Genomic DNA, 69,590 nt, shown 5'->3' on the forward strand with positions numbered 1-69,590 from the left:
TCTTCAAGCACAGAGACATGATGCTGAGACAGAATGAATCTCTCACTGACCCTGATTTTACACTTGCACAGCTTACAGTATTTCAATACAACAGACTTTTTTCCTGTAATGTTCTGGATGCTGTGTTCTCCATGTTTCTCTGTAGTGTCTAATGAATGCTCTGTAGTGTTTCATTGTGTGTGTGTGTGTGTGTGTGTGTGTGTGAGTGTGTGTGTGTGTGTGTGTGTGTGTGTGATCTGAGAGCAGCGTTTGATTTTGAGTCCAAGTTAAATGGTTTTGCAGTGATTGCTTTATTTTAATGGAAGAGTCTGAGGTTTCGTGAATTTAGTTTGAGTATATGGATTTGTGTTTAAAGTTTTGAGAAATGTGTTTTAGCAATTCAGAAAAACTGTAAGATATTTTGCAATAATATATTTTTTCTCGCCAATGTGAGCTGTTGACAACAGAGGATAGCGTTTACAAGCAGCAAAAATGTTTGTGGTTAAGGAAGTATCCTTTTTTTATTTATTGTTTTTGGGACAGCTAGTGGTTGAGCCCGCAAGGGCACTAGTGTGTCAAAAACTCAAAACGTGTGTCAATCTACCCATCCCTAAAAACAGTAACGTTACTGTAAACCAGACCGGGGCTAGTTGGACAGAAACTGAGGATCTGAGTTCTAATAAACAAACGTGTTTTCTCTGGAAGAGCCTTTTGAAGGAGAGGATGAAGTGGATGCCGCCGTGACCATATCCTTCCTCCTGATATTAATTATTTCATTAATATATTGTGAGATGGTTTGATGCAAGAGTGGAATGTGTAACAATAAGCCTTTACAGGGCTGAGTCTATTTCCTTCCCAGGTCACAGCGCCACGTCTCAGAGGCCAGGATGACCTCCCATCTATGTGAGACACGAGAGATTGAACAACAGACTGTGATATTAATGTATCTGCTTGATATTAAGAAATCCTGTTTAAGCCTGTATTTCTACTCCCCAAGATGAGACTTGCACAGTGTGTGTGTAACAAACCATACTGATAAAATTCTAGCTAGGGCTAGGCAGCCTTGAAGTGCTGATAAGTGCTCTGTGTATGTGTGTTAGTTTCTGTCTGTACAGGGAGGAGCTCAGACAGTCCCAGGACCAACGCTCCACTGCCGATGCAAATACAATGCAATACAAAACGAAAGCTTTAACAAAACAAATTAAAACAATTAAATACATTACAGCCTTAAGATTCTTGGAAGATGAAATAGTTTGGATATACTGTTTCAAAAACAATATATAAAGGATTTTGATGAGTGAATTTACTGTGGTGAATATGACATTTTGCAAGAAGTAATAATAGTTTAATAATAAAATATTCATTAATTTAGTCTTTTTGAATATTAAAGAAGCCAAACAGTACATGCTTAAAAAGCAGAGAGAAACCCTGGAGCACACTGCGATGGATAACATTAGAGAATTCAATCCAAAATAGCTGTGTGTGAGGACAATCCCAAAAGATATGCATATCAGTTACATTCGGGTCACCACAAAAACAACAGCATGTATCTATGTCTGATTAAACCTTTTCAAAAACACTTTAGCTGGGTAAAATCTGTCTAATAATTTGAATGAGATTTCTCTGACCTTGTTAGTTATTATGTATTCCGAAGACAGAGTCCACACTTTTTTCCAGTCAATATGATCAACCACATTCCTCCAATAAGACACCACACACCTTTAGAAAAAGCGATCTAATCTTATAGTTACGTGATGAAGGAGGTGACAAAAAGCATAGTTTTCCTCCTGGGACTTTAAATGGTTCTAAAGATAAAGATAAAGTGCTGGATGATCTAACAGAGTCCCTTAAAATCATAACAGCTCCTTTAGGAATAGCATCCAAGACGATTGAGAATTCTTTGGGAGTTACTGGAAAATTACATTTACATAAGAACTCTTCGTAATTTAAAAAAAGATCTTCTGAGTTTGAGTTTGAAATACACAAAAACTGTCTAATCCAATAAATTTTGAAAGTGTTGTTCAAAGAAGAGAAATCAAGGAAATTCAACCCACCATACTCATACGTGTTCATTAATACAGACTTCTTAACATAATGGATTCAGTTTTTCTGTTTTGGACTGTTATACTGACGCTCAGGATCATGAATCCTCTGACTGTAACGCTGGAGAACAGCAGATGCTGCAGACGTCAAACTGGTGATCGAGAGCAGAGGAGAAGAAACCACCCACTCATTTTAAGACATCCATTTGGATATCTGGAGTGAGGACTGCCATTCAGAGCATTCTACTATATAGATGCTTTAGTTGAATAAATGAAGTGACATTACAGTATATTTCTGATCTGTTCATCAGGCAGGTTAACGTTGTGTTTTTAAAGTTATTTGTACTCAGTTTTCTTCCAGGGATCTCAGAGAATCTTCCTTCAGTCACAAGATCTCTTAATGCCCCCCATACATTATATATAAACAACAAAATATTGTTTTGAATGTTATGTTTTCATGCACTCAGACAGAAATACTGAACTACTCGTTCAGTTGATCTCATTATTTACTAAGCATTTGAAGAGAGGAACCTGCTGAGATTTGAATGCGGTTCTTCTTAAGCTCTAGCTTCATTTATTTACCATTATATGTATCATTTAAAAATCATTCATTGTCATATTTACATAGTTAAGATGACCTACATATAGACTGTGCATTCTTAGAATTTTTAAACATGTAAACAATGAAAAAACAACATTAACGTGAAAGGGACAATTTTTAATGTTTAAATGGCTGCTGTAACTCTGAAATTTCAACAAAATCATGCAACAATACTGTGATCACAAATATTCCAAAAGTTATTTGTTCATACAAGTATCATTAGACTTTCTGCATTTGCAAGATGCAGTGCATGGATTAGGCTTGCAGCCGCATCGGGCTGTCTTGCACCCAGTGGTGCAGGCACAGATGATTAACTCCTCACAGGCATCTGGAACTGGGGGTAGTGACATGAGTTGAGGAATAAGGGAATTCCCCTCTGTCTTCCATCACATGGTTTCAGGGGGTGGTAGAACTGGCTGCTGCAAGTGGGCTTGCCGCCAGACCAAAGCCTGGAAGTGAGAGCGCTGAATGTGGAAGTAGAGAGCGTCTCTGGTTGGGGGCAGTCTTTCTATTGTCATGCCCTTGACAAACATGCTTGCAAACACTGCAAACAAACATGCCCAGTGAGAGCATGGAAACCAGGAAGTAGCTCGAGGACCTGTGGCTCCATCTGCAGTTGTTCCACTATAGCATGAACTGGGACGTACTTTCTCTCCTTTGCTGTACCTGTCTTCATCCAGATCTTTTGGCATGGCATCATGTGGAAGTGGGCAATCAGCAGTACCAAGATGTCGGTGTCTCTTGCAGAGACAACAATTTTTGATGCTTTGCTTCTGATGCAGTGAAGGATAATTCTTGTGTCTGCTTCTTCATGTTTAGCTTCCAAGCTGTCAGTGTTAAGGTTTGTATTAGATGCTTCACCCCTCTCTTCATCGCTGAAGCCACCTGCAGCAACTATAATCTTGGTGTCTGGTGCTCTCACAATCAGTTGTTGTGATAGAAAGCGAGCAAGGTCTGCCTTGTTGTCCTCGTGAGCGATAAAGTTCTCCCATTTTGTGGGAAGAGGTAAATCTCTGCCCTCAACTGGAAGCCCCATTCCCACCAAGCCTCTTCCTCGCCTTTTAAGTGTTCCACTCTTGATTGAGTGTGTGTGGTAGCGATCAAACAGAGCATCAATTTGTTGGAACTGTGCTCCACTTAGGAGAACAGTTTCCACAAAGATGTCTGCCAGGTCTCCAAAAGTCTTTGCTTCTTGTGGCTTCCAAATAGCAATGACCAAAGCTTGACCATCAACGATAAGCATTGATTCGTCTTGTAGGTCTGTGGCACCAAGGTGGTTGGGACATGGAATGTCAGCAGTCAAGACCTTCGCAAGTATCGCCTCTGAACCTGAAATAAGCTGCCCATTAACTTCTGCCAAGGACAGAGGTACAACGAATAGTTCATGCATCATAATACATTTGATGTTGACTGGGCGTCATGCCTCATATGCAGCAATGAGGCGCTGTAGAATGTTTCTGTCTGCCTTGACAGTTTTTGCCTTCCCAGTGATTGGGTCTGACTGTTGAACTTCAAACAGGGAGGCAAAAGTCAAATACTTGTTCTTTTTCAGTTTGTCCCTGAAAGTGACTCTTCTCCCCTCAGATGGCAACAGCCTCTCCTCTACAAATGTATCCAGTTGACTTTGCCCTTTCTGTGTAGCTGTCAACAGCTCATCTTCAATATCCTGGGTGGCAAAGTCTTTGATTGCAATGTTTTGCAGTGTCTGGGGCAGGTTAGCCGAAAAGAGACCAAATCTCTGCAATACTACAAGCAAAGCATCTTCATCTATTGAGTCCCGTTTCATTCTGCCTTTTGACTTCACTGACATATCCAAACGCTGTTGTCCCTGTTTTGGTGGCACTGCATCAAATGTGTTACAAAAAGGGCTAGATATTTGATCCCTGCATAATGCTCATGGCACTATTTAACTTGAAGTAAAACCAAAAACACTGTTGGGTTTTTTTAAATGCAGTGGTCAGTTGAGATTTTGTGTTATTTTGCTTCCTTAACTTGTATTCCTTCAGATCAGTGCAAAGAAAATACACAACAATTACTGTTAATTTCACTACACTTTGTCTATTCGAGTCTGTGGATTTCAATTCCGAGATAAAAGTTTAGATTATGCAAATTAGCACATATTTAAATAGATAATGCCTCATTTGCATATGTAAACATGATTCAGAAAACTTACAAGAGAATGGGACCCTTATTTCAATGTTATATGGTGGATCCTTATTCAGGAGATATTGAACTTTCTAAAAATGTGGTATAACAATTTTTCCTGAAAAATGCCTACAGGGTTACACAATCTTGAAGATTCAGACCTGACTATACTGCATGATGATTGAAATCGCGCAAATGGCCTTAAGCTATTACTAATAAACTGCGAAAAGAAACATCTTTTTTTTTTTTTTTTACTTCATTTTGATCAGATTCAGCTTTGATGAGAAGAAGATAGTTTTTTTTCAAAATCATTAATAACTGTAATGTTTCAAAACTTTTGGCAGGTATTTTAATAATAATAATAATTCTATATTGACCTACTTTAATATATTATGGTACTTTTATATTGTTGTCATGATTATTAAATGCTGCTTTATATTTTTACAGGACCGTATGTATTGTCACAATATAAGATATCTTTAAATTATCTAAAATAAAAATAATAAATAATGAGTGCTGGGGCGTGGTCAGATTTTCCTTCTGTTTTTTTTAACTTTTTACATGAAACAGAAGATAAAACAAATAAATGATCCACACTTCAAAAATCGACCTGAAATAGTAGACCATCCGGGGACTTCTGGCATACTCTTTTCAATACACTATGCTTTGGGACGCGTTTATTCTAATCTCACATACTGTTTAGGAGTATTAGTATAAACATTGAGACGCAGGGAGAGAGTTCAGACTATTCCGTTAGAAGCGAACAGACGCCGAACGTTAAAAACCCGAGTCATAAGGATCATATTCAACGGTAAGTTCAGTTATCATACTGCATTTAATATTGTGTCACGTTATATGATGATATTCTGTGTGTTTATAAAATCGTAACACTGCTGTTGTTTTCTGACTAGAACAAAATCTGACGCCCATGAATGGATTTCATCGAAAGTGAAGTAAATATAAGGGAAGCTGTGACGCTGTTCTGTGTCCAAACTTTTCTGTTAGAAGCGAACAGACGCTGAACGTTAAAAACCCGAGTCATAAGGATTCATATTTTTTTTTACGGTCAGTTCAGTTATCATACTATATTTAATATTGTGTCACGTTATATAAACTCATGAAATGGATTAAAATCAAAATTATAAGTAAATATTACCCACCCACAGTAAAATACCAATTAACATCACAGAACAAAACATTCACAGTGCAGTTATGGTCAGATAAGGGTACCCTGGGTCAGTAACATCACTATTCTGATCTGTGAAAACTTCCACAGTTCACTACGGGTCAGCCGACCCTTCCCTAATAATAAACAAATAAAAGACTAAACTGAGCATGAAAGTTCCCCTGCTGATATGTTAAATGTGTGTGGTTATCAAATGTATAGACGAGATCGAATAGATGGAAGGGGTGGAGGTGTGCTATGTAATGTTAAGGATAGAATAAGATGTGAGCAATTTCAGTGGTCTTGTATGAACGAGATAGAATGTATTGGTCTTAAATTAGTATTGTCTGACCATGATGTTGTAGATCTTTTATGACTGTAACTCAAAAGTTACAAAACAGTTACATAAGGAAAGTAAAACTAAAGCCAGGACAGAGAATATTTACCTTGGTTACATGAAACAATTCGATTACTTATGAAGCAAAGGGATCATGCTCTTAAGTTAGCCCTCAGGTCTAGAACAGAACACGATAGGCGTTTACCACATTAAGAAATAAGGTTGTAAAGGAACTTAGAAAGGCGAAAGATACTTTTTTAAATTAAGATTATTAGTGAAGCAAAAGGAAATACTAAAGAAATATGGCAGAAGAAATTTAAAGAAATTAACAGGAACATTTAAGATACATAAAACCATAGAATTAAATATAGATGGAAATATGTTTAATGACTCAAAAAGGTGGCAGAAGTGTTTAATGGTCATTTTATAGATTCTACAAAAACTTCAATTAAGAATGTATTTGATTAAAAAGATTTAGCTTTACAGTCATTACACCTGTGTTTAAATCGGGAGATAATATGTCAATTAGTAATTACTGACCCATTAGTATTCTCCCCGCAGTTTCAAAAATGGATCTCCAAACAGATAAAATTACATTTGAATAACACATAATTTTCATTGCATCCGATGCAGTTTGGTTTTCGAAAGTACCATGCAACAGAAACCGCAAATTGTCTTCTTTTGGAAAATATTAAAGCAAAATTGGATAAAGTTGGTGTTGTGGGAGCTGTTTTCTGGATTTAAGGAAAGCATTTGACACAGTAAATCATGAGATTTTAATTAAAGTTGTTAAATTATAATTTCTCAACAAGAGGAATTAAATGGATAAAAATCATATTTAACGGATAGACAACAGTGTGTTCGAGTAAAACAATAAAATCTCACAATCACTTATTAATTCAGTTGGTATACCTCAAGGATCAATATTAGGTCCTCTGTTATTCAGTTTGTATAATAATTATTTGCCTGATGTTTGTGCACCTGCTGTAAATTGCCAGATGTATGCTGATGATACAGTTATATACTTGCATACTAAAACTAAAAAACAAGCGGCAGATGAATTATCAGCAGAAATGGTTAAGATTACAAATTGGTTAAAAAAAACTTGTGTTTACATATTAATGTTAGCAAAACTGTATGTATGTTTTTTTTCAAAGTCTGCAAATAGAGATCCCAATCCAGATGTCACAGTTGCAGGTAAAAGGTTATCAGTAGTTCAAGAGTATAAATATCTAGGTATAAAACTTGATTCACAACTTACATTTAAAAAAAACAAGTTAAAAAAGTTGGGAATAAAATAAAATTTGGCAAATTTTAGACATATTAGTAATAATTTAACCACTGAGGCCTCAAAGTTATACATTAATGCTATGATTTTTTCACATATGAACTACTGTCTCAACAGTTGGACACAGACAGGTGGGACTATTTTGCAATCAATAGAAAGACTCTATAAGCAGGCTTTGAAAATATTGGATAAAAGGTCTAACTCATATCATCAATGTGAAATTTTAACTAAATATGGCTTTTTAAGTTGGGAAAATATGATTCAATTTGCAGATATTTTACTTGTGTTTAAAATTTTGCATGGTTTGGCTCCGCTTCCACTTAATAAATTTATCAGGAAAAATTCTAATTCTTTTACTAGAGCCACCACTAGAGGGGACTGTATAATACCACACAGAATAAGTGCTTTTGGGTGATCAGTATTTTCTTATAGAGCAGTACATACTTGGAATACTATGCCCATAGATTTAAGAAATATCACATCTCTTGCTGAATCGGTTAAAGGGTGGTTATTTACGGAAGAGGATTAGGGCCAAGCAATAATAAAAAAATAAAATCATCTCGAGATTAAAGTCATTATATTGCGAGATTAAACTCATTAAATTTCGAGAAAAAAGTCGAAATACAATCTTGAGAATAAACTCATTAAATATCGAAAATAAAGTCGTTGTGAACCTTGGGAGGTTCTGTAGTGGACCCTGCCTCCTCTGGAGGTTCTGCAGCGGAAGTTGCCACCTCTGGAGGCACTGGAGTGGATTCACGGTCAGGAGAAGCCTCAGGAACAGACTCGTGGACAGGAAAAGTCTCTGGAGTGCAGTGAGCGGCCCACATGCTCAAAATGGCGACTGCCATTACTAGGAGTACTGAGGCCACGGGAACAGTCTCAGTGACTGCCAAGACTTGACGAGACTCAGGCGTGGCGGCCATCCTGTGTGATGGCCCTGGCTCGACAGGCATGTCGTGACGGGACTCTGGAATGGCGGTCATGTCATGGCGGGACCCTGGAGTGGCGAGTGACAAGGCTCAGGAAGTTCAGCTGAGGCGTGACGAGGCTTGGCTTGAGAAGGCCTTGGCTTGGCAGGCATGACATGAGTAGGCCTTGGCTTGGCTGGTGCGACGTGAACAACTCCTGACATGACGGTTTGGATATGGAAAAGTTCTGATGTGGCCGGTACTGTGGGAAAGATGTGTTCTTCCTCAGCAACCCCCACAGTAAGTGGTGAACCCGCCAGCAAAAGAGCATGGTCAATATATTTTTCAAGAGTCCATTGAGGGGTATTACGTGGCTTTAAACAAGATATAGGTTTATCCAAACCATAACGGAAAATGTCTTTCAGGAAGCTATCCTTAAAATCTACCTTATATTAAAGTCCACAAATGTCCTCCACGTAATCCTCTATGGCTCGGTTTCCTTGGCGAAGACGAACAAGAAGATCTGCTGGGTTCATTTTTAAGGTTGTGTATTCTGTAATGATCAGTCCACTGAAGGCGAGTGTAGATGAACCCAAGTGCAGTTTATTTACATAGGTGTAATCCAAAATCCAAACAATAATCCAAACAAAAAACACACACTCACCTACAACAGACTTCAATATTAATAAAAAAAACAAAACGAACAGACTTGACGTGGCATGAACAGACTTGACGAAACAGACTTGACGTGGCATGAACAGACTTGACTCACCGACAGCAGGTTGCAATATTACGTTAATACACGACAAAGCACAATGACAACAACATGACTACTTATACAAACAATGAGGGTCACATGACAAGAACAAACCAATCGGAACATGACACAAGGAACAAGAGGAACCAATAGCAAGACAACAAGAGGGCAAGGGAAGCATGACACAAACAGCAAAATCAAACAATAACAAAATAAAAGACATGAAAACATGAATATAAAACAAAACCCAAAACAGACATATATATATATATATATATATATATATATATATATATATATATATATATATATAGTGGGTACTGAAAGTATTCAGACCCCCTTAAATGTTTCACTCTTTGTTATATTGCAGCGATTTGCTAAAATCATTTAAGTTCATTTTTTTTCCCTCATTAATGTACACACAGCACCCCATATTGACAGAAAAACACAGAATTGTTGACATTTTTGCAGATTTATTAAAAAAGAAAAACTGAAACTATTTAATTGACTATTTAACCCAGGTGCTGTCCATTTCTTCTGATCATCCTTGAGATGGTTCTACACCTTCATCTGAGTCCAGCTGTGTTTGATTATACTGATTGGACCTGATTAGGAAAGCCACACACCTGTCTATATAAGACCTTACAGCTCACAGTGCATGTCAGAGCAAATGAGAATCATGAGGTCAAACTGAGCTATCGGGTAGAAGAGCCTTGGTGAGAGAGGTAAAGAAGAACCCAAAGATCACTGTGGCTGAGCTCCAGAGATGCAGTCGGGAGATGGGAGAAAGTTGTAGAAAGTCAACCATCACTGCAGTCCTCCACCAGTCGGGGCTTTATGGCAGAGTGGCCCGACGGAAGCCTCTTCCAGTGCAAGACACATGAAAAAACACCTGAAGGACTCCAAGATGGTGAGAAATAAGATTCTCTGGTCTGATGAGACCAAGATAAAACTTTTTGGCCTTAATTCTAAGCGGTATATGTGGAGAAAACCAGGCACTGCTCATCACCTGTCCAATACAGTCCCACAGCAGTGAAGCATGGTGGTGGCAGCATCACGCTGTGGGGGTGTTTTTCTCCAGCTGCAGGGACAGGACGACTGGTTGCAATCGAGGGAAAAATTAATGCCGGCCAAGTACAGGGATATCCTGGACGAAAACCTTCTCCAGAGTGCTCAGGACCTCAGACTGGGCCGAAGGTTCACCTTCCAACAAGACAATGACCCTAAGCACACAGCTAAAATAACGAAGGAGCGGCTTCACAACAACTCTGTGACTGTTCTTGAATGGCCCAGCCAGAGCCCTGACTTAAACCCAATTGAGGATCTCTGGAGAGACCTGAAAATGGCTGTCCACTAGGGCTGCACGATTAATCGCATGCATTTGTCATGCGTGTCTCATCAGTAAAGCCGGTTCCGTGATTAGCGGTAAATGGCACCTGTTTTCAAACGGGAGCGGCAGTTAATACACAGAGCCATAGTTTACTGACAAGCTACGCAATATTCTGTTCATAATTGAGATTAATCGCATGCGATTATGAACACGATATTGCGTAGCTTGTCAGACTACGGCTGTGTATTAACTGCCGCTCCCGTTGAAACACACAGTTTACCGCTAATCACGGAACCGGCTTTACTGATGAACAAATGCATGCGATTAATCGTGCAGCCCTACTGTCCACCAACGTTTACCATCCAACCTGACAGGACTGGAGAGGATCTGCAAGGAGGAATGGCAGAGGATCCCCAAATCCAGGTGTGAAAAACTTGTTGCATCTTTCCCAAAAAGACTCTGGCTGTATTAGATCAAAAGGGTGCTTCTACTGAATACTGAGCAAAGGGTCTGAATACTTAGGACCATGTGATATTTCAGTTTTTCTTTTTTAATAAATGTGCAAATATGTCAACAATTCTGTGTTTTTCTGTCAATATGGGGTACTGTGTGTACATTAATGAGGAAAAAAAATGAATTTAAATGATTTTAGCAAATGGCTGCAATATAACAAAGAGTGAAAAATTTAAAGGGGTCTGAATACTTTCCGTACCCACTGTATATAGTTTTTTATTTATTGTATTCTGGTTTTTGTAATGTGTTTGTTTTGCTTTGTGTACTTGTGGATTATGGTTCTTACCATCAACCTGCCAGGGACTGCAGATGAAAATTAGCCTGAATGGCTCAATCTGGCATATTTACATAGTAAGACTTGTTTACTTATAATAATTATAATACAATTTATTTATATTGCGATATTTCTTATACCCAAAGCGCTACAACAAGCACAGAACAAAAGTAAATACATAAAAAAAAAAAAGTTAATTAATGTGTCCCTTTAAAAAAAAAAAATACAAATATTATTATAATAACATGTTTGCATAAATATCGCTCAGCTTGTCTTTCTCTCACCAGTCTCTCTCCAGTTATGATTCTGTGTGATATCTCAAGAATTATGATTGCTGGCCTCTTAATTGTTTCACTGATCTTGTTTGTTTGGTGAACACAGTGAAACACCGAGCAGCTATCACACGATTTGAGGGGTTTTCAGCAGCGCTTCAACAATGAAAGACCAGCTCTGAAAAGAATCCTCATCAGATGAAGTCATGATCAGTTAGTTGATGTGTGTCAGTGAGGTCACGTTCCAGCAGCAGAAACACAGATTCTGAAGTCAGATATGTTCAGTAAGACACAAGAGCATCAGTGAGCTCAGATACTGACGATGCTCATGAGGATCACTCTTCAGATCTTCTGCACTGCAGTCAGTAAAGCAGCACTTTATGATTCAGAAGAACAAACATTCTCTTCAGTCTCATTGTGTGTGTAGCGTTCAGATTTCACTGGAGTAATAATCACAATATTATGTGTCATGTGTTCTCTTATGTTTCCATATGCAGGTGTGAAGTCAGTTTGTCATTATGGAGAACAGAGAGAGATCTCCTGATCACAGCTGTGTGTCTCTGAAGAGTGACGCATCCATGGGTCCTCCTCCTAAATTCAGTGATGATCCAGTGACCTCTGACCCCAGGTGAGATATAATTAAGTTTTAAGGTCAGTTCATGCTGCACTGATAGACACTGACCAACATGAACAATCACTGGATCACACTTCATCATTTCTCAGACACTCACACCTTTTACATTTTTAATATGTATTAAAATAAATTGTAAATCATTTAGGTAAAAACGAGGCCCGTGTATCACTTTCAGGCACATTTCTGTGAAACTTTTTTGACATTAATAACATGTTTTAATGTCAGAAATAATTTCACCAACACATGTAATATTCTCTCTGACTTTCCATGTTCCCTTGCGTAAATTAGCCATGGTTTTAACATGAATAACACATAAAATCATGGTTCTGGTAGCCATGGTAACTGCAAATTAACCATGGTTTTGTTTCTTCAATTAATAATTTACAAAGAAGTATTAATATAATTTTTTTGGGGGGAGGGGGTTTAAAAACAGACCTAAGCCATCAATAGCCTTCAAAATGACTTAAAATGCGTTATACAAAAAAAAAAAAAAAAAACAGTGAGGCAATAATGATTGGTTAAGAACACTGTTAAAATACATAATGTAGGCTAATACAAAATAAACAATTTATGTACATAACGTGTTATTACAAATGCTGCAAAGGGAGCCAAAGGGTAATTGGTGCTGCTACTCTTACAGGAGGATCAAATCCTTGTTTAGGCTATTAGCCAAACGTTTAATTTAAATATTCATTTAATCTTTCATTTTTGGCCAGCTTTTTTGCTATAGATGACACAGCCTCTATAATTTCTTTGACAAAAATCATGTGGACATCCCAACCATTACAAAAATAAACCATGGTTTTATCATATTAAAACTGTTTAATTTTCTTTTGCATGATTTCTGAATGCTTGAGACTATAAAAATAAGTCATAATAAAGTCATAGCCATAGGGAACGTTTGAGAGTTACATTTTTAAATTTGTAAATAATAAAATTTATTCATTTTTTTTTATTTTTTTTTATTTTATTAAAGTTCTATTTTGACCCCTATAGTAGGTGTTTTTAATTTTTTTTCTTCATAATATTTGAGGAAGGGGGGCTCAGATTTTACAGTAAAAATAAGTGTGCAGACAGAACTAAAGGAGGAATGATTTCTGTGTGTTTATCAGGATCTCCAGCAAAACACATTGATGACCCCAGCACAGCTGTGTGTCTCTGAAGAGTGACGCATCCATGCTGTATAATCCTCCTTACCTCAGTGATGAAGCAGTGACCTCTGACCGCAGGTGAGACACAAAACTACTGCTTTCTCAGTGTTTCCCACAGGATTTTGTGAGACTGTGGTGGGTGGACCTCTAGTGGGATCTATCTGGTGCACTTTGAGAGTTCAACATTAAGAGCTCCAGCACAGGTTCAGTGTGCAAACTAAACAGAGAAAAAAACTGGTGAAGTGACTGTACTTGAGGGTTTAAAGGGGAATCAGTCCTCTTTTTAGTCTTGATATAGTGTCTCTGACTAAATTACACTCATACCGGTGAATCTGGAAGCCAAACTAATTACAATATAATGATAATAAGAAGAATAATTTTAGAATATTATAAAAATTGATCTTTGCATTTGAAGCAAAAACATAATGGTCTGACTTAGAGCTGCACGATTCTGAATAAACTGAGAATCATGTTTTTTTGATGTCTCAAAGGCCTCATTTACACTGCCAGTTAAATGTGACCCAATTCAGATTTTTTGCTCATATGTGACACAGATCGGATCTATTCTATGACAGTGTAAACAGGAAAAAAGCGCATGCATTTGGATATTTCGAGATCGGTTTCAGGCCTCATTCATGTGTGGAAATAAATCAGATATAAATCAGATATGCGACTGTCATGTAAACAGGCAGAATTGGATTTTCTGAGGCATTGCGTTCTGAACGTCATTAAAACTGCGACAATTTGGTACTTCTCCACGGTTTAATGACGTCATATGTGACCTGTGCAGGCAAAATGAGTGTAAATTCACACGTTCAACTACAAGCAAAAAAAAAAAAAAAAAAAAACCAACCAATAATTAAACAAATCTAAAATGATCTTTATTTGTACATTTTCTGAAATAACAATTAACGTTAGCTACCTTTTCTCTGTTCGCGCTGACTGTCATCCGAAGTGCGTGCATATAACGGCGCTTCTGACGGCGCCCGACCCCAATAAATACACACATATACAGAATTACAGAATTTCATAATTCAAGCAAACATCATCTGCTCTGTCTTAAGTGAACGCTTTGGGAACTGTTGGGGAAAACATCTGATGTGTAACATTATATTAGATCCGTGCATTACAGTATAGGACGACTGTATCATTATCATAATGTTAATCTAACAACAAAAGAAAAGGGAATCACTCGCTGCACTTCACTGAACTGCTTTTGTAGAATAATCAATTTATTTGTAAAGAACACACATTATTTTTACCATTGATTATTTGTTTTTCATACATGAATGCTTTAGTTTAGATATAAAATGTTAAAGGTAATGCATTATTTGTTTCTTTCTAGGCTATTTGTTCTATTGTTATTAGCCTATTTTTTTTTTTACGTATGTTTTTATTTATAATAGCAAAGATAAAATAAAAAATATTGTATTATTATAAAAAAAATAATTAATAATAAGAAAAGACGGAGGACTTCACATATCGACTTAATGGGTGTGACTCAGTCTTTTTTTTTTTTGTCCGATTCCAACAAATCATAAATAATTTTGGAGGTCTTTTAATGGAGAATTTCTTTTTTTTTTTTTTAATTTCTCATTGTGACTAGTTTTGTCAGCACAAGTCAAATTATTCTCATGAGGAGGCACATGACAACAACGCAAAATCACAACAACGCATGTGCAATGTTTCAGAAAACACATCAATCGTAAATCACACAAAACTAAAATAACTCACAATTAAAAGAACGTGTAAATGGACAGCCAAAAAAATCGGATATAGGCAACAAATCAGAATTGGGCATCAACACCTGCAGTGTAAACGAGGCCAAATAGAGATCATGATTCTGAACTAAACAAAATAATGTGTAATTTTAAAAATATTTAAAAATATTTAATGTGTGTGTAAATAAATAAATAAATAAATATGTATGTATCTGTTTATTTATTTAATCAACCAATTTTTTAAATTAAAATTATGAAAAAAAAATGGTTTTAATGAATGATTCAGTGATTTACATAATTCATTGTTTCATTACTGGATAAATCAGCATTTTTTAACAAATCTTTTGAATGATTCAATGACACACTTTTAAGTCACTTTTTGCCATCGACACAAACATTATTTGAAGCGCCAATTACTTTCAAACTATAAAACTTTTATCCCAGTATTTCTGTGATAATATAAATATTGCAAGAGAGAAATAACACTGTGTGTTTGAAAAGACTGATGGTGAAGCTGTTTCTTACCCAAGCATGGTAACTGCTCTCTCTGTGTCAGCGGCAGCAGGAGAATCATTGTAGTTTAGAAATGAGATCACACAGCTATAATGAGCAAAACAAGCTGTAAATAGAAATCATGACAGTCCTCATGTAACCCCTCTCTCCTGGGTCCTCACCGCCACATCTCGTCCTCGCTCCAAGTGGGCCTCGAACCCGGGTCTCCAGCGTGGGAGGCGGATGCACTAACAAGGAGGCTAAATGACTGCAGCCACTAGTGTCTGTCGCTAGTGCGTCTCTTGAGATCAGGGGAGTGAGGTCTACCTGCACAGCACCTACTCGCTGGCCTCTGTTACACTCACCCCCCTAAACCTCACTCCCATCCGGGTCACGGCACCAATGTGACCCCCCAACCCGGGTCTCTGCATGGGAGGCGGACGCACCTCGCTCCGAGTGGGCCTCGAACCCGGGTCTCCGGCATGGGAGGCGGACGCGCTAACAAGGAGGCTAAATGACTGCAGCCACTAGCGTCTGTCGCTAGTGCGTCTCTTGACATCAGGGGAGTGAGGTTTACCTGCACAGCACCTACTCGCTGGCCTCCATTACACTCAGACAGAGCATGAACATAGATAAGCATGGGACCATTTGAAGGCAGCTGCGTTTCAACGTGTATTGAGTTATTGTAATGTCTGTTTTGGGGTTTTGTATCATGTTCTTGTTTTCATGTCTTTTATTTTGTAGTTTGTTTTATGCTGTTTGTGTCAAGCTTCCCTTGCCCTCTTGTATTCTTGCTATTGGTTCTTCTTGTTCTTTGTGTCATGTTCTGATTGCTTTATTGACTTGTCATGTGATTATCAGTTCTGTTTACTCATTGGTTGTTTTAGTCATGTGCCTTGTTCCCCATTGGTTTGTTCATGTCATGTGTTCATCTTTGTCTGTTATAAGTAGTCAGGTTTTTAGCCTTGTGCCCTGTTGTGTATTAACGTTTGTAACCTGCTGTCGGTGAGTTCAGTCTGTTTCATGCCAAGTCTGTTCAAGCCCCGTCAAGTCTGTTCATGTCAAGTCTTTGTTTATTGTTTGGATGTTTGGATTATCACCTTGTAAATAAACTGCACTTGGGTTCTCACTACGCTCGCCCTCAGTGGACTCATTACAGTTATAAGTTATCTGCTAATTCTGCTAAACTTTAATTACTAAACTAAAACTGAAACTAAACTATATAAAAACTAAATAGAAATGTGTTCACAAAATAAAAACTAAACTGAAACTAACAAAATTATTAAAGGGATATGTTGGAAACTTAGAAGCGAAGACCAGGAGACTCTTGGGTATCTTCAGCAGGACTCTTTATTGAGGACTCGCTGTGCGTCGCTGCAGTCATCCAAGTCTAACTATAGCTCAGCACAGTAGAGTTTATACCTTTCAAGGGGGAGGGATACATAGAGGTGGAGACAATCTAAACAAAGCATGCAAATACAATACAGGAATCAGCCCATTACCGGAGTTTCCCCATCCCTGATCTCATCAGCATAACAGTGTCATTCAAATGCATAGGTGCTCATCCAATCAGCCTGACAGTATCGCCCGTACCTTCACATTATCATAGAGACAAAGAAACAGCTGTGTCTTGAACTTAGCATTCACCTTTAACTTGGGACCCTGCCCTATAGTCAGGAAGTGCATGAAGACAAAAGGTTAATGTCTCAGACACCTGTGCTGCTTGACTTGATCTTCTTAGAGTGGCATCATCTTTACCTTTAAATGTAATACACAATGTACATAACCTTAGTTTTTCATGTGATGCTATCAGAACATAGGATCAGCATATTTTAAACAGATTCTTAAATTTGTAATCCCACAGTCCCCCCTTTGAGAAGTCTCACATAATACAAATCTAAACTTTCGTAAGTCCATTCTTTCTTGTTAACATAAGCCCCATCTTGCAGTCATGTAACTTGAAAAAGGTTACAGGCATATATAACTTATTCCGTCTCTTGTCTTAGATTAACTTAGATGTAATAGTTTTTTTTAGAACCATAACTGTTGTCACATTCAACATGGATGGTAACATGTTGTGGAAACTATATGATGACACAGAAAACCATGTAGCATAAGAGTGGAAGTCCTGAAGTCCATGGTGCCTGAATAGCTGTGAAGTCTGTTTTCTGTAGTCCATTTCCCACATAGATTCACTCAGATGACTCTTTGCCCTCATGAAGCTTGTTTATGGATGTCTAAGGTGATGTTTTACACCAGGGTGCCGGATATGAAGATGACATGGCATGTACACATACCTGCAACACAAAAAAACAAAGAAACAGCAGAACAGCAGTATTCATGCATAGACATTTTTAGACTTATGTTGATCGTATAGTGTTTAAGTCAGGTACAGTGTTTTTCTCAATCTAGTTTTAAATAATTTGACACCTATGGACCAGTAAGGTGGGGATAAAACTGCTGATAGGGGAAACCTATGAGGAAGTCTTCACCACTGGGTTGGCCACCGAGGTAGAGACCTGCACTCCCGCAGGAGTACCGCGGGAACCGCGGGACCCAAACGCAACAGGGTGCAGCGTGGGACAACTCTTGATGGATGAGTGCGGGTGCGGGCGGGAAGAGACTCGTGTGTGTGTGGGATGCAGGAGAATAAAATTATTGGCGGGACTCCCGCAAAATAGAAATTATCTAAACATAAAGTGTCTAAAATATATAAATTGTTATTTATCTGTTGCACAAAAGTAAAAAAGAACAACTAATATTAACATTAAAATGATTAACATGAGCAAGCTAGGCATAGTTTCTATTTATAACACATGTTTAAAGGGTTACACAATGTAGCCAATCACAGACATAGCTGTTGATTTCTGGAACGGAATGGCCAATCAAAGGGGATTAAGTTAGAATCTACTCACCACAGTGCTGAAATTGCGTGCTCACAAATCATCTTATTTTAACACACGTAGTGTAGACATTGTGAATCATTCATTGTGCATATATTTATTGTGTTATAGGAAGCGCTGCTCGCATTCTGCCATGTCAAACCACGTACGCAGCAGCCCATGCTTGCTTTTCTGTTAAAAATAAGTGGTTTGTGAATGTTGATGGTTAGCCTAAATAACAAATATTTTATTGGAAGTGTTTATGCTGGGATGTTGTGAAGCTTAGGAGATGTTACAGAACCATTTAATGTAAATTACTTTGAATGTAAAGAAAAAAATCTATATAGATAATTTTTATGCTGGCTTTTGCGGACGGGAGCGGGACCAGATAAATATATTTCTGCGGGAGTTGGCGGGGTGCGGGACAAAAGTTTGTGGGTGCGGGACTACCCCGAGTCCTGTTGCATTTCGCTTCCTTCCCTGGGCTCCTCACTGGTTTGTGTGTCCTATTCTGTCCCTGTAGTTGGTATGCGAACTTTACTGTGTGACAGCTCCATCCTCTAATGAAACATCAGTCATAACAAACATCATAACCCAGAGAAGGATAGGTGAGTGACTGGAGTGTGCTGTAGTATAGCTTTGAAGGCTGTGAGTGTACTTAACTAGAGTTCTCTCAATGGAAGGAAGTGACAGCCACCTTTCTGTAGTTTTATTTACAAAGAATCTTTCATCTTTGTTGTACATTACTGGGGAATTTAAGCACTCACAGCCCTAACAGTTAACACCTGAGCAAGCTGCTCCAACAGTTCGGTGAGGTGGGGAGGGGCTGCTTCAGAGTGGTAAGTAGACTGAGTAGGAGCTGAGTAAAGCTGTTAGTTTCTCCTAATGTCTTCTTGCTTTTCCTACACTCTTTCATCCAGTGTCCGGATTTACCACAGTAATGACAACTGCCTTCCCTCTTAGGACTTTTACGTTTCTGTCGGTTCTCTGTGTTGACCTGAAAGGATGCTGCTGCAATCCTTACTCTGGCTTTAACATCGGGGTCACTTTCCCAAGTAGCTAACCTGTCTAGGTTACTTCTGAGAGTTCTGTTTGACCAATTTAGATCTAGGAATGGCAAAGCTTTTCTGTACTCAGCTACAAGGCCATCAAACCATGTTCGAACTAGTGGTCCTTTATGATCCATTACCTTCTCTGGAGTGTCAGCTATTCCACTGTATGCTGCAGCTGACTGACAAAACCTTTCAGTGTATTCACTCACAGTTTCTTCTTTCCTGTACACACAGTTAGTGATTCTGGACCAGTATATTTTGGGTCCATGATATTCTTTAGAATTTTCAAAACACCTTCTCTCAAATCGCCTTTACTGATATGTTGTAATTCAGAAGTAACAGCAGACTCAAAACTGTTGAATTCAGATTCAGTTAGAATTTGTGACATCAGCTGAGTGACTTCTGCTAATGACATGTCATAGAGACGCATTTTGCTGATCAATGCTCTTCTAAATTCAGAAAAATGTGTGCGTGCTGAGGGTAAGCTTTGGGATAGTCTCTCTATATCTTTAGGTCTTAGCACATTGGCAACAGTTTGTACTTGGACAACAGAGGAGTTGGGAGGAACACTTTCAATTCCCTCAATTCTCTGAGATCTTCTCCTAGTGCCACATACCTTCACTGAATCAACAGGCACATCAGTTACTGATTGGATGGCTACATCTGTTTCAAAGAAAGCTTGAAAGTCAGGATAATTGTTATCAGGCTGACTAACTTCTTCCACATCAGTTTTTGCTGCAGCTTTGTTGCAGTTCAATTTCTTAGTCAAAGAGGATACTCTATCATGGAGCTCTTTGTTCTGTTCCTCTAGCTCTGAGTTACGCTGAGACTGTTGTGGAGCTAGCGCTAAACCAAATTCTCTGTGGCAGCAGATAATACCTTTCACATTGTTCTTGCGAATACATGCTCCTAGTACCTTTTTATACTCATCTACAGACCAAGTCTTGTCTGGATGGATCTCATATTTCTGAGTTAGTTCTTAACTTACTCAACTTTCTTAGTCTCTAACTTTCTCAGTGACTATTAGGTTCATTTGCATTCCTAACAGTGATTTGAATTCACTATCTGACCACAAAGGAGTAGCTAGTCCACCTTTCTTAGTTGTTGGAATCATCTTAGCATTCCTTCTCAACATTTTGTAAAGTCTTTCTGACACAACAGGATACTTCTAACACTTCCCTGGCAAGCAGAGGATACACTTGTTAACATATAAAAACTGTTAACTTTCCCTGGCAAAACAGATGATACACCAATAACCTCTCTGACAAAGCAGAGGACAAGCTAGTTAACCCTCTGGGGTATAAGGGGTTTTGGGGGCCTGGAGAAGTTTTGACATCCCCTGACTTCTGTGCTTTTTTCAGTTGCTTATAAACATATACATGGTTAAAGTCTGAAAACACTATATTCAGTACAAACTGGGCTACAATAATATGTAAATAGCATGAATGTACATGATTGTGTTTTTGAGAAAACAACAATTATGCGTGGTTAGTGAAAAACTACAATTTTGAAGTCACTGAAATAAGGTCATAAAACACATACAGAACATTTGTTCACAAGACTGTCAAACCTGGAGCCTGAAGCCTAGATTTTTTGCTTCAAAATGATGTGAAAATCATCTTGTTTACTCGCTCACAGGAAACAATAGATTGATTTAAATTTTCTAAGACACTTTTTGTTTCGAAAGGGAATATGCGAGTAGGTGTCAACTATCATGAATATTATGTGATTCACACCTGAGAAGACAAAGACCCGCATAATGAACTGCATAATGAGCCTTTCAGCCAGGTATGTGACCGAGAGGGAAGAGTTACAAGAAAGAATGTGAGGGCAAAATAAATGTACATATTTATATGTTTGTAGTTTATTTAGAATATATATAATTATCCCACAAAATAACTTGAGATTCACTTGCAAGTGCAGTTAAACAGTTTGTTAGGAACAATCAAAGCTGAATTTTTAGCATCGATACTCCAGTCACACGAACCTTCAGAAATCATTCTAATATTCTGATTTGCTACTCAAAAAACATTTATTATTATTATTATTATTATTATTATTATTTTTGATTAATTGAGAGAACGGCATAGTTTGTAACATGATTATTGTATTTATCATCACTTGTGTGATAAATAAAAGTTTTAATTTCTATATATACTGACTTACAGGCTTTTGAATTGGTATAGTGTATATTGTTACACTTTTTAACAATAACTTAATTAATCATAAAAAAAATCCATCATTAAATAAATAAATAAAATAAAAAAAAAAATACAAACAAAAAGCAGTTATTTAAAATAGTAAAAATATTTCACAACATTACTGCTTTAGCAAATGCAACTTTGCTCACCTTCAGCTCAACTTTACTAAGACAGAACTGCTGGTGGTTCCAGCTAACCCATCGTTTCATCACAGCTTCTCTATACAGCTGGGTTCGTCAACCATAACTCCTTCCAGGACAGCCAGAAACCTAGGAATTGTGATGGATCATCATCTAAGCTTCACAGACCATATTGCTACAATGACCCGGTCCTGTAGATTTGCCTTATACAACATTAGGAAGATTAGACCCTTCCTGTCAGAGCAAGCCACCCAACTTCTTGTCCAAGCTCTTGTTCTCTCCAGGACTGGACTATTGTAATGCTCTCCTGGTGGGCCTTCCTGCATGTACTATCAAGCCTCTACAAACTGATCCAGCATGCAGCAGCGAGGGGTTGTCTTCAATGAATCAAAAACAGTCCATGTTACTCCTCTCCTCATCAGGTTACACTGGCTACCAGTAGCCGCTCGCATCAAATTCAAGGTATTGATGCTTGCCTACAAGACGACCACTGGCACAGCGCCAACATACCTAAACTCACTAGTTCAATCTTACGCACCCTCCAGAAGTCTGCCCTCTGCAAGTGAACGACGTCTTGTGGCTCCATCCCAAAGAGGTTCAAAATCACTCTCACGGACTTTTTCCTGGACTGCTCCCAGCTGGTGGAATGACCTCCCGATCTCAATTCGAACATCTGAGTCTTTACTCATTTTCAAAAAACATCTAAAGACTCATCTTTTTCGCCTGCACTTAACCAACTAGTACTTAGCTGTTTCTTTTTCTTGTCTATCATATTAAAAAAAAAAAAAAAACCCTGGCTACGTGTTCTGTGCTAGAGTAACTTGTCATAGCACTTGTATACCGTTGTTGTTCTCTCGTTGATCTGATTGTTTCTACTGTTCTCATTTGTAAGTCGCTTTGGATAAAAGCATCTGCTAAATGATTAAATGTAATGTAAATGTAATGTAATGTAACTTTCTGTATTTTGGATTAAATAAATGCAGGCTTGGTCAGCAGAAGAGAATTCTTTACAAAAACATAAAAAATCCTACTGTTCAAAAGTTTTGACTGGTATTGTGTCATGTTGAAATATATAAATGAACATCCCATACCTGGCACATACCTCATATTACTTTTATATCGTATTGCTGTCTATGTTATACATTAGAACATAAAAAAAAATCCTGGCATTGTGAAACATTGAGATGATGTAAATGAAACTTCATAATGTTTCACTTGATTGTACATTTAGTCAGGAATTATATTTTGGAAAAAAGTCTAACTAGTAAAATGTGAACAAGTTATATGAAAACTAATACAAGTAGATTAATAATAAAAATACTTACTCATGTTTATGATCTCTGCTGGATCAAGCCTTCATTCTTCTTTCTGAGGTAATCCAAATCTTATTCCTCTCAGCGGTCTTATTGAGGTGAATTACATCTTATTCCTCTCAGCACGAAGCGAACAGTAACATTTAAAAACGTGAAGTACAGTCTTGCTGCTTTGTTTGCTGTGAAGTTTGCAGTTACCCGCCGCAAGCTTCACGTGGACGATTATAATATCAATAGCGCGCTCGGCACATGGGCGTGGTTGCATTAGATATAATGAAGGGAGACGTGAAAGACTGGACATCGCGTTGTTTTCATATAGATTACGTTATCACAGATTATTGGTTTTCGGTAAGACTTTACCTCAGTTTAAAAGTAGACATGTCAAGCTCTCTATAGATCTATCTCTCATGTCTCTGTGTTGAGTATTTGCTGAGTTACAGTTCATTTGTATTACGTGTTTCTAAATGAAGATCACGCAGAACCAAGGCGGCAGACAGCGCACCTTGTTTGTTCTCTTTATTTTATAAATGCACAAAGTTTTGTTGTTATTATGTGTGTATACAAATAAAAGTAGACCCTTTACAGATTCAGATTTGTATTGCTCTTATCTGAACGATCAAAACTGAAAGTGTAATTTAAGTTCTTTTCGGTCTTATCAGGAGAATATGCCACAAAACGCGTATCCGCGTTAATCGACTCCAGAGGGTTAAAATGTAATACACAATGTACATAACCTGTTTTTCATGTGATGCTATGTCAGAACATAGGATCAGCATATTTTAAACAGATTCTTAAATTTGTAATACCACAGATACTCCACCCCAAAATGAAAATTTTGTCATTAATCACTTACCCCCATGTGGTTCAAAACCGGTAGAAGCTTTGTTCGTCTTAGGAACACAATTGAAGATATTTTGGATAAAAACTGGTAGGCCTGTGGCTGTCCCATTGACTGGCCAATAAATAACAGTGTCAAGCACATCGTTGTGGTGCGGATGATACAGAAGAGCATACGCAGCATACGGTGATATGGAGAGACACAGGGGAGACTGTTGACAAAGGAATTGTTGAATAAAGTCATTATTTTTGTTTTCTTCGCTAACAAAAAGTGTTCCCGTCGCTTCATATAACCCAGATTGCACGTCTGATGGCAGATGGAGTATTCTGACGATGCTTTTCATACTTTTATGGACCTTGACACTGTTATTTATTTGGCAGTCTATGGGACAGTCACAGGCCTCCCGGTTTTCATCCAAAATATCTTAAATTGTGTTCCGAAGACGAACGGAGCTTTTACGGGTTTGGAACGACATGGGGGTAAGTGATTAATGACAACATTTTCATTTTGGGATGGAGTATCCCTTTAATAAAACTAATAAAAACAAAACTAAATTTTATAGCAAATTTGAAAACAATATTAAAATAAAACATTTAAAAATTCAAAACCTTGGAAACAAGCAGCGCAAACAGACTTGATGAGGGGATAAAGTCATATTACACTTAGTTCATTTGACAGACACTTTGCCAAAGCAATGGCAATGGCATGAAACGCAATGTTAAAGACCTGTTATGTTTTAACGAGAAGTATCAATATATTTCAGTTTATTATGAAACACAGTCCAGTTAATGAATGGGAAACACTGCTTTATTAATCCAGTTATCTAATAATTTACTCGATTTAGATGGCTGAATTGTGGAAGGTGTTTGAATGAATGTGTATGTGCTGCATGTTTCACACACACACACACACACACACACACACACACACACACACACACACACACACACACACACACACACACTCAGATCTTCTCATGATTTAGTGTTTTCAGAGTGGATTCTAATTGTACGTACTCTCAGACATTATTAGTTTTAAGAAATCTTTAAAGACTCATCTTTTTAAAGCTGCTTATTGTAATTGAGTATGTTTTAAATTGTGTCTTTTTTGTGTTGTTTATCGTTGTAAACTATTGTGCTTGTTGTAGCACTTTGGGTTAAGAAATTCACATGATAAATAAAATGCATTATTATTATTGTTATTAAAGGGGTGGTTAATTATGTTTCACTTTTTTCACTTTAGTTAGGGTGTAATGTTGCTGTTAGAGCATAAACGTTTGCAAAGTTACGATGCTACAAGTTCAATGCAAAGAGAGATTTTTTTTTTTTTAAAGAAATCACTGTTTAAAGACTACAATGAGTTTCTTCCCGGGTTTGTGACATCACTAACCCCAATGTTTACATAAACTCTGCCCCAGGAACACACAGCTACCAGTAATGGTAAGGAGGTGTGATTTTTCCAGACAAGGTGCTCTCGGTGGTTTGTGAATCACCACACACAGGGCTAGTTAACCAATCTGAGCCTGATTGTATATTTCTGAGGGAGGGGCTTCATAAAACCATATTGTAACAGCGGTGTAGAATAAAGGTAAAATATGTGAAAATATATTTTTTAAACAAAGCATGAACATGTTACAGTGCACCCCATAAACACAATCAAGCCTTTGAAAAAAGCTGATCAACCATCCCTTTGAAGTAGCTTGATAACCTTCTTCTGTAGTAAATTCTGCTCCACACAAACTTTGAATTTTGAATTTTTATGATTTAATTATTAGCTTTTCCTCAATTCACGAACCAGCTGCAGTTTCCTAATGAACCCTGTTTTAAATAATACACTGAAGTTGGCAAAACACTTAAGATTAATTCACTCTAAGAATGATTATGGATAACAATATTAGCATCAAGGCTGTCCATAATGAGGGACTTTTCATTATAAACAAACAGAAATACAGTTTGATTATTTCCTCCTAATCTTTAGCTGTTCACTGGAGGATTGTAACATGCTCTTTTCCTTTTCTTTGCATTTTCCTACTTTTCTGCTTTGGAAAAATGTACATTACAAAACGTGTTAAACAGATCAACTGAAACTAAAATTTAGATGTTAATGTACACATCCTTTATTTTCAGATATGTTTAATGTGTTCTTCTTGTGATATTTCAGCACAGCAGATGGAGAGAGAAGCATCTCTGGAGGAGCCTCCTCTGTCTTCTGTCTGAACAACACGAGCGTTACAGCGTCTCTGAATAAACATGATCAACCAGTGAATGATGAACTACAGAGAGTCAAAGAGCAGCACAAAACCAGCATGAAGAACAAGTACGAGAGATTATTTGAGGGACTGAAACTCCAGGAGAATGAAAGCCTCCTGAACAGCATCTACACACAGCTCTACATCATAGAGGGAGAGAGAGAAGGAGTGAATGAAGAACATGAGGTTTTACAGATGGAGAAAACAGCCAGAACACAACACTCACAATACACTCCAATCTACTGCAATGACATCTTTAAAGCCTCAGCTGAAGCAGGATGTGAGGAGAAAGAGCAGATCAAGACTGTTCTTACTAAAGGCATCGCTGGAATCGGAAAAAAAAAAACCGTCTCTGTGCAGAAGTTCATTCTGGACTGGGCCGAGGGAAAAGCCAACAGGATGTATATTTCATGTTTGTGCTTCCATTTCTAGAGCTGAACTTGATCCGAGATCATCAGTACAGTCTTCACAGACTTCTGCTGGACTTTCATCCTGAACTTCAAGATCTGGACTCACAGATTTATAAGGAGTGTAAAGTTGTGTTCATCTTTGATGGTCTGGATGAAAGCAGATTCACACTGATGTTTTCAGACGCTCAGAAAGTTTGTGATGTGACTGAGATTTCATCAGTGGCTATGTTGATGTCAAAGCTCATGAAAGGAGAGCTGCTTCCCTCTGCTCTCATCTGGATCACCTCCAGACCAGCAGCAGCCAATCAGATCCCCTCCAAATACATCCACCGTCTGACAGAAATTCAGGGATTCACTGAGCCTCAGAAGGAGGAATATTTCAGGAAGAGAATCAGTGATGAGCATCGAGCCAGCAGAATCATCTCACACATCAGAAGAGCAAGAAGCCTCCACATCATGTGCCACATCCCCGTCTTCTGCTGGATCTCATCCACTGTGCTTCAGAAGCTCCTGGAAGAAGATCTGACAGCAGAAATCCCTCAAACTCTGACTGAAATGTACATCCACTTCCTGCTGATTCAGATTAACATGAGGAAGCAGAAGTATGAAGAGAGAGATCAAGAGAAACTCCTGCAGTCCAACAGAGAAGTGATTGTGAAACTTGCTGAAGTGGCTTTCAAACAGCTGATGAAGGGCAATGTGATGTTTTATGAGGAGGACCTGATTGAGAGCGGCATAGACGTCACTGATGCCACAGTGTATTCTGGGATTTGCACTGAGATCTTTAAGGAGGAATCTGTGATTCATCAGAGGAAAGTCTACAGCTTCATTCATCTGAGCGTTCAGGAGTTTCTCGCTGCTTTCTACCTGTTTTACTGCTATTTAACAAAGAACAATGAGTCACTACGTGAATTTAGATCTAACAGATCTGATGAAGTCTCTCTGTATGGTCTACTAACATCAGCAGTAGATAAAGCTGTTGAGAATAAGAATGGATATCTGGATCTGTTCCTGCGGTTCCTGCTGGGCGTCTCACTGGAGTCCAATCAGAGACTCTTACAGGATCTACTGACACACACAGAGAACAGCTCAGAGACCATCAGAGAAACCACACAGTACATTAATGAGATGATCAAGAGAAGTAATCATCTCTCAGCTGGTGAATCCATCAATCTGTTCCTCTGTCTGCTGGAAGTGAAAGATCAGACTCTGTTCAGAGAGATTCAGGAGTTTGTGAAATCAGACAAACACTCAGAGAAACTCTCTTCTGCTCACTGCTCAACAGTGTCCTACATGCTTCAGATGTCAGAGGAGCCACTGGATGAGCTGAACCCCATGAAATACAACACATCAGACGAGGGGAGAAGAAGACTGATACCAGCTGTGATCAACTGCAGAAAAGCTCTGTGGGTGTTTCAGTATTAATCCTCTGGGGTCGACAAACGTGGATACACGTTTTGTGGCATCTTCTCCTTATAACACCGAAAATAACGTAAATTACACTTTCACTTTTGATTGTACAGATAAGAGCAATACATCAGTCGAATCTGTAAAGGGTCTACTTTTATTTGTATACACACATAATAACAACAAAACTTTGTGCATTTATAAAATAAAGAAAACAAACAGGGTGCGCTGTCTGTAGCCTTGGTCTGCGGTGATCTTCATTTAGAAACACATCATTAAAATGAACTGTAACTCAGTGAATACTCAACACAGAGACATGAGAGAGATATCTATAGAAAGCTTGACATGTCTTATCGAAAACAAATATTCTGTGATAAAGTAATCCATATCAAACCATTGCGATGTCCAGTCTTTCACGTCTCCCTTCATTATATCTAATGTGACCACGCCTACGCACTGAGCATGCTAATAATATTACAATCATCCACGTGAAGCTTGCGGCAGGTAACCGCCCACATCACAGCAAACAAAACAAAGCGAGTGTTTTACTTTTCGCTTCGCGCTGAGAGGAATAAGACATAATTCACCTCAGAAAGAACTCGCTGTGACAAATAAGACAGAATTCACCTCAAGAAGCTTTGGATTACCTTTGGTTTATTGATGCAGTGGCTTGATCCAGCAGAGATCATAAACCTGAGTAAGTTTTTTTTTTTTTATTAACCTACTTGTATTAGTTTTCACATAACTTGTACACATTTTACTAGTTTGACTTTTTCCAAACTATAATTCCTGACTAAATGTATAATCAAGTGGAACATAATGAAGTTTCATTCACAGCATCTAAATGTTATTATTATGTAATTATATAACATTAACAGCAATATGATATAACAAATATGAGTTATAATGTTACTAGCTTAATCAATATGATATAACAAATTATAACTCTATGATAGTCTATTCTCTGTTCATGAATATAGTTATAATGTTACTAGCTTAATGTCAGTAAGAATAAGACTCTATGATAGTCTATTCTCTGTTCATGAATATAGCCATATATGTTTATAACTATATATATTGTATAGGCCTACATACAAAGCATGTTTGTGTTTATGAATGTAACTAAGCTTCTGTTCATAAATATCTACTCTGGTGTAAATAATTTGAATGTGTTATACCCGGGATCCTCTGAGGTGTAAATGTATCAAGTAAGCTGTAAATATCACTGATAATATGTGCGCTGTGTGGTAATTGTGTTCTTTTTTTCTATAAATTAGTATGTGTATCAGTGACCATCACAATAATGTTAATAATGTAGTTTATTTGTGTAAACAGCATGCTTACTTTTTAATTTCAGATATGAGGATAACAGTGCAAAAGAACCTGTTGCAAAGCGAGCCAATGCAAATAAGCAGCTCACTCAGGAACCTGGAACATAGCTAAGACCAAGCGAGGCACACTTGGCGCTCTTCTTTGTTGTTGTCCTTTTTCTCTATAAAATCATTTAGTAATCATCATAAATTATATATCATTTGAAAGCTTAGAAACCCAAGATTCATCCTGTGAAAACCATTTTGAAATCGGACATTGCGTTACCATGGAAATGGTCCTTTAAAATCTTATGGCGGTCTCCTCCCCCTTAGTGGGCAGTGTCAAGTGTCATATTACAAAAAGCATTACGGTCTTTTAGAATCAAAACTTTTTTATAATCTTGGCAACAAACATATCATTGGAAAGGTCTGAGTCTCAGGATTCCATATTTGGTGGTTATTTTGAGTATTGAAGTAAAATTGACAGAGAAATCTTGGGAAAAATAAATTCATTAAACAAAAATTCAAAGGAGTTTTGATGGCTCCCAGTGGCTATTTGTGGTATGACGCCCTAAATAAAATCTCACAGGAACCTCAATATTTTTTTCATATCAACTTCAAATTTGGAACAGAACTTATTTAGACACAAGGCTTTAATTTTATACCAATTTTAGAGTAAAACCTGTTATGTAAAATATTTATAATAAATAAAATATAATAAAATTAATAGCGCATTTTATTTACAGTACATTTAAACTTCTATAACTTTTTGATTTTCCTAAAAATTGAAAAAAAATGCACTTTTGCCAAAGTCTGCTAATTGTCTTCTTTAAAAAGAGACCAACCTTAGGTCTATATTCCAAAGTGTTCATAAAATACAACAAGTTTGGATAGTGCACTTTAATGCCTAACTTAAAAAATTTGAATAACAAGTGTAGTTTTAAAAAAAGTTTATGTCTGTAATGAGTCCACTGAAGGCGAGTGTAGTGAGAACCCAAGTGCAATTTATTTAGAAGTGATTTAAACATCCAAACATAATCCAAAAAAGAAACAAAAACTTGACTAGACTTGACATGAATAGACTTGACTTGATGAGGCATGAACAGGCTTGACTAGGCATGAAACAGACTTGACATGAACTGACTTGACTTGACGTGAACAGACTAGACTCACCGACAGCAGATTACGACATTAATACACGACAAGAGACAATGGCAATGACATGGCTACATATAACAGACAATGAGGGTCACATGACATGAACAAACCAATGGGAAACAAGACACATGACTAAAACAACCAATCAGAACATGACACAATGAACAAGAGGAACCAATAGCATGAAGACAAGAGGGCAAGGGAAGCATGACACTAACAGCATGAACGAACTACAAAATAAGAGACATGAAAACAAGAACATGAAACAAAACCCAAAACAGACCTTAAATATTCTCCCCTCAAAAAGGCAGCTCCAGATGCCTAAACCGCCCAAAACAACAAAAGTCCAGGCGGGTGGTGAAGCAGAAGTAGGCCAGGGGGCGGGATGGAGGGTCAGGCCCGTGAAAAGGAACAAGACCTGGAGTGTGGAGCAATGGCGGGCCTGGAGCTAGGAGCAGTGGTGGATCAGGATCATGAGGCAATGACAGACAGTGGAGCTGAGGCGCACCTGGGCCATGGAGCAGTGGCAGACAGTTAAACAATGGAGGACCTGGGCCATGGATCAGATCCAGAGCAGCAGTGTTGAGGACCCGGTCTTGAACTCGGTCTCGAGACCGTATTTTAATGGTCTTGGTCTTGTCATGGACTCGTGTGCATTTTGACTCGGTATTGACTCGGACTCGAACATACTAGGAATCGGACTTATTCCCGAGTCCACTCGAGTCCCAATCAAAATATTTCATGATTATTACTGTATGTTAATATTTCTTTTAATTGATATATGATTGTAGGGCCATATGATTTCTGCGATACAGAAAATGCGGACGGAATCGCGGAATCAGTCATAAAAACGGAATTTACAGTTTAACGCGGAATGTCACTGAATTTGTCCAATTTTTAATGAATTAATCAAAAGTAGGTCATTGCACTTACATCAGATCACGATATGGACTAGTACCTGTAAATATTAAGCCGGAAAAGTATATTTAAATATGAATCCTGCATGTTATGCATGTCTGTGTTAATGAATGGCGCAGAAACTGGGCTTACACATAGAAATTTACACATAGAGTGCCCATAGGGCAGTGCTACATATGGAAGTCCCTGCGGTAGACTCAGCCCGCCTGGGGTGAGATCACTATGCAGCAGAGATGGCAGAGAAATCTCTGCCAGGGAAAGACAGGCCGTGAGGGAAGCCGTACCGTGGAAGAATACACATGTGGGATCACCTGAAGGGGAAATCACTACATACGGGCACCTAGCCCAGCACAAGGGCTGACCTTGGGCATACACACGAGTGCTGGACCTGGTGTCTGGCACTCCACCATGCCTGACTGCCGAGGGTGCGGGAAGGAACTTCAACATGGTTCGCCAAGAGGGAAACTGAACTAAGAAGCACTTAACCGCACGTATCCAGTCCGTAGAGGGGAATGGCACAGCAAGCATGATTGACACCAAGCCGATCCAGCATTACCGGCCATCTGAGGCGAGTACACGAGAGGACACAGGCTCTACACAGAGATTATAGAATCTCACAAACGTGTTAGGTGTCGCCCAGCCGGCAGCTCTATAGATGTCTGCTATCGAGGTGCCCCGTGCCAAAGCCCAGGAGGAAGCCACAGCTCTTGTACAGTGTGCTGTCACTCAAAGGGGGAACGGTAAGCGATGGGCCTGATATGCTAAGACTATAGCTTCCACTATCCAGTGGGCAAGTCTTTGTTTGGAGACAGCCTTTCCCTTCTGCTGTCCTCCGAAGCAGACAAAGAGCTGGTCTGAGGTCCTGAAGCTCTGCATGTGGTCCACATAAATGCACAAGGCGCGAACTGGACAGAGCAGAGTGATGGCTGGGTCTGCCTCCTCCCGGGGCAGCGCTTGCAAGTACACCACCTGATCCCTGAAAGGACCAAGGGGAGATCCCAAGAGGGTACCATGTGAGGTCGTGGAGGGTTCAGCCTCCTTGCCCCCTAAGAAACCTGATGACCAGGTCGTGCTTCACAATGGACTTGCTGTCTACTGCATCGTGAAGTGCGGCAATAGCGGCAACATATACTTTGAGAGTGGAGGGAGACAGCCTTTGCTCCAGCCCATCTTGCAGAAAGGAGAGCATAACCGCGATCAGGCATCTACGGGGGTCTTCCCAGTCCCCCAATCGACGAACTCGTAGAGGGCGCTGTAGCTGAAGTGATGGTGTTTACTACTGCTGGAGGTAAACCACCTAGAACCTCTGCATCCCGTCCAGAGACAATACGTGGAGATTCCACAGGTCTGGGCGCGGGTGCCAGAGTGTGCTCCTCTCTGAGAAAGGAGATCCTTCCTCAGAGGAATACGCCAAGGAGGGGCTGTCGCGAGGAGCATCAGTTCTGGGAACCAAGTTCGACTGGGCCAGTATGGCGCTACTAAGAGGACCTGCTCCTCATCCTCACTGACCTTGCACAGCGTCTGTGCGAGAAGGCTCACTGGGGGAAACGCATACTTGCATAGACCCCATAGAACAGCTGGCAGTGGGACGTGTCCGGATAGGCAAACAGGTCTACCTGAGCATCCCCGAAGTGTCTCCAGATCAGCTGGACTGTCTCGGGGTGGAGTTGCCATTCTCCTGGAAGGGCAGGCTGACGTGAGAGCTCGTCGGCTGCACGATTGAGCTTGCTTGGGATTGTGAACGGCACAAAGCGACCTCAGATGCTTCTGACTCCAAAGGAGGAGATGACAGGCAAGTTGCGACATGCGACGGGAGCGTAGACCGCCCTGGTGGTTGATGTACGCAACGGTTGCAGTATTGCCATTTCAGACGAGGCCCTGTCCTGGTGCCTGAAGCTGCATGCCCATTGCACATGGCACCCCAGCCAATGGCAGAGGCATCTGTTGAAATAACAACATGCCTGGACACTTGCACTAGGGGAACCCCTGCCCGTAGAAAAGCAAGGTCCGACCACGGGCTGAAGGTTTGGCTGCAGGACCGGTAACCAAGACACGGTGCATGCTGCTTTGCCATGACCATCTCAGGACTCAATCCTGCAGCCAACGCTGAAGCGGTCTCATTTGTAGCAATCCGAGCGGTGTGATAGAGGCAGCGGATGCCATATGCCCCAGGGACCTCTGAAACCATTTCAGTGGAACCGCCTTCCTGCCCCGAAATGACTCCAGGCAGTTCAGCATCGATTGAGCTCTGTCGAGGGACGCACTGTCAGGTCAACCGAGTCCAACTCGACACCGAGAAAAGAGATTCTCTGCATAGGGGAGAGTTTGCTCTTTTCCCAGTTGACCCAAAGCCTCAACTGGCTGAGGTGGCTGAGTACCACATCCCTCTGTTCGCACAACTGAGCTCGGGACTGGGCCAATATGAGCCAGTCGTCGAGGTAGTTGAGAATGCGAATGCCTGCTTTCCTCAAGGGGACGAGCACAGCCACAACCACAAGGGGTGGACCTTGTACTGATATGCCCGCCCCTCGAACGCGAAGCGGAGAAACGGCCTGTGTCGGGGGAGAACCGAGACAGGAAAGGGCGAGAGCGGAGAAGTACGCGTCCTGTTGATCGCGGGGAAGAACCGAGACAGGAAAGTACGCGCATTAAAATCCTTCAGGTTGATCGCAGCGAACCAATGGAGCTTGTGAAGGGCCCGGTTCAGAAAGCGCAGGTCCAGAATTGGCCATAACTCACCGCCGCATTAAAATCCTGAATGGGAGCTTGTGAAGGGCCCGGTTCAGAAAGCGCAGGTCCAGAATTGGCCATAACTCACCGCCTTTCTTGGGTACAGTAGTCCTCCTCTGAAGTATGGGGGGCGGACTGTAAAACCCCGACTTCATATCGGTGGGAACATGACTGGAGGGACCGGCTCTATCATTGATAGATTCATAATCAATAAATCGAAATGCATATTAGAATGATTTCTGTGAGAATCATGTGAAGCACCCAGGACACTTTGAGATCATCTAAATGACATATAAGGTTTATATGGGAGTAATAGCTGATATAAATTCAGCTTTGCATCACAGAAATAAATTATATTTTAAAGGATAATAAAATAGAAACCATTATTTTAATATTGTAATAACATTTTGCAAGATTATGCAATGTAATGTATATGTATATCAGAATCAGAAGGAGCTTTATTATGAAGTATGTTTACACACACAAGGAATTTGACAGGAGCTTCCAGTGCAGAAGAAATGTATATGTATATTCATTTTAAACTACAGTTTAAAAGTGTTGGTTATAAACTCAGGAATAAGCATTAGTTTCCACTCATCCTAGAGAACTCTAAACTGTGTTGTGAATCTCACTGAGTTTAGTAATAACTCAGTAAAAGAAAGAAGAAAAGCCCACGTATCCCAACTCTTTATTGTGTTAAAAGTAAAGGGGTCATGAATTGAGAAATCAAATTCTCATTTATATTTCGACATATAAGTGGTCATTGTACTATTTAAAAAATCCTGTACGTTTCAGAACTGAAAACTTTCTCATTAGTCTGAAAACAGCTTTTATTGAAACTAAGATTCTAAAATGTTACGGCCAGCTCGTTTCGACCGTACATAACGTATACAAGTACACTGAAGAAATGACTTGCAAGATTTTATTAGTCTTCAAAAACACAAATAACTTAATATAGTGAAGTCTAGGGATCAAAATCAAAAAGGGAATAAATCATAATCCTTATGGGGAGCAGAAAAGGCTGGTATAGACTGTAAACAAATAAAGGTTGGCAAAACAAGTGACATCTCCAGAGGGTGTCGATCCCCTGGACGAAGTGAAGAGGAGTGATTGAGTCCAAGGTTTTATCCTCTCCATAATTAAGTGGCGATCAGGTAACAGGGGTGTGCAATCTCCCAAGCTCTCCTGGAAGATCACCGCCACCAGCAGGCGAGCAAGTAGAACGCAGTATCGTAACAAAAATGACTTGTTTTGGAGTTTGTCATATAATGATGTCATAGTCCGATGAAAGCCCGCCTCTGCAGAAGATGATCAACGCCTACTTCAACATCACTGCCTCTTTAGCAGCGGAGAAACACACTCTCAAAAAACTTAGCTACATTTTGATAAATTTACATATGCATAGCTGAAGAAACAGTCAGGAATTCTTCTTATTGTGATTCAGTGTTCAGATCATGTCATCCCATGTTCCTGAGCAACCCTCTTTACGTCTTTATGATTATTATTTATCTGTTCTAGATTTTCTGGCTGTAATCTCACTGTTCAGGGTTGTGAGAGTTTGTCATCAGCTCTACAATCCTCAAACTGTGTCCTGAGAGAGCTGGATCTGAGTAACAATGACCTGCAGGACTCTGGTGTAAAGTTTATTTCTGATGGACTGAAGAGTCTAAACTGTCAGCTGCAGATACTGAGGTATTAAGAACATATAAGAAATCATTTACAGTCAACTGATCACAATGTTGATGTGTGAGTGTGTGTGTGTGTGTCTGTAGATGATCTGACTGTTGGGGTGTGTGTGTAGATAATTTGACTGTTGATGTGTGTGTGTGTGTGTGTGTGTGTGTGTGTGTGTGGGTGTGTGTGTGTGTGTGTGTGTGTGTGTGTGTTGTGTGTGTGTGTGTGTAGATGTCTGACTGTTGGTGTGTGTGCGTGTGTGTGTGTGTGTGTGTGATTGAGTGTAGATGATCTGACTGTTGATGTGTGTGTGTGTGTGTGTGTGTGTATGTGTGTGTGTGTAGATGATCTGACTTTTGGTGTGTGTGTGTGTGTGTGTAGATGATCTGACTGTTGGTGTGTGTGTGTAGATAATTTGACTGTTGATGTGTGTGTGTGTGTGTGTGTGTGTGTGTGTGTGTGTGTGTGTGTGTGTGTTGTATGATAGACGTTGGGGTGTGTGTGTGTGTGTGTGTGTGTGTGTGTAGACGATCTGACTGTTGATGTGTGCGTGTTTTGTAACATATCAGGACACAACTTTGTATAATGACATGGGTATGACACAGGTATTACAAGGAGAGGGTGACTTATGAGGACATAACCCATGTCCCCATTTTTCAAAACGTTTATAAACCATACAGAATGAGTTTTTTTGATAAAGTAAAAATGCACAAAGTTTCCTGTAAGGGGTAGGGTTAGGTGTAGGGTTGGTGTAGGCCAATAGCACATACAGTTTGTACAGTATAAAAACCATTATGCCTATGGAATGTCCCCACAATTGACAAAAACAAACGTGTGTGTGTGTGTGTGTGTGATTGAGTGTAGATGATCTGACTGTTGATGTGTGTGTGTGAGTGTGTGTGTGTAGATGATCTGACTGTTGATGTATGTGTTCTACTCTCTTTCAGTCTTGCTGGCTGTTATCTCACTGCTCAGGGTTGTGAGAGTTTGTCATCAGCTCTACAATCCTCAAACTGTGTCCTGCGAGAGCTGGATCTGAGTAACAATGACCTGCAGGACTCTGGTGTAAAGATTATTTCTGATGGACTGAAGAGTCTAAACTATCAGCTGCAGATACTGAGGTATTAAGAACATATAAGAGATAATGACCTGCGATAATATCGTAATTGTTGTTTTAATGATGTGCAATACGACATTATCGAGTACATCGCAAAAAGCAAACAAAACACACCTACAGTCTGTATACATATATTAGGTGATGTTAATATAGGGTAAACTAGTGTGTGCATTTAGAGTGCATTCTTTCACTGCATGAATCAGTCATTAAAATGCATTTAGAGTTATCACATCATTCAAGATATAGGGTATATATTTATATATAATGTATATATTTATATCATTTCATATAGTTAATATCACACGAAGAGTGCCGTTTTTTTTCTCCAAAAGTCAACATGATTACAAATGTGATATTGATTTTATACAACAGTTCAATAAACAAGAAGTTAATATTAAGAGACTTACGTTTTAGAAACCGTATTTCCTGCTTCTGCTCAATTTCACCAACAAAAATCAGCACTGTTTTGCGTCTCTGAGCAACATGACAGTGTTTCGTTCCTGAATGAATCAAGCGTTTAAATGATTCAGTTCAATGACTCACTTATTAACAGTGACTTGCTGTCACCTACTGGCGATTTTAATTTCACATTTAAAGTTATCTTTTTATTTTTAAAAGAATAAAACATCAGTTTTCAATGTTTTATGTTTAAAATATCAAAACATTATTTATGCATGTGTAACTGCAGGTAAAATTATTCCATGTCCCTCTGAGCTGCATTAAACAGTGTGTAAATGCATCTAAATGCCTCTTCAGATGCAGATTCTGTGTTTCCTCTGCATTGCAAAGATAGATTTTGTTGATACTTATTTCATTTGCTTGGTAACAGCCCAAATGCAAGAATTTGACTCAAAAGATGATGCACACTTTTACAAAAATGGCTTAAAGGTAAAGATGCCCATAAAACTTATTGGAAAAGATTAATTTCTATCACTAATGTCAACTGAACACACAGAATATTAAGATTTTTTTTAAAAACACACTCAGCAAAATATCGTCTAATTATCGTTATCGATAAAATCCCAGAAAATATAGAGATTCGTTTTTTGTCAATGTTGTAAACCCCTAATTTGTTATTTAATTTATATAATAATTTATTGATAATAATTTATTCAAATTAATACAATGATTAATACTTTTGACTTTAAAGGCTGAAATGTAAAGTTTATCATTTTATAAATCTTTTTGTTTTTGTGAAAACTGTCATTTTACTGTCAGACTTATAACTTTCAGTATATAAGTCTGCAATTTTGCACTGTTCTCTACAGTCTTGTAATTCATTGTATTTTTCTAGAGCAGTGGTTCTCAACCTTTTTTACCCCAAGGCCCCCTGCTCTCTGAGTCAATAGTGCAAGGCCCCTTTGCCCAACCTTTTCTATTCACAAAAACCTTTGTATTCTGGTGTTATTATTTTTCAATTCCATGTAATTGTTTCAAACAAGATTTAAACATTGTTAATCATTGTGTTCTTGTACATTTGTTGATGATCTGACTGTTGATGTGTGTGTTCTGCTCTCTTTCAGTCTTGCTGTCTGTAATCTCACTGCTCAGTGTTGTGAGAGTTTATCATCAGCTCTTCAGTCCTCAAACTGTGTCCTGAGAGAGCTGGATCTGAGTAACAGTGACCTGCAGGACTCTGGTGTAAAGTTTATTTCTGATGGACTGAAGAGTCCAAAATGTCAGCTGCAGATACTGAGGTATTAACAAAATATAATGTTGATGTGTGTCTGTAGTTTATCTGTGTTTGTCTGTAGATGATCTGACTTTGTGTCAGTAGATAATCTGACTGTGTATCCGTAGATGATATGACTGCGTGTCTGTAGATGATCTGTGTGTGTGTCTGTAGATGATCTGTGTGTGTGTCTGTAGATGATCTGACCATGTGTGTCGGTAGATGATCTGACTGTGTGTCTGTAGATGATCTGACCATGTGTGTCTGTAGATGATCTGTGTGTGTGACTGTAGATGATCTGACCATGTGTGTCGGTAGATGATCTGACTGTGTGTCTGTAGATGATTGACTTGGTGTGTCTGTAGATGATCTCACTGATTTTCACTTAATCAACTCTTATTTTATCTCCTCTTTTATAAATTTGTGTGTGTTTCTTTAAATTATATGATCTTACTTTTCTTTAGATTATCTGACTGTGTGTGTCTGTAGATGATCTGACTGTGGTGTGTCTGTAGATGATCTGACTGTGTGTGTCTGTAGTTTATCTGTGTGTCTGTAGATGATCTAATTGTGTTTGTCTGTAGGTGATCTGATCTGTGTGTCTGCAGATGATCTGACTGTGTGTGTCTGTAGATGATCTCTGTTTTGTGTCTGTAGATTATCTAACTGTCTGTAGATGATCTGACTGCGTGTGTCTGTAGATTATCTGACTGTGTCTAGATGATCTGATCTGTGTCTATAGATGATCTGACTGTGTGTCTGTAGATGATCTGACTGTGTGTTTCTGTAGATGATCTGTCTGTTTTGTGTCTGTAGATGATCTGTCTGTGTGTGTCTGTAGATGATCTGACTGTGTGTGTCTGTAGATGATCTGACTGTGTGTGTCTGTAGATGATCTGACTGTGTGTGTCTGTAGATTATCTGTCTGTGTATGTCTGTAGATGATCTGACTGTGTGTGTCTGTAGATGATCTGACTGTGTGTGTCTGTAGATGATCTGTCTGTGTGTCTGTAGATGATCTGACAGTGTGTCTGTAGATGATCTGTCTGTTGTGTGTCTGTAGATGATCTGACTGTGTGTGTCTGTAGATGATCTCTGTTTTGTGTCTGTAGATGATCTGACTGTGAGTGTCTGTAGATGATCTGACTCTGTGTCTGTAGATGATCTGACTGTGTCTGTGGGTGATCTGTCTGTATGTGTCTGTAGATGATCTGACTGTGTGTGTCTGTAGGTTGTCTGGCTGTATGGTGACAGAGGAAGGCTGTGGTTATTTGTCTTCAGCTCTGAGTTCAAACCCCTCACACCTGAGAGAGCTGGATCTGAGCTACAATCACCCAGGACCATCAGGAGTCCAGCTGCTCCAACACAAACTGGAGGATCTAAACTATAAACTGCAGATACTCAAGTATGTCAAACACTAATACTGACATACTGAACGTGTGTGTAAATGATGAAGATGTACATTCATGTGTGTTTGTGTGTTTATAGTGTGGATCATGGTGGAGAGAACATGATGAGAGCAGGACTACGAAAGTGTAAGTGTAGGTTCAATATAGGGCTGGGCCGATAAACATTAAGCTCTGGACATTTTTACTCGATATGGATTGATCCAAGAGCAAATCACAAGGCAGAAATTTGTGACTACAGCCAATCAGCGTGCATGTGCACGTCACAGTCCAAAGTCAATTTCCTACTGACCTTTACGAAGCAAACTTGACACGACGACGCAACAAAAAAATGAGTGGAGGTGGCGACGAAAGTGAAACTAACCTCGAGTTATTATCCAAATATGATGAAATTGTGTACAAAAAAGTTAGCATGAATTCCGTTATATGGAAGTGGTTTGGCTATCTGAAAAGTGACGAGGCGCAGATTAAAACGATCTGTAAAATATATCACCAAAATCAGAAAAACAAAAATGGCAACACAACCAATCTATTCCATCACCTAAAGCAGTATCACCCAAACGACCACACTGAGAGCATGACAATGTGGGTCGATGCTACTCCGTCAACAAGCAGGGCTAGCAGCGGGGCTGTACCGAAGCAAAAATGAAACCCAAAAACATTTTTTGAGATGTTAACAGATATTTACGAGTTGCACATTGCTTAAAACAGTAATAGCTGTCAGAAAATGTGTTACAAAGTGGAAACTGTTAATTTTTGCGCTTTCTGGGACCATTTCGTTCATCTGGTTTAAAAAGTTACATTCAAGGCATGTGACGTAAACCCGAGTCATTTGAGTGCTCATTGGCTGCGTGGCTGCACATTAAGCATTTACATCATTGGGTTGAGCTCCCATTATTCATGAGCAATGTAACATTATACATGACAAAGGACTCGTCTTATCCAATAACTGCGCCGTGATTTGCATGAGCTATCCCCCAAGCAAACAGGAGGAGCTCCCCCGGATGTTCCGAACGTCTATTTAGGTCCACAGTACGTCTGTTTTATAACGTTCGCGGGCGGACGTTCGGAGGACGTCTGGATTTGGTCCGCTGTGTAAAGGTCGCTGGCGGACGTTTTGAGGACATCCAGTTTTGGTCCGCTTTGTAACGTTTACTGACGGTCGTTCTGAGGGCGTCCGCATTTGGTCCTCTTTTTGACGCTGGCGGACGTTCAGAGGACATTCGTCCGAGCCAGTTTGCGAATGTCCCTGTTTCTTCCCTCATCTGCCATTTCCATTACAACACTTGAAAAATCCAGTTGCCCATGCATGGGCCTTTATCATCAGACCAGCCCAGTGTTGGGGAGTAACTACATGTAACTTAATTACGTAATTTAATTACAAAATAAATGTAACTGTAATCTGTTACAGTTACTGAGAAAAAAAGTGTAATTAAATTACAGTTCCTTATGAAAATGTTAATGATTACAAAGGGAGTTACATCTGAATATTTTCACACATATACATATTTACAATATGAGACACCAATGTTTCAGGAGTTGAGAACACAGAATAGGACACATGCTTTAAGGGGAAGTTGTAGCCTAATGGTTAGAGAGTTTGACTCCTAACCCTAAGGTTGTGTGTTTGAATCTCAGGTCGGCAATACCACGACTGAGGTGCCCTTGAGCAAGGCACCGAACCCCCAACTGCTCCCCGGGCTGCAGCATAAATGATGCCCACTGCTCCGGGAGTGTGTTCACGGTGTGTGTGTGTGTTAGCACTGCTGTGTGTGTGCACTGTAGATGGGTTAAATGCAGAGCACAAATTCTGAGTATGGGTCACCATACTTGGTTGTATGTCATGTCACTTTCACTTATTTGATAACTGTTTTATTTCCTATTTTAGTTTATGTATATGTTTTTTTTTTTTAAGGTATTGTTAGATGCCAGTGTTTCCTGTCATAGCTATGCAAAGATTTGATTTCAAAAACAGTATCGTAGCTATTAAACTATATCTTATGATTTTAAATCTGTATTTAACCTCAAAAAGTTCTCAAGTTAAAAAGAGCAGCTAAAGGGGGGCAGCTGTGGCCTAGTGGTTAGAGAGTTGGACTTGTAACCCGAAGGTCGCAGGTTCGAGTCTTGGTGCTGGCAGGAGTTGTAGGTGGGGGGAGTGAATGAACAGCACTCTCTTCCACCCTCATTACCTATGGCTGAAGTGCCCTTGAGCAAGGCACTGAACCCCCAGTTGCTCCCCGGGCGCTGGATATAGCTGCCCACTGCTCCGGGTGTGTGTTCATGGTGTGTTCACTTCTCACTGCTGTGTGTGTGCACTTGGATGGGTTAAATGCAGAGCACCAATTCTGAGTATGGGTTACCATACTTAGCAAATGTCATGACTTTCACTTTCACTAAAGTCTGATTTTGAGGTGGTTGTGCTTTACAATTAAATAATTATAATCTAAATTCACGTGAAGAAAGATTCTGAAAGTCTGACAGTAATCAGTGTTGAGTACCACTGTAACATTAACCCTGCCTGCTTTAAATATTTCAAAATAATAAAAATTCGAAAACAATAGAAATTTAGAAAAGTTATCAAAAAGGGGGGCAAGTTCGGGAGCGAGTTCAGCTTCCTGACAGCCTGATGGATGAAGCTGTCCTTCAGTCTGCTGGTCCTGGCCTGGAGACTCCGCAGTCTCCTCCCTGATGGTAGCAGACTGAAGAAGCTGTGTGACGGGTGGGTGGGATCACCTGCGGAGCAAAGGGCTTTGCGAGTGAGACGGATTCCGTAAATTTCCTGGAGGGAGGGGAGAGAGACACCAATGATCTTCTCAGCTGCTCTCACTATGCGTTGCAGAGTCTTCCGGCAGGACACATTGCAGGCGCCATACCACACAGTGATGCAGCTAGTCATAATGCTCTTTATGGTGCCTCTGTAGAAGGTGTACATGATGGGGGGTGGGGCTCTGGCTCTCCTCAGTTTGCGGAGGAAGTAGAGACGCTGTTGTGATTTCTTGGCCAGTGCTCCGGTGTTGACGGTCCAGGAGAGGTCCAGGAACTTGGTACTGCTCACTCTCTCCACAGTCACACCGTTGATGGTCAGAGGAACATGCTGAGTGTGCACTCTCCTGAAGTCAACAACAATGTCCTTCGTCTTTTCCACGTTCAGAGAGAGATTGTTGTCACTGTCACAATGCTCCTGTAGTTTGTCTCATCCTTGTTGCTAATGAGACCCACCACAGTCGTGTCATCCGCAAACTTAATGAAAAGGTTGGAGTTGTGTGACGTTGTGCAGTCGTGGAAGCGGAGTCAGCAGAGTGAAGAGGAGGGGGCTCAGCACACATCCTTGGGGGGGCCCAGTGTTCAGTGTGATGGTGCTGGATATGTTTGCTGCCGACCCGTACTGCCTGAGGTCTTCCAGTCAGAAAGTCCAACAGCCAGATGCACAGCGAAGTGTTGAGCCCCAGCTCGACCAGTTTGTGAATGAGCTGTTGAGGGATGATTGTGTTGAATGCTGAACTGAAGTCTATGAACAGCATTCTGATGTATGAGTCTTTTTTGTCTATATGTGTGAGTGCTGAGTGGAGGGCAGTGGTGATGGCATCATCGGTTGACCGGTTGGACCGATATGCAACTGGAATGGGTCCAGGGAGGGGGGGGAGGCAGACTTGATGTGGTGCATGACTAGCCATTCAAAGCACTTCATGAGGATGGGAGTAAGTGCAACAGGACGGTAGTCATTGAAGCAGGATGGAGATGGCTTCTTCGTGACTGGAATGATGGTGGTAGTTTTGAAACATGTGGGAACAACAGCCTGACTAAGTGAGATGTGGAAAATGTCTGTGAAGACATCAGTGAGTTCTGCTTCACTCTCTCAGTACACGCCCAGGAATGTTGTCAGGACCCGGAGCTTTGCGTGCATTGATTCTGCTGAAGGAGCTCCTTTACGCTGTCTGGGGTCAGCGTCATCACCTGGTCACCGGGAGGAGGTGGAGTCTTCTGTGCAGTGGAGCTGTCTTGTTTCTCAAAGCGAGCGAAGAAGGTGTTCAGCTCGTTCAGCAGAGAGATGTTGCTGTCACAGGTCTGTGGTGGGGGCTTGTAGTCCGTAATGGTCCCCACATTATTTTCATTGTACATGTGCCCACTTGGATCTATATGTCGTCGCTATGACATTTCCTATCATATGTATGCTGATGACACTCAGATATATTTACCACTTAAAGTTGGGAACGAGCACTCGCTACAGGCCGTATTACTCTGTCTGGAAGAGATCAAAATTTGGTTGTCAAAAATGTTTCTTCAGCTAAATGAAAAAAAAATCTGAGTTAATTATTTTTGGTCCACCAAAATTTAAAGAAATGATTTCCAGTACTATTTCTCCTTTAGAATTAACTATAAAAAACAGTGTAGGAAACCTGGGTATCATAATTGACTCAACTCTCAGCTTTGACAGTTAGATAAAGTCTGTAGTAAAAAGTAGTTTTTATCAACTTAGAATGATCTCCAGGTAAAAAACCCATTCTTAGTTTTAAAGATTTAGAGACTGTTGTCCATGCATTTATTACATCAAGATTGGATTATTGCAATTCTCTTTATGTTGGGATCTGTCAGCGACAACTATCTTGTCTGCAAATGATACAGAATGCTGCAGCCAGGCTTTTGACAGGAACGAAGAGAAGGTATCATATTACCCGTTTTATCTTCTCTCCATTGGCTAACAGTTCAGTACAGGATCAATTTTAAGATTTTATTGATGGTTTTTAAAGCACTTCATAACATGTCCCCAAGTTATATCACCAATCTTTTAAAGTACCATACATCAGTAGGACACTGAGATCAGCAGATAAACTGTTACTGGCAATTCCTCGCTCCAAAAGAAAGTCTAAAGGTGATAGAGCATTTATGGTTGTGGCTCCCAAATTGTGGAATAGTCTTCCACTTCATATTCGGCAGGCTCCATCCTTAGAAGTTTTTAAGTCTAGGTTGATAACTCATCTTTTTACATTAGCTTTCGCAGAGGAAAGACTTTCGTAGAGACCTTTCAACGAGGAACAACACCAATGTGTAATGGCCGGATAAAGGGTAGTTGTCATCTGTTGGTTGGTTTCATAAAGTGGTTCATTCTTACCAATTACGTTAGATTTTATTGTTTTTAATCTTTGTATATACTTTCTATTATATTGTGAAGCACTTTGGGCAACTAAATTGCGTTAAAATGTGCTATACAAATAAATAAGTTGAAGTTGAAGTATGGCAGTATATTCCCTCGGCAGATAGAATGGCCGGCACTTAATAATCATAAACTCCACCAGGGGTGAGCAGTGTTTGCAGATAACAACTTTATCGTGGCACCACGCATCATTGATGTAAACACAAAGCCCGCCGCCGCGGGTTTTTCCTCCCGCGACGAGAGCTCTGTCCGCTCGATAGCATGTCAGCTGATCGAGCTGAATAGCGCAGTCCGGAATGCTGTCGCTGAGCCATGTTTCCGTGAATACAAACACACAACAGTCTCTTACAGTCCTCTGAGTTTAACCACACTAATCCTACCTATCACTGTTTATTGTCCAAAGAGCGTACGTTAGCCAGTACGATGGTGGGGATAGATGGCTTGTGTGGGTTAGCCGTTAGCCTAGCCCGGATACCTCCACGCTTACCCCTCTTCTGCTTCCTCTCACACCGCTTGTGGCGCCTCCGCTGTGGGCGAGATGCAGTAGTGGGGGTTGGTGATGATGTAGGCCTCCGGAGCAGACCGAGGGCCCGCAGCTCTTCCACGTGTGTGGAGTTTAACTCTAAAAATGCGGTTCTGCCGACATCCAGCAGAAACTCATGACTGTATGCGCGCTTAAAGACAGGTATACGTGATGACGACGTACAAAAACACTGTGACTCACAAGACAAAAAACACGAAAACACTGTTCTGTCGGGACAGAGAGAAGCCGCTGCATGTGGACGCGCCGCCATCTTGGATATAGGGTATCATGATACCCTTCAATAATATAATTGAACATAGCTACAATTAGGTTTATGCATTCCCCATGGACATATAGTTACACATGTCTGTGTAACAAATGTGTCTAGTTTACTTTTGCAGCGTTCATAATTGTTAATTTACTAATATAAAAATGCTACCAGTATGAAACTTCTATCGGCGCTTCATCTGGTTCGTCTTCGCATTCTAGTGAGGGTCCAAAGGTTCAAACTGATAAGGCAGTGGCCCTGTACTGTCGTCATTCTGATCAAAGTGTGGGGATTCTGGTGAGGAGAAGTCCTCCACTTCCACACAGCTCTCAGAACTGCTGTAGCTGCTGCTCTCTGCATCGCTGTCCATCTTGCCAAGGTGTGTGTGTTTGCATTGTCGGTGTGCAAATTAGCAGTATTTATTCACTTATTGCAACTCCCCTTTTATGCAATCTCCGCCTTTTCTCCACACTATCCCCCACACCTTACCCCCAGTGAATAACGCCCCTTTTTTAGAAAGTTTTTCATACTGGAGGTGTGAAAAAGCACATCTGAAACAGGGGGGTTTCATGACCCTTTAAAGTTCTTGACTCCCGGTACGAACTCCCTGGCACATAATACTTTTCCAAAACTGCACTGCCTCAGCTATATGAAGAGTGCCACGAAAAGTTGGAAAATAATCTAAGGAACATGAGATTTTTTGCCACTACCTCTGACCTATGGTCGAGCCGGACATCTGAGCCGTATATGAGCCTCACCATTCATTACATTGACGAGGAGTGGGGTCTGCAATCAAGATGCTTGCAAACTGCATATTTTCCGGACGACCATACTATGGAAATACTTTCTGCTGTTCTGGAGGATGCATTCGCATCTTGGGGCCTTAGCGAGGACCGCCAGGTGTGCATTACAACGGACAACAGCACAAACACCGTCAAGGCTGTCTCACTTAAAAACTAGACTCGTCTGCAATGTTTTGGTCACCGGCTACATCTAGCCATTGGTAAGTTAAGCATCTTAAAAAGGTAAAGTTTTCAGTGCTAAAAACAGCATATGAGAATTTATAAAATATCCTAATTGATTTCACAGCATTTAAGGCTATCACATTTAACTGCATAATTTAGAAAATGATGTCATATTCACACTGCCCTAACAAACACCAACTTGCGTGTGGTTGTGTTGTAAAGGCAGGAATAAATAGATAAATAAATGGTCGTCTAGCCCTGCTTGACGGTATTTGATAAATATGCATATAAATTAAGCATGTTAACTGCCGTTAATGTTTTAAAATGTAAGTAATGCATCTATTCCACAATAATAACGTGATAATTTCCCATAATTTGTTCAATTTTGATTCAGTTACATTTCTGTTGGCATTGAAGTTGCCATGGCATGCTTAAGCTATTATGTCAGTTTATTGGGGCAGTGTGAACTTTATTTAACTCAGATTTGTGGGATAAAAAGACAGCCCTAGTGTGTGTGGTCTAAATGTAGTTTCTCGTTGATTGAAAAACTCATAACATTGTAATTTATCATCACAAAATAATTTTTATCATCACAAACCAGGTAATTTTTATAATCATCTTTGCCTTTTAAAGATTCTAAACATGTGCCTATATTGTTTTCTTCATCATCAGAGGGGAGTATGAGAGACCAGAGAATCCAAAGAGCCATGGGTGTGTGCAAAAAAGTGGTCAGTGCTTTTTCCTTCTCATGGAAAAAGAAACGAGAACTAGCAGTCACTCAAGAGGAGCTCAAGCTGCCAAAGCACAAGTTGATCACAGAATCACCCACCAGGTGGGGGTCATGCCATGCTATGATGGCACAAGTGCTAGAGCAGGAGAAGGCCATTGCAAACGTTTTATCAGCTGATAAAAAACAAGGCACTTGGCTCCCTCATGGCAGGACATTGACGTTCTTTAGTCTGTGTGCAAGGCTCTGAACCCACTTGCTGGTTTCACTGATGCCCTTTCTGGTGAAGAATATGTGAGTGTGTCGTACATGAAACCTGTACTGCATCTTTTTAGTGAGGAGGTCTTGAAACCTGTAGCTGATGACTCAGAGCTCACCAAGACCATCAAGCCTATCTGAGCTATCTGAATGAGAAATATGACAACGCTGCCACTGATGATCTTCTAAGCATAGCATCCCTTGTTGATCCTCGTTTTAAGACACGCTACATCAAAGATGACAAGGTTGAGGCTGTGAAATCCAGAGCTGTGGCTCAGATTCTGGATGAATGTCAGAGCACATTGCAAGCTACTTCTGCATTCCCATCCATTGCACTGGGAGGAGGCAAAGGTGATGGTGCTGCTGCTACACCAGCCAAATTGCAGAAGAAGACACTGGGCAGCTTTTTCAAGAAGTCCTACACTAAGTCTACTGCAACATCTTATCTCACAGAAAAGCAGGCTATTGAAGCTGAACTAAACCGTTATCTGCAAGCTCCTGATGCAGACAGCGAGACCAACCCCCTGGCATGGTGGAAGATTAATTCAGCAACATACCCCAGAGTGAGCCTCCTGGCAAAACGTTACCTGTGAATTCCTGCCACCAGCTCACCCTCAGAGCATGCTTTTAGCACAGGTGGTAATATAGTGTCCTGCAACAGGGCAGCTTAAAGGCTAGACACAGTCGACAGACTAGTCTTTCTGGCAAAAAACCTGTAAAAGTTTTACAAATTGTCTGCACTAGCTAGAAGTTGAATATTTTTGTTTACATTTTGCACATTTAATCTACCTCTTAAACCCAGACACAGTGGACAGACTAGTCTTTATGGCAAAAAACCTTGTAAAACTTTTACAAATTGTGTACACTTGTGAGAAGTTGTATATTTTTATTTACATTTTGCACATTTAATGTACCTCTTAACGCCAGAAAATTTAGACATTCACTCTTTCTAAAAACTAAAAACTGTAATTGTGTTACAAATGATTTACATTTTGGACATTTACTCTCATTTACCATTTTTTGTCACAACTTTTATTTTTAAATTTATTTTAGTAAGTTGTTTTAATTTTTAAGGCCAAATGTGTAAACATTTATATCATTATTGTGCAGTATTTTTCGAGATTACATTTTTGCCATATCACCCAGCCCTATTTCAATACAGTGGCGTGCACGAGGGTGGGGGGGGGTCCCCTTGAGGTCCGACGCTAAAGTGCCCTTGCGGTCCGGTCTGCCAGCCCTATTTCGCGATTTTTGCCGAGGATGGATATGAAAATTTTTGATCGTGGATGATAAAAATGTCTCCATGATCTGCTTTTGAAGAAATATCGTTGTATTGTGCTGCAGCGCACATTCTACTCTTCCACTCTTCTGTTCCGATCAAAACATTAAACAGGTTCTCCCCACTCAGTGATGCACCCACTGAGAAACCTGATGAAAGTGCTCTAGTTATTGTAGATTCTATTGTACGGAACGTGAAAATAGAGACACCAGCCACCATAGTCCAATGTTTACCGGGAGCCAGAGCGCCTGACATCTTAGCAAATTTAAAAGTGCTGGCTAACGCTAAACGTAAATACAGTAAGATTGTTATTCACGCCGGCGCTAATGATGTTCGACTTCGCTAGTCGGAGATCACTAAAAATAACATTAAAGAGGTGTGTGAACTTGCAAGCATGATGTCAGACACTGTAATATGCTCTGGTCCCCTCCCTGCTTACCGTGGTGATGAGATACATAGCAGATTGTCATCACTCAATGGCTGGATGTCTAAGTGGTGCCTGCAGAATAACATAGGTTTCATAGACAATTGGACAAGCTTTTGGGGCAGACCTGACCTGTTGAAAAGAGATGGTCGTCATCCCTCCTGGGGTGGTTCCGCTCTTCTTTCTAGAAATATGGCACATAGTCTTAGAGTTTGTACTTGACTAACTGGGGCCCAGGTCAGGAAGCAGACAGACTGGCTAAACCGACCATCTGCTAGTCGCCCCCCAGTCACAGAAGTCAGTTAATTCTCAGCACATAGAGACTCTTTCACCTAGATATCACACTATAGAGACTGTGTCTGTTCCCCAGGCTAGAAAATACAAAAAAACATCCAAACCAATTTAAGAGCAACAATTTAATTGAAGTTCAACAAATAAAAAACAGATGTAATACGGATAAACAAATAATAACGCTTGGTTTATTGAATATCAGGTCCCTTTATACGAAAGCACTTTTTGTAAATAATATGATCACTGATCATAATCTAGAGGCACTCTGTTTGACAGAAACCTGGCTAAAACCTGATGATTACATTATTTTAAATGAGTCTACACCCCAAGATTACTGTTATAAACATGAGCCACGTCCAAAAGGTAAAGGGGGAGGTGTTGCTTCAGTTTATAACAATGTTTTCAGTATTTCTCAGAGGGCAAGGCTTCAAGTATAACTCGTTTGAAGTATTGGTGCTTAATATAACATTATCCAGAGAAACAAATGTTAATGATAAATCCCCTGTGATGTTTGTACTGGCTACTGTAAACAGGCCACCAGGGCACCATACAGACTTTATTAAAGAGTTTGCTGATTTTACATCCGAGTTAGTGCTGGCTGCAGATAAAGTTTTAATTGGGATCAGCATTTATAGACATTCTGAACTCTATTGGGGTTAGACAACACGTCTCAGGACCTACTCATTGTCAAAATCATACTCTAGATTTAATACTGTCACATGGAATTGATGTTGATGGTGTTGAAATTATGCAGCCAAGCGATGATATCTCAGATCATTATTTAGTTTTGTGCAAAACTTCATATAGCTAAAACTGTAAATTCCACTTCGTGTTACAAGTATGGTAGAACCATCACTTCTACCACAAAAGACTGCTTTGTAAGTAATCTTCCTGATGTATCCCAATTCCTTAGCATATCCATTAACAAAAAATAAAGCATCAACAAGTGTTGACATTTCCCAACATCACAGCAGTAATGACTTTATGAACTACTTTACTTCTAAAGTCGATACTATTAGAGATAAAATTGTAACCATGCAGCCATCAGCTACAGTATCACATCAGACAGTGCACTATAGATCCCCTGAGGAACAGTTCCACTCATTCTCTACTATAGGAGAGGAAGCATTGTATAAGCTTGTTAAATCATCTAAACCAACAACATGTATGTTAGACCCTATTCCATCTAAGCTCCTAAAAGAGGTGCTTCCAGAAGTCATAGATCCTCTTCTGACTATTATTAATTCCTCATTGTTATTAGGATATGTCCCCAAAACCTTCAAACTGGCTGTTATTAAGCCTCTCATCAAAAAACCACAACTTGACTCCAAAGAACTAGTTAATTACAGACGATCTCGAATCTCCCTTTTCTGTCCAAGATACTAGAAAAGGTAGTATCCTCACAATTATATTCCTTCTTAGAGAAAAATGGCATCTGTGAGGATTTCTGTGAGTCAGGATTTAGACCGTATCATAGTACTGAGATTGCTCTCCTTAGAGTTACAAATGACCTGCTCTTATCATCTGATTGTGGTTGTATCTCTCTATTAGTGCTATTGGATCTTAGTGATGCGTTCGACACTATTCACCACACTATTCTTTTGCATAGACTAGAACACTTTGTTGGCATTAATGGAAGTTCATTAGCATGGTTTAAATCGTACTTATATGACCGCCATCAATTCGTAGCAGTGAATGAAGAGGTATCATATCGTTCATAAGCGCAGTATGGAGTACCTCAAGGCTCAGTACTAGGGCCGGTTCTCTTCACGCTTTACATGTTACCCTTGGGAGATATCATCAGGAAACACGGTGTTAGTTTTCACTGTTATGCTGATGATACTCAGCTCTATATTTCTTCGAGGCCCGGCGAAACATACCAATTTGAAAAACTAACGGAATGCATAGTCGATATAAAAACTGGATGACGAGTAATTTCTTACTGCTAAATTCTGAAAAAACAGAGGTGTTAATTATAGGACCTAAAAGCTCTGCATGTAATGACCTAGAATGCTGTCTAAGATTTGATGGCTGCTCTGTCAATTCTTCGTCATCAGTTAGGAACCTAGGTGTTGTTATTTGATAGCAACCTTCCTTAGAAAGCCACGTTTCTAGCATTTGTAAAACTGCATTTTTCCATCTCAAAAATATATCTAAATTACGGCCTATGCTCTCAATGTCAAATGCAGAAATGTTAATCCATGCGTTTATGACCTCAAGGTTAGACTATTGTAATGCTCTATTGGGTGGTTGTTCTGCACGCTTAGTAAACAAACTCCAGTTAGTCCAAAATGCAGCAGCTAGAGTTCTTTACTAGAACCAGGAAGTATGATCATATTAGCCCGGTCCTGTCAACACTGCACTGGCTCCCTATCAAACATCGTATAGATTTAAAAATCTTGCTTATTACTTATAAAGTCCTGAATGGTTTAGCAGCTCAGTATTTGAACGAGCTCTTCTTACATTATAGTCCCCCACGTCCGCTACGTTCTCAAAACTGGCAATTTGATAATACCAAGAAAATTAAAGAGTCAACTGCGGGCGGCAGATCCTTTTCCTATTTAGCTCCCAAACTCTGGAATAACCTACCTAACATTGTTCGGGAGGCAGACACACTCTTGCAGTTTAAATCTAGATTAAAAAACCCATCTCTTTAACCTGGCTTACACATAACATACTAATACACTTCTAATATCCAAATCCGTTAAAGGATTTTTAGGCTGCATTAATTAGGTAAACCGGATCCGGGAACACTTCCCATAACACCCGATGTACTTGCTACATCATTAGAAGAATGGCATCTACGCTCATATTAGTCTGTTTCTCTCTTATTCCGAGGTCACCGTAGCCACCAGATCCAGTCTGTATCCAAGTCAGAGGGTCACTGCAGTCACCCGGATCCAGTATGTATCCAGCCCAGATGGTGGATCAGCACCTAGAAAGGACCTCTACAGCCCTGAAAGACAGCGGAGACCAGGAGAACTAGAGCCCCAGAGACAGATCCCCTGTAAAGACCTTGTCTCAGATGACGACCGGGACAAGACCACAGGAAACAGATGATTCTTCTGCACAATCTGACTTTGCTGCAGCCTGGAATTGAAATGCTGTTGCCTCTGTCTTGCTTAGTTGGGGACACTTCATTTACAGCGATATCGTTGACTTGATTGCAAATTATTGCACAGATACTATTTAAACTGAACTGAGCTGCATGACATCACTGAATTCAATGATGAACTGCCTTTAACTGTCATTTTGCATTATTGACACACTGTTTTCCTAATTAATGTTGTTCAGTTGCTTTGACGCAATCTTTTTTGTTTAAAGCGCTATATAAATAAAGGTGACTTGACTTGAAAGAAACGGATGCATGTCTGTATATTAGATGTGTGCAGGTCTTAAAGGGACAGTAGGCTACATGCTGCCGATGATAATTAAAGGGATAGTTCACCCTAAAATTTAATTTCTCTCATTGTTTATTCACTCACATGTTGTCCCAAACCTATATTAACTTCTTTCTTGTGCTGAACACAAAAGAAGATATTTTAAAGAAACTGTGTAATCAAACAGTTGCTGGTCCACATTGACTTTGATAGTAGGGAATAAAAATACTATGGATGTCACTGTGGACCAGCAACTGTTTGGGTTTTCCACCTTCTTCAAAATAGCGTTTATGTTTAGCAGAAAAAGATAACATTCACTTTTAAAACAACTTTTGAGTGAGTACATGAAGGTATAAAAAAATAAAACACTATTTTAATTTTTGGGTGAATTTTCCTTCAATGTTAATAAAACACCAAACACACAGAGAAAAATCACTCAGTAGGCCTGTTCTTGACTGAAAAACTTTAATACAGTTGCTTTAATAGGAATCAATTGTAACGCGGTGAAGAATCACACGACAAGAGGACTTCAATAAAGGCCCCGGAGGGTGAATTTATTCAGGTGAAAAGTGCCACTGTGTCTTGGTGAAGTGCGTTGGCGCTCCGTGATCCGCCTCTATCTTTCCTCCGTGTTTCCAAGTGCTGGGTGTCCGTGTCGAGCTCACGTGCTGGGGCTGGCTGGTCTCACACTGCCTTCTGGAAGAACGGCAGAAGGGGTATTAGCATGGAGTCTTCTGGAGATATGGCTCACCAGTGTGTGACATGCGGTGGCTTTTGTAGCTGTGCTCTAACGAGCTTCAGCTGTGGCCGGCCAGCCCGTGCTGAGTGTGCGCAGTAGTTTCCTCTCTGTTTCCAGGGCGACGCTGATGAGTGCTCGGGACACACGCACACAATGTATACAGATGCATCTCAATAAATTAGAATGTTGGGGGAAAGTTCATTTATTTTAGTAGTTCAACTCAAATAAATTCAATGCACACAGACTGGAGTAGTTTAAGTCTTTGGTTATTTTGATATTGATGATTTTAGCTCACATTTAACAAAAACCCACCAATTCAACAAAATAGAATATGGTGACATGCCAATCAGCTAATCAACTCAAAACACCTGCAAAGGTTTCCTGAGCCTTCAAAATGTTCTCTCAGTTTGGTTCACTAGACCACACAATCATGGGGAAGACTGCTGATCTGACAGTTGTCCAGAAGACAATCATTGACACCCTTCACAAGGAGGGTAAGCCACAAACATTCATTTCCAAAGAAGCTGGCTGTTCACAGAGTGCTGTATCCAAGCATGTTGTGCTCACATTTGCAGCATCTGGAGCTGATCTCATGAATTATCACCATTATTATTATTATTATTATTTTTTTTTATTTTTTTTTTTACATACATTTCTATGTAATATAAAGAAAACAGAAAAATACTTTATAAATAATACAGTATTTTTCTGTATAAAAATATGAGTTTTGCCAATTTTAATTAAAATTACCGGGGGAAAAACTTATTTTATTATTTTTTTTTCTGTAAAATGTTCTTTTTTACATTTAATATATATATATATATATATATATAAAATTAAAAATATGTATTTTATATATATATATATATATATATATATATATATATATATATATATATATATATATATATATATATATATATACATACACACACACACACACACACACACATAAAATGGTCAAGAAATATATTTGTTAAAAATATTATGGGTTTTTATGTTTTACATAAATATATTTTTACTAATATATTTTTGACAATTTTTTTGTATATTTTTGAAAATACATTTATACATTGATAACATATTTTCAAAAATATATTTCATTGAGCTTCCCTGTTTGCAACATATATTTAGCATATATTTCAAATATATTTTGCCCATGAAAAATATATATTTTTTGCCATATGGGATAGCTCACGCTGAACAAACTAAATTGGTGTATTGAGTGAATTCTGAATAAATGCCTCTAATTGGACGCTGTGTTCACGTGCTCAACAAACACGTCTGTGATTGGCTAGAGTGATCAGCGCTGCAGAAACACAATGTAAATAGAAAGCGTTGATGCTCTTCACAGACACACAAACACACACAGAATCATCTGAAAGCAGCATCTGTCAACAGGAACAGAACCGAGCCGCTGCTGCAGAAACCTGCTACATATACCACATTTGTGAATAGTGAGCACATTTGTGCATAGTGAGGACATTTGTATATAGTGAGCACATTTGTGAAGAGTGAGGACATCTGTGAATAGTGAGGACATCTGTGAATAGTGAGCACATCTGTGAAGAGTGAGCACATTCGTGAATAATAAGGACATTCGTGAATAGTGAGCACATTTGTGAAGAGTGAGCACATTTGTGAGGAGTGAGCACATTTGTGAATAGTGAGGACATTTGTGAAGAGTGAGGACATTTGTGAAGAGTGAGGACATTTGTGAAGAGTGAGGACATTTGTGAAGAGTGAGGACATTCGTGAATAGTGAGCACATTCGTTAAGAGTGAGCACATTTGTGAATAGTAAGGACATTTGTGAATAGTGAGCACATTTGTGAAGAGTGAGCACATTTGTGAATAGTAAGGACATTTGTGAATAGTGAGGACATTTGTGAATAGTGAGTACATTTCTGAAGTGTGAGCACATTTGTGAATAATGAGGACATTCGTGAATAGTGAGCACATTTGTGAAGAGCGAGCACATTTGTGAAGAGCGAGCACATTTGTGAAGAGTGAGGACATTTGTGAAGAGCGAGCACATTTGTGAATAGTGAGGACATTCGTGAAAAGAGCACATTTGTGAAGAGTGAGCACATTTGCGAATAGTAAGGACATTTGTGAATAGTGAGGACATTTGTGAATAGTGAGGACATTTCTGAAGTGTGAGCACATTTGTGAATAATGAGGACATTTGTGAATAGTGAGCACATTTGTGAAGAGTGAGCACATTTGTGAATAGTGAGGACATTTGTGAATAGTGAGGACATTCGTGAATAGTGAGCACATTTGTGAAGAGTGAGCACATTTGTGAAGAGTGAGGACATTTGTGAATAGTGACGACATTTGTGAATAGTGAGCACATTTGTGAATAGTGAGCACATTTGTGAAGAGTGAGGACATTTGTGAATAGTGACGACATTTGTGAACATTGAGGACAGTTTGGACTTTGCAAATCTAGTCAAAGCTGTAAACACACACAGACATCTTCAGTGTTGTGTTGTTCTTGATGTTTCTCTCTTCTTGTGTTCAGATGCCTGTGATCTCACACTGGATCCAAACACAGCACACACTCGACTCGTTCTGTCTGATGAGAACAAGAAGATCACACGTGTGTCTGAGGATCAGCTGTATCCTGATCATCCAGAGAGATTTGATGAGTATCATCAGGTTCTGAGTGTTGAGAGTCTGACTGGACGCTGTTACTGGGAGACTGAATGGAGCGGATCTGCTGTAATATCAGTGTCATATAAAGGAATCAGCAGGAAAGGAGGGAAAGACTGTGAGTTTGAATCCAATGACAAATCCTGGAGTCTGTTGTGCTTTGATAACAGATTCTCTGATAACAGATTCACTGTCTGTCACAATAATAACTACACTGATATACCTGTTGTCTGTTCATCCATTAATAGAGTAGGAGTGTATGTGGATGTGTCTGCTGGTGTTCTGTCCTTCTACAGCATCTCTGACACACACACACTCACACACTTACACACACTCAACACCACATTCACTGAACCCCTCTGTCCTGGATTCAGGGTAAATAATTCCTCCTCAGCATCTCTGTGTGATATTAAAGGATAGATAGACTCTTTCTGATGTTCACATGAACACAAACTCATCAAATCTCACATCATTACATTTGTATTCATTCATTTTTAATCAGTTTTTCATTGTCATCCAGAAGTTATGAATCTAGATCAGACACACACTGTTCTGAATCTTTAATAAACAGAGTAATAAGGTTGATTTAATATTTCTATTGTAAACTGATCATCAAATGTAATAAAGGCACATTAGTGACTCATTTAATGATGAAGTGGTTTCTGAATCTCTGATGTGAACTGATGACAGTATGAATAATCATGAATGTGATTGAGATCAGCAGAATCAAACACAGAGGCTGAATTGACTCATGAATGAATCTGTCTCCTGATTGTCTGCTTTATTTTTCTGTCTGTGCTGATTTAACACTCGATTCCCTAAATGAATTCTGTACAAACACTCACAGTATTGCTGCTGAACACAGTTGATCTCTTTCAGGAGCTTCAGAGCTTCAATCTGCTTCTTGATCACTAGAGCATCTTCATCAGCATCTCTTCTTCTGAAATATCTCTAGAAATAACATTCAGTTTCATTCAGAAATCTACATTAATATAGTGCTTTATATACAATCAGAAACTAGACTTTAACATCTTATATGAGGCTCTTACTCTGTGATAGAATTTATGTGCATTTAAAATTGAATCTACAAAGACAAAAATACAAATTTGTTTTTAGTGTGCATGAGTTTGAGAGAGAGAGAGAGTGTGTGTGTGTGTGTGTCAGTGTGTCTGTCTGTCTGTGAGTGTGTTTCTGTGCGTGTGTGAGAGAGTGTGTGTGTGTGTGTGTGTCTGTGTGTCTGTGTGTGAGAGAGTGTGTGTGTGTGAGTGTGTGTCTGTGTGTGAGAGAGAGTGTCTGAGAGAATGTGTGTGAGAAAGTGTGTGTGTGTATAAGTGAGTGTGTGTGTGTGTGTGTGTGTGTGTGTGTTTGCACAAAAAACTAAATTTACCACTTTAAGAAAATATTAAGCAGCAAAAGTGCTTCTGTGAACGCGCTGGATGTTTTTATCACGGAAAAACTTTCTCTGTTGAGTCAACAGAACATGCATGCGTCGTGTTGCACCTTGGGTTGCAGGACAATATTTTCTTAAATAAAGTGGTAATTATCTTCTTTTTTTTATTATAGTAAATACAATCTGTTGTAATTTATGATTGTAAATACATTTAAATATATATATATATATATATATATATATATATATATATATATATATATATATATATATATATATATATATCTTATGCAATACTTATGCAATATATATATATATATGATCATAGAGTCGTGGCCTAATGGTTAGAGAGTCGGAATATATGAGGGGAGTCGTGGCCTAATGGTTAGAGAGTCGGACATCGAAGGGTTGTGAGTTCGAGTCTCGGGCCGGCAAATTGTGGGTGGGGGGAGTGCATGTACAGTTCTCTCTCCACCTCAATACCACGACTTAGGTGCCTTGAAAGGCATCGAACCCCCAACTGCTTAACATAAAATGGCTGCCCACTGCTCCGGGTTGTGTGCTCACAGTGTGTGTGTGTGTTCACTGCTCTGTGTGGTGTGCACTTCGGATGGGTTAAATGCAGAGCACTAATTCTGAGTATGGGTATACGAACATTCAAGGCAGTAAAACAACAAACGTGCAGACTTGTATTATATATATATGATATTCATGACATGATAAAATATAATTTTTAATCAATGTTTAGATACGAACATTCAAGGCAGTAAAACAACAAACGTGCAGACTTGTATTTCTTAAAAAAAACTATATAGTCGCTTTATTTACTTTGGCCTCCAAATATCTTTCGTTGTAGTAGTTGCTTCGCTACTAAGTGCAGAATTACGTCTAATCAACTTTGTTTTAGAGGTGTAAATAACTTTATATGCATAATCTATTATATTTATGGTAACTACGTCAGCGTGAATTCGGAGAACTCTGTGGAGACAAACAATTTGCTAATTTTCATAAAATAAAGCTGTAATGGCAGGATAACTATATTAAATAGCACAAAGAAGTATATAGATTTAGATTTTAGCATAAACGCACACAAATTAGGTAATCTTCAAAGATTTATATCAGGAACTCAGGAACGCGCATTCATTCTCTTACTCTGCTCGCTGACAGGAGAGGTCGGGAAGTTTCTAGCTCACCACCTATCGTCCTTTCCTATCGTGGTCTCTGATTGGTTAGATCGTGATTACATATGAAAACAAGAACAGAGATCTTTGTCTTGAGTTTGTTGTAAGGGATTAGTTTAATTTCTGAGATCTTGCTGTGGTATTTTCCCACAGTTCATATGAGCTACAGTATGTACTGTATATGTCACATCTGTGGCATGTTTACATTTTTAAGGTGACAAAGTGTTAAACAATTAAAAATGAACCATTCTGGAGGATCTCTCTCACTGACTCTGACTCAGTTTCCATATGATCTCTTGTATGAAAGTCCTGTGACAACAACTTTCTCATGACGGACATCAGCAGAACATATGATACTGTGGTGATGAATTATTACATTTATGGCTAATATTTCAAAAGACAGTTTACATCACTAACCTCATAATCCTTTGGCTCCTCACACAAATATGATATCTCTCTCCCAAACATGAAAAAAGCTGACGATCACTCAACTGAGAAACTGACTCTTTACTATTGTCCTCTTTTTAGAGCTGCTTTCAGCAGAACTGAACTCTGTTTGCATCATTGACACTATTTTTTTGTTTAACACTGTAAAGCTGCTGTTATTGTATAAAGGTGACTTGACAGACCTCTATAGAACTGTACATTTCTGCCATATGGACATCACATTGACAGTAATCTCTGACACAGCAGATTTCTCTTCATAGTAACAGAAACATGCATGTTATGTAAAGATGCTTTGAAGCTGTTTATTGTCAAAAGTGTTTTTGTGTGATTTTGCTTCAACACTTAACTATGTAAATACACTATCAGTCAAAAGTTTTTAATGTTTTTAAAGAACTCTCTTCTTCTCACCAAGCCTGGATTTATTTGATCCAGAATACAGCAAAAGCAGTAATATTGTGAAATATTATTACTATTCCAAACAGCTGTTTTCTATGTGAATATCTGTTAAAGTGTAATGTATTTCTGTGATGTGCAGCTGTATTTTCAGCATCATTACTCCAGTCTTCAGTGTCACATGATCTTCAGAAATCATTCTTATATGCTGATTTGCTGCTCAAGAAACAGCTTCTTTTCACATGTGTGCATACTTCCTGAAACAGCGGCTGTCAGGAGATGTACTCAGTTCAGTTCAACAAATCATCAGAAGGCACCTGTCCTACCGAACAAGAGCCCTGCAGATATTATCCAGCTGTAGTTTGAGTATCATGTGCTCATAGTTCAGTCTGTATTTCACAGTGCCATGAGAAGTAATCTGACAATACCTACTTAGCAACAGATAGATTAACACGGCTCGTCAATAAAAGCATAAAAGACTTTGTGATTCGTGTTTGCTTCAGCTAGCCTACCGCTCTTAACTTCATCGATATCTGTTAATTAGCACATGACAGCACACTCCAGACACTGTGATAGAGCACTATTACTTCAGTTCGTTGTAGAGTTTGATCATCCATCGAAACGAAAGTCCCGTGTTAACATGGGCCTGGTTTGTGACTCGTTCTCTCAGTTCTGAATCTGTCTGCTGCTCCCATGATGCTCTGCAGCACAGATTTCTCTTTGACAGATGTGATTCAGAGGAGGTCATCTCAGACTCGTGACTTCAGCTCAGTGCTGATCAAACATCTTCAGCTCTGCTGCTGGTTTCTATAGTCACTCGTCTGCTCTTTCAGAAGATTGTACTACATTTCACATCCTTACATTTGAGCTGCAGGTAAAGTCCCAGCGCCACTGCTGTGCTAGACTTACACAAATGATGTCTATATTAGCAAACATTAGCTTAGAAGTCTTCTCAAATGATGCTTTCTCCTTTAATTCTCTGTAGAAAGAAGAAAACACAAGAAGACGATGGAAACAAGAACATCTCTGGTGTGGAAATGGAAACATTAATCTGAGTGTGATGCAGAAAACAGAAGAACATTTTATTTAATCGATGAGAAGTCATTTCAGAGACACAAGAACTGTCACAGATATCACGTCTAGTGATGGGAGGTATGAAGCTTTCAGAAATGCAGAATCAGTTGAAACAATCTCTGATCAAAACAGTGTCAATACAACGAAAACTTTCGATGCCCCGCCTTCTCAGTTTTGCACTAGCCACTGGTGTGGCTACTTGGAAAATTCTGGGGTAAGAAACTTCTAATCGATCCGTCAGCTCTGTATAACTTGCCGTTTTGAAACATAATCACCTTGATGATTTCAGAAATTCTGAAAAAAAAAAAACTGATATATGTCATGGGTCTTAGCACTTGGCTGGCAAAAGTCAACATCACCTCAGATTTCAGAGTTATGCCTATGCATCCAGATTCATAGCACTTATTTTGGGTACACTGGCACAGGAAATTATATTTATTTAATTTTTTGTATGCTTTCGAATGCAAAGACCGCACCAAGATTTTCTGACACGTTATCGGAAGCAGCTCATCGGTTTTTAAACAGTTACACAAAGTAATCCTTATAGCATCTACCCATTTAGACAACCCAAATTGTTCTTAGTATTGAACTCCCTGGCAGGTGCTGCAAGAGCTTTCCCGGTCGAGTGAATGTTTTTCTTTCAACTATCGGTGTTACTTAGCCGTCCGCGCAGTGAGTATTGAACTCCCGTCGAATGCTGCAAGAGCCCTCCCGGTCAAGCGATCTTGGCCTTTAAACCCGACTACCGGCGAACCTGACCAGTTCGTGTCGTGAGTATTGAGCTCCCACTAGATGCCGTCAAGAGCCTCCCGGCTACACTCCCTTACTTAAAAAAAATAAAATAAATAATAATAATAATTAAAAATAAATAAATAAATAAATAAATAAATAAATAAAAGCTTCACTGTCTGGCCAAATACTGGCCAGTCAACTTTACCTTTCTGTCTTATGTTCGGAGAAGCTTACCCGTTCGGCGCTGCGAGTATTGAGCTCCCATCGGACGCAGGCGAGAGCCTCCTGGCCACACAACTTTACCTTTCCGTCTTGCATCCGGAGAGGCTTATCCGTTCGATGCCTTGAGTATTGAGCTCCCATCGGATGTCGGCGAGAGCCTCCTGGCTAGACAACCTTACCTTTTCCTTTCTACGGTCGGCGAGGCTTACCCATTCGATGCCTTGAGTATTGAGCTCCCATCGGACGTCGGCGAGAGTCTCCCCCAGCCACATAAACTTTACTTTCTCCATGCTACGGTCGGTCGAGAGGCTTACCCGTTCGATGCCTTGAGTATTAAGCTCCCATCGGACGTCGGCAAGAGTCTCACGGTCACCTAACTTTTCGTTCCTGTTTGACGGGTGGCGATGCTCAGCCGTACGACGTTAATAGTCTCGACCTCCTGGCAAATGCTGTCCAAATCTTTTCCCCCCGCCTGGTGAGGCTTACCCGTTCGATGCCCTTGAGTCCTGATCTCCCATCGGATGCCGCGAGAGCCCGCGCAGTCGGGTTTTCCTTTTCCCGCTCCCCAGCCGGCGAGGCTTACCCGTCTGATGCCGTTGAGTATTGTGCTCATGTCAGATGTCGGCGAGAGTGCTCCCGGTTGGGTTTCTTTACTTGCTGCCCACAAACAGGTCTTATCCATCTGATGCCGTGAGTATTGATCTCCCGTCGGATGTCGCTAGAGTCCTCTTTGCCGGCGGCCCAAAGCCAAAGCTCAACTGAGAGGACCTACACGTCTGTCGTCCTGAGTCTCGATCTCCAGTCGGAGGCTTCATGGGCCCTCTCGGTCAGTTATCTGCCCTGGTTGCCCACTGATTAGCAGGGGCTTATCAGCCAGTAGTGCCCGTACGCCAACACTGTGACCTATTCCAGTCGAGGCAACTCGGGCCCTCCTGGTCGGGCTATCCAATCACGCTGCTCCTCCTTCATCGGCCGGTAGGGCTCATCCGTTCCAATGCAGTGAGGTGCTCCGGTTGAGCAACGGCTCGAGCCCTCCCGACCGGGCGCCACAAATCACGTAGTTCGATACCTGCAGCCGGTAGGGCCTACCTTTCCAAATGTACAAGTCACTCCCACCGGAGTACGTAGGCTCTTCCGGCCTGCCAACCAGCTGAGTTTCCAAATATCAGCCCCCGCCAGATCTCAATGCTATTGTGGGGGGGTCCTTAGTCTGGCGGCTGTCCTTTTGCTATTGCCTTTTTGGGGGGTAGTCTAGGTTCGGGCTATTCCCGAGCTCGGAGCCCTTCCCCGGACAGCACGCCAAATATGCATTATATACTTCAGCTAATTATATGTAAGTGTGAACTCGTGAATATCGCTATTCGCTGCTAGTAATGGAGGATGAAAGAATGGTCCCTGTTCCTGTTCCGGTGTACAAAGCTGAAGTGTGCTGTCATTTGGGCTTTTGTGGTAACGTCCACCGCGGGACCGTGGCGAGGGCTAAGGTTTGCATATGGTGGTGTGTTCTTACAACATACAGAACTACCAAATTTTGCTATAAGTTTGATTGCATCATATAATATAGAATCACAATATAGAAATGTTTTCATTCTGAATGTGCCTTCGGATCAACTTAAATCGGGGAATGATAGCAGCCATAACCACATGGAATTCTCTGCTGCTGGAGATCTGACTCATAATTATGACGTTGTCATATAAGGACTCTACAACCTTACATGTAGTACCTAAATTTGAACAGAGTAGCGCGCCTAACTATAACCTTTAAATTAAGACTAAATATCAAATGTTCAAATCTAGACACACATCAAGAATCAGTGTATCTCAACAATAGTGACAAAATATTCTGATAAACAGATAAACTCTTAACGTCACAAAACAACCTACTAGATTCGCTTTTTGTTGATTGTCACTATTGTTGAGATCAATGCGCTGATTCTTGATGTGTCTTTATTCTATGTGTGTCTGAATGACCCTTTCAAAATATTTTCTGCATAATTGCAAACTCTTTCAAAACATCACAGCACTGCCATGTAAAATTAATAACTAACTATTGATGTCTCTGTGGATCTAAAACACGTAGTTCAATGCATTTTCTTTATATTGATCTAAAAAAACAAAACAAATCTGAACATTTTATTGGCACAATGCAGATGCCAAAATATCAGAAAGCTGCAGCAAATAATTAAAAAAAGCAGTTAATGAAAGCTAGCCTCTTAATTTATTGCTGATACCTAATTAACATTACTTTATTTAGTTGTTAGTTAGTGAAGGTGTTTGATTGTAAACTGCACAAAATACCTGTAAAATAACAGTGTTTGTTCAAGTTTAAATAAAGTTTGGCACTTTATTTAAATGAGTATTTTTACTGTAGTTTTACAGTTTGTTGTTTGGCAGCCGTTGCTGCAGTCATTTGACTGTTTTAACAGTGAGAACAATCGTGCCATCTGCAGCATCTGGAGCTGATCTCATTAATTATTATCACCATTATTTTAGTCATTTTACATACATTTCCATGTCATGTAAGAAAACAGAAACATACTTTATAAATAATACAGTATTTTTCTGTATATAAAAAAAAGAGTTTTGCCAAATTAAAATTACCGGGGAAAAAACTTATTTTATTATTATTATTTTTTTCTGTAAAATGTTCTTTTTTACATTGTTTTTTTTTTTTTAAATAGATATTTATAAATTAAAAATATGTATTTTTGAAATTATATTTATACATTTAACATATACTGTAATATATATATATATATATATATATATATATATATATATATGTATATATATATATATATATATTTATATATATATACACACACACACACACTCACATAAAATGGCCAAGAAATATATTTGTTAAAATGTTTCAAAATATATTTACATAAATATATTTTTACTTATATATTTTTGACATTTTTTTTTGTATATTTTTAAAAATACATTAAATTGATAACGTATTTTCAAAAATATATTTCATTGAGCTTCCCTGTTTGCAACATATATTTAGTATATATTTCAAATATATTTCGGCCATGAAAAATATATATTTTGGCCATATGGGAGAGCTCACGGGGAACAAACTCTGGGGCACGTTCAAGCTCACACCGGTGCGCAGCGTTTTGCTACGTTTTCCGGGTTGAACGACACGTTTCCTGGAAACGGTGTGCAACGGGTTTGAGATGCGTTTTCTCTTGTTTGGTGGGTGTGTCAGAAATGTCGGCCCAATCAGCGGCAGCATGTATATAAACCCCGCGGTATTAAAGAGACACCTCGCACAATGGTCCTAGTAAAGTAGTTTACAAATGTGTCCGCTGCAGCTCGGTATATGCAACAATTGATGCATGTTTATTTACATTAAAGGCAAAATAACTTAAATAATAAGAGCACAAGTATAGATCTAGAACTTCTTTAAGTCTGTCTAAATATTTATTAGTAATTGCAATGTCTTCTGGTCTATTTTCTTTCCTTAGGAAGGTGTGCTAGACACTGATTAATGTAACAAACATACTATACATTTTTATATATTTTTGATAATGTATTGTGGAGTGACACTTTCATAAACTTTTTTTATACTCATCTGATTATATAATGGTAAATATCACAAAAGTATAGTACAACAGTGATCGTCAATAATGATAGCCTACTCACAATAAAAATAATAAGGTCATATAGATCATAACACAGTCTCGGAGGTAAAAAGTGGATTATCCTTCACCTGAAATGTTTGTCTTTTCATCCTGAAATGCGAGGCAAATGTTGGATCACAATAATTAGGGACCACAGTTTCCACAAATCCCTTCACTCGATTGGGATGTTCTCTTTCATTCTGGACGGCAAGGGCAGTGACTGTAACATAGAGGGTACTTTGCAGTATTAAACAAGTATTTATATCAATATCATCAGGCTCCGAAAATTCTTCAAAAAGAACACAGAGAATGGCCTTCTCAGCTGCCATAGTTGCAACGCTTGCGTCATCACAACAGGGTGTTCAACACGCCACCGTTTCCGTTTAAAAAACGTTTTGCAACATTTTGTCGGGGCTAAACGCAGCCCTGGTGTATTAAGTGGATTCTGAATAAACGCCTCTGATTGGCTGTTGTGTTCACATGCTCAACAAACACATCTGTGATTGGCTACAGCAGTGGTTCCCAATCCTGGTCCTGGAGAACCCAACACTGCACGCTTTTGGTGTCTCTCTTATCTGAAAAAAAAATTTAAAGTCTTCACTAATGAGCTGATGAGTTGAATCAGGTGTGTTTGAACAGGGAGACATCTAACATGTGCAGTGGCCAGGACCAGGATTGGGAACCACTGGGCTACTGTTATCAGCACTGCAGAAACACACTGTAAATAGAAAGCATTGATGCTCTTCACAGACACACAAACACACACAGGATCATCTGAAAGCAGCGTCTGTCAGCAGGAACTTAACCGAGCTGCTGCTGCAGAAACCTTTACACTTTAACACTGAAACACAGCTTTCACTATATTAGTGAACACATCTGTGAATAGAGAGGACAGTCAAAGCTGTAAACACACACAGACATCTTCAGTGTTATGTTGTTCTTGATGTTTCTCTCTTCTTGTGTTCAGATGCCTGTGATCTCACACTGGATCCAAACACAGCACACACTCGACTCGTTCTGTCTGATGAGAACAAGAAGATCACACGTGTGTCTGAGGATCAGCTGTATCCTGATCATCCAGAGAGATTTGATGAGTATCATCAGGTTCTGAGTGTTGAGAGTCTGACTGGACGCTGTTACTGGGAGACTGAATGGAGCGGAGCTGCTGATATATCAGTGTCATATAAAGGAATCAGCAGGAAAGGAGGGAGAGACTGTGAGTTTGAATACAATGACAAATCCTGGAGACTGTGGGTCTCTAATAAATTAAACAGATGGTCTTTACGTCACAATAATAACAGCAGTGTCATAGCTTCTGTCCGTTCATCCTCTCAGAGAGTAGGAGTGTATGTGGACGTGTCTGCTGGTGTTCTGTCCTTCTACAGCGTCTCTGACACACACACACTCACACACTTACCCACACTCAACACCACATTCACTGAACCCCTCTGTGCTGGATTCAGGGTAAATAATTATTCCTCAGTGTCTCTGTGTGATATTAAACAGCCTCCTGTGAGAATCATCAGTGATGCACACGTCACCAGGTGAGTGAAATATCAAGTTCAAGTTCAAGTTCAAGTCTGCTTTATTGTCAATTTCCACATGTACAGTACATACATACAGAGAATCGAAATTGCGTTACTCTCAGTCTCCGGTGCATACAGATAACATTAACATTAAAGCCTAAAAAAATAACTAGATCAAATATAAAATGTAGATACAATTATACATTAAGGGATTTATAAAATATAAAAGACATATAATAAAAATACAAGTTAAAAATAAAGTTAAATAAGCAGCGCAAGGTAAATGACAGATATAGTGCAAATCAATGAAGTGAACAACAGTGCAGTTAAAAGATTTTTAGTGCAAAAAAATCACTTATTAAAAATATCTTAAAAAAAATATACTGGGTGTCTTAGTGAAAGATTTTTAAGACTGTGACTAACAGTTTAGAGATCTGTTTTTCATACATCACTGAATACGTTCCAGTTAATGCGAGACCAGATCTTCTAATCGTGATCATTACTCTCTAGCAAATGTAGTTTTTTAAGTCCTTGCACATATTTGATTTGTATATTTGCTTGGAGTTGGTATTTTTACTGAAAAAGACACACATAGATAATAGAAACCTAATAGATTTAGTCTAGTTATTAATATTAGTCCACATTCTGTAGATCGAGGCTTTCATTCAGTAAAGCTAGCATGTGCCGTTTGGTGTAGGTTAGCAATAGCAAGCTAGCTTTCAGAGCTCTCTCTCTCTCAAAAGCCACGCCTCCTCTAAATCACATGACTGCGCACAGACAGAGCCAGAGCCAATTCTCACTATTAACAGATCATTAACTACAGCTGTTGCCTCCCTAATCTCCTAATCTGCTGCTGTCTAACAGTTAGTGCGGTAGTAATTGAGTTTAGGTATTGTGTAGGATTAGGGATGTAGACTATGTTCATGCAGAATATGTGCTTTATGCAGTAAGTACTAATAAACAGCCAATATGTTAATAATAGGCATGCTGATAAGCAACTAGTTAATAGTAAGAATTGGTCCCTATACTGAAGTGTTACCATACAGATCACTTTACTAGCTGATTGCTCTCAGGTTGTGAAGAAACCAGTATAACACAAAATAATTGTGAAAAACATTGCTTCAAAACATTAAAAATCTGGATCAGCTTCTGATTGAATTTTACATTTTTCTATTCAGAGAATTTTTTAAACCCAGAATTCAAGAGTTCATTGATTAATAATCTTTGACTTGTCCAACACTGATTTAAAACTTATTGTTAGAGAATATAGAGTTTGTGGAGGTTTAATATAGCCTGCATTAAAAAATAACTTCTTGTCACAATGGCAACAGTGAAGGAATTTAAAAACAAATACTGGCCTTACATTTTTCTTACCCATCTTTACACTGTATTTGTATATAAACTATAGTACTAAAATGCATTATTGTTTATAAATATGTTTGTTATTAGTGATGAAAACACAAATGAAAAAGGAACCATGTAATTTGCTATAATTAATGCCAGCTAGCATCCCTTTCTCTGTAAAATGTCTGGTCACAAAAATATGACTTTAATATAATGTGATTTTAGATCTGCTGAATAAGCATACTAAACGCAGCTGGAGAAACTGCAGTGCAGCCGATTCGCTCCAGTGATGGATGTGACGGTGATCTCAGGGAAACTGAAGGAAGTTATCTGTTTAGGAGAGTCTGAAGCTTCCCTCAGAGATGCTGTGAAAGTCCTCAGTGTAGAAGATGAGGGAGTAACTGTAGAACCTGTTCCGTTGACACGATTCCAACCATCCTTCTCTATTAAAACATTAATTATAAGATGGATATTGGGATGGGACGAACACTGCAATCTTCTTCTCTACATGTGCTCTGAAGTTCCTCTCATTCTACATGTCTGCTTTTTCTTTGGATTGTGCGAAAGAAAATGTTGAGAAGGTTGAAAAATCAAGTTATTGGATCTTACATCCCAGACCTGACAGTCCATTTCGGATGAAAACGTCACACATTCTTGATGTTCCTGGTGCCTCTGTCCATCCCAAAGAAGGGATCACACTCAGAAGAGAAACTGAGCCAAACTTCTTCAAGATCAAGACACGTCTGGAGAATGATCTTCAAATGACTCTTATCAGAGAAATTGTCTGGACTGCTTTAATTGAGAAAGATGAACTTGATCAGATTCATCCACAGAGAGATGAGTCGCGTCTGAAGAGTGAGGCAGATAAAGCAAGATATTTTGATGATCACTGGTCAGA

At 39.4% G+C, this 69,590-nt stretch overlaps 1 protein-coding gene across 1 annotated transcript; it reads left to right on the forward strand.

Annotated features, from left to right (window-relative positions):
- Window positions 1-5,362: 5,362 nt before the first annotated feature.
- Window positions 5,363-57,337, forward strand: LOC109071707 (NACHT, LRR and PYD domains-containing protein 3-like). Its single transcript, XM_042717554.1, is given in 11 exon segments — window positions 5,363-5,578; window positions 5,679-5,832; window positions 12,112-12,242; window positions 26,199-26,674; window positions 26,677-28,102; window positions 35,738-35,911; window positions 36,841-37,014; window positions 38,534-38,707; window positions 39,914-40,087; window positions 40,171-40,217; window positions 56,621-57,337. Coding segments are annotated over 9 exon segments (3,306 nt in total). The 5' UTR covers window positions 5,363-5,578; window positions 5,679-5,832; window positions 12,112-12,132; the 3' UTR covers window positions 57,172-57,337.
- The last annotated feature ends 12,253 nt before the right edge of the window (window positions 57,338-69,590 follow it).

This window comes from Cyprinus carpio, chromosome B1 (assembly GCF_018340385.1).
Source record: "Cyprinus carpio isolate SPL01 chromosome B1, ASM1834038v1, whole genome shotgun sequence".
Lineage (NCBI taxonomy): Eukaryota > Metazoa > Chordata > Actinopteri > Cypriniformes > Cyprinidae > Cyprinus > Cyprinus carpio.